Raw genomic sequence first — 71,879 nt, forward strand, 5'->3', positions numbered from 1 at the left:
GGTCCTCTTCTCTTTTCTATCTCTCTAGTTTCTGGTTCACTTTTATTGGTTTCAGGATTGGTCGTATTGGTTATTATTGTGCTGTTTTTTGGCATCTTCACATTCTGGTCAGTGGAGACCATGTTGTCTGCTCTCTGGCTTGCTTCCTTTGCCCCCTGCTGGGTCAGATGGTGAGGGGTCTGTGTTTTTAGTTCTGCGATCTCCTTTATGAGTCTCTCATTGTCATTTTGTAATTCACGCATTTCTTCTCCTATCTTCTGTAGAGCTGACTTGTACACACATTTCAGTTTATTGATCTCACTTGTTACTTGGTCATTTGCATTTCTATGCGAGTTTCTTTGAAGCTCTTCCCTAATTTGGACCAGTTCTCTTTCTAATTGGGATAGGCAGTCTCTGATGGCCTCAGGGGAGAGGTGTGAAGAGTTGGGGGTTGAGGAGCTGAACCTAGAGGTCTCTGTAGAGATATGAGCATTAGAAGTGGCCTCTAGGGGTTGTTTTTTAAAGATTTGTGCCTGTTCTCTGATATGAGTAAAATGGTTTTCAAACTGCTGCAGATTGTCCTCGTCCCTTGCACCATGACGGTGCCATCGTTGTATAGGCTTATGGTAAGTGAGTTGGTGTCATCATCTGCTTGGCTTCTGATTTTAATCTGCCGGCTATTATTAGTGTTGCACTTAGACATATATTTATAATATTTGCACAGGGTGGTGTGCCAGGCTGAGAGTTGATCTGTGTAGAATAGCAGGTTGGTTTTTCATAGAATCATAGAATCGTAGAGTTGGAAGGGACCTCCTGGGCCATCTGGTCCAACCCCCTGCTCAAAGCAGGATTCGCTAAATCATCCCAGTCAGATGTCTGTCCAGTCTCTGTTTGAAGACTTCCATTGAAGGAGAACTCACCACTTCTCGTGGCAGCCTGTTCCACTCATTGATCACTCTAACTGTCAAAAAGTTTTTTTCTAATATCTAATCTGTGTCTCCTCCCATTCAGTTTCATCCCATTGCTTCTAGTCTTTCCTTGTGCAAATGAGAATAAAGTTGATCCTTCTACAATGTGACAGCCCTTTAGATATTTGTAGACAGCTATTAAGTCTCCTCTCAGTCTTCTCTTTTGCAAACTAAACATTCCCAAATCCTGCAACCTTTCCTCATAAGACAGGGTTTGCAGACCGGTCACCATTCTGGTCGCTCTTTTCTGAACTTGCTCCAGTTTGTTGATGTCTTTTTTAAAATGTGGTGCCCAAAACTGGACACAATATTCCAGATGAGGTCTGACCAAAGAGGAGTAGAGGGAAATAATGACTTCACGTGATCTAGACTGTATGCTTCTTTTAATACATCCTAGAATTGCTTTTGCCTTTTTTGCTGCTGCATCACACTGTTGACTCATATTCAGTCTGTGATCTATTAGTATACCCAAGTCTTTTTCACATGTGCTGTCACTTAGCCCTATTCCTCCCATTCTATATATGCTTTTTTCATTTTTATTGCCCAGATGTAGTACTTTGCATTTCTCCCTGTTAAAAACCATTCTGTTAGTTGCTGCCCACTTCTCCAGTTTATTTAAATCTTTTTGAATCCTCTCTCTCTCTTCTCTAGTATTAGCTATCCCTCCTAGCTTTGTGTCATCAGCAAATTTAATCAGTTTACCCTCAATTCCTTCATCTAAATCATTGATAAAGATGTTGAACAATACAGGGCCCAGGACAGAGCCCTGTGGTACCCCACTTGAGACATTCTTCCAACTGGATGTGCAGCCATTTATGACCACTCTTTGTGTCCGATCACTAAGCCAGTTATGAATCCACCTAACAGTTGCCTTGTCCATTTCATACTTAGTCATTTTTTCAATAAAGATTGTATGAGTGACTTTGTCAAATGCTTTGCTGAAGTCAAGATATACTATATCTACAGCATTTCCTTGATCCACCCAATCAGTGATACCGTCATAGAAGGAAATTAAGTTAGTCTGACATGACTTATTAGTTACAAACCCATGCTGACTCTGTTTAATCACTTCATTCTTATCCAGGTATTGACATACATGTTGTTTAATAATTTGTTGAAAGATCTTTCCTGGTATAGAAGTCAGACTCACCGGCCTATAGTTGCCTGGGTCCACCTTCTTCCCCTTTTTGAAGATAGGAACAACATTTGCTCTTCTCCAGTGTTCTGGGACTTCTCCTGTTCTCCAAGAATTTTCAAAGATTATGGAGAGGGGTTCAAAAATTTCTTCTGCTATCTCCTTCAGTACTCTGGGGTGTAATTCATCTGGACCTGGAGACTTGAATTCATTTAGGCTAGCTAAGTGTTTCCTCACTATCTTTCTGTTTATAGATATCCTGGATTATTCTATTCCCTTAATAGGACAGTGAATAACAGTTGATGTTACATTTCCTTTCTGAGAGAATACAGATGCAAAATAGGAATTTAAAAGTTCAGCCTTCTCAACATCCTGTCTTACCATTTCATCATTTTCATCCTGTAAAAATCCTATAGCATCTTTGACTTTTCTTTTACTTTTGACATATCCCCAAAATCCTTTATTATTACTTTTGACATTTCTTGCAAGCCTCAATTCATTTTCAGCTTTAGCTAATCTGATTTGTGCCCTGCAGGTTCTGCAGACAGCATTATATTCTTCTTTCGATATGCCTCCCTCTTTCCATTTTATAAACATTTTTTTCTTCCTTTTTAGCAAGTGCTTAAGTTTTGTGTTCATCCATCCTGGTTTCCTTAAATGCTTCCTATTCTTCCCTCTTTTCGGAATTGTTAACAACTGTGCTTTGAGAATTTCATTTTTCATGATTTCCCATCCTTCCTGGACATTTTTGTCTTTAAGGATATCCAGCCATTGGATCCCTCCAATTCTCTTTCTGAATCCCTTAAAATCTGCCTTTCTGAAATCTAACCTTGACGTCTGAGTCTTCACAGGTCTTCCGCCTCTAGTTATCCAAAATTCTAAAATAGCATGGTCGCTACCTCCTAGGGTCCCAGCCACTTTTACCTCCTCAACCATTTCCTCCCTGTTTATAAGGATTAGATCCAAGGTAGCAGTTCCCCTTGTTTTCTCCCTTACCTTTTGGAAGATAAAGTTGTCAGCAAGAGAGGATAAGAATTTCCTTGACCTGTTAGTTTTGCCTGCGTGAGATTCCCAACAAATGTCTGGATAGTTGAAATCTCCCATGACAACTATGTCATATTTTTTGGAGAACTTGGCCATTTGATGCATAAAGAGTTCATCCATATCTTCAGCTTGCACAGGCGGCCTGTAGTAAATGCCTACAATGGTGTCCTTTCCATTGTTCTGTCCTTGTATTCTTACCCAAACAGTTTCCACAGAACTCCCAGTCTCTGAAGCTTCAATCTCTGTGCAGATATACGCGTTTCTAACAAACAATGCGACACCTCCTCCTCGTTTATCAAGTCTGTTTCTTGCAAATAAGTTGTATCCTTCTAGTCTTGTATTCCAATCATGTGTATTGTCCCACCAAGTTTCAGTGATTCCAATGACATCATATTTCTTTTCCTGTGTTATTTGTTCCAATTCTCCTTGTTTGTTGCCCATGCTTTGTGCATTAGAATAGAAACATTTTATTTTGTGATTGGTTTCTCTTTCTCCAATATTTTTATTAATTAGGTTCTTTCGTCTTTGTTCTTCCTTTCCACTTCTAATAGCAGAGTTCTCAATAGCATTTGTCAGGTGTATGGCTTTTTCTGGTCTTTTGCTTCCCTTCCCATGTTGTTCTAGTTTAAAGCTCTCCTTACAAGTGTAGCAAGGCGACTTCCAAATACATGCTTACCAGTCTTCGTAAGGTGCACCCCATCTCTAGCAAGTAGTCCATCGTATAAGTAGTTCACTCCGTGATCCAGAAATCCAAATCGTTGCTGACTGCACCATCGACGTAGCCAGTTGTTCACCTGCAGAATCTTATTCCACCTCCTTGTTCCATGGCCATCCACTGGGAGGATGGAAGAGAAGACCACCTGCGCTCCCAGTTCTTTCACTTTCTTGCCTAAGTCTTCAAAGTCTCTGCAGATGGTTTCCAGGTCGTTTCTTTCGGTGTCATTTGTCCCCACATGTAGTAGCAGGAATGGGTAGTCATCTGTAGGTCTGAAGAGTCCTGATATCCTGTTAGACACATCTTTAATTTTTGCACCTGGAAGACAGCACATTTCTCTTGAAGTTATATCCGGTCTGCAGATAGCGGCCTCTGTTCCTCTCAACAGGGAATCCCCCATGACCACCACTCTCCGTTTCTTCTTCACAACATTTTTCTTTCTCCATCCAGGAGGACTCTGAAGGCGTACAAGGTTGCTGTTTGTTGGCAAAGTCTTATCCTGATGTATTTCTTCATCGTTTTCCTGCGTGAGAGCCTGGTACTGGTTTCTGAGCAGTATGGGTGCTGACTGCCTCCTGATCCTCCTGCTTCTCTGGGTCACATGTCTCCATTCCTCTGTTTCTTCAGGTGCACTTCGAATTTCTTCTCTTTCTGTAACATGAAGAGATAATTCTGCTCTGTCCAAGAACTCTTCACCTTCCTTAATGATCTTCAACGTAGCTAACCTCTCTTCGAGATTTTGCAACTTTTCCTCCAACAGGGACACAAGCTTGCATTTGTGGCATGTGAAGTTTGGCTTTTCCACTGGTAAATCTGTGTAAATCTTCCTCTTTGGTGTAATCAGCAATAAGAGTTTCTGGTTTCTCTCTGATTGTGATTCCTTTCCTGGCTTTACTGCTCCTCTGCCCATGTGTTGTCTCCATGTCTGACCCCCTGGTGTCCTGTGTCTCCAGCTCTGTGCTTTGCTCATTTACTCCTTCTAAATTTTGGTTTTCCATTTTTGTGGTTATATAGTAATTATAATCCTTATTTCTAAGAGGGTTAATTTGTAAGAAGTCTATAGGTTGTTTGGGGTTGCAGGATGGTACTACCTTTGGATGCTCAGGTCTCTGGATGTCCAATGAATGCTGCCTGTTGTTTGCAGTCTGTCCTCGAAGAGATTCTTGCTTGGTCCTTTAAATCCTCAATGTCTTCCTCTTTCATAAATAACCTAAAGTCCAGCTCAGACCAGATCCCTTTTCTGTTCCACGGAGTTGATTTTTTCCAGGTTTTGTCTTACAGTTGGCTCATTACAAGGTATAACAAAAAAACACAGAATGACAAATTTGCAAAAATACTCTGCAATAAAAAATGGCAGTAATCAGCAAGTGCTGGATAACAAATACAGGGTATTCAGTTGATACTTTTTTTGCGCGAAAAAAATGAACATCAAGCTGCTCCACCACGTCAAGGTAACCCCTATCGAAGCAGTCCCTATCTAATGTATTAAAAACCTGAACATGTGAACAGTGTCTAATATGAACAGGATTCAGACAGGCCGCTCCCTAGTATGGGTTTGTGGTCTGAGACAGCTCTTATGTGCACGTCACACAAGAGAGGGGTGGGGTCTCCCAAACCATGCAAAGCGAGGAAAAAAACGGATTAAAAACACAAATGTGACATGCACAATTGTGAACACGTCGATCAGACAATGTTCACACCACCCACTAACTGAGATACAACAAGAAAACACAGAATGACAGATTTGCAAAAATACTCTGCAATAAAAAATGGCAGTAATCAGCAAGTGCTGGATAACAAATACAGGGTATTTAGTTGATACTTAAATGTACATCAAGCTGCTCCACCACGTCAAGGTAACCCCTATCAAAGCAGTCCCTATCTAATGTATTAAAAACCTGAACATGTGAACAGTGTCTAATATGAACAGGATTCAGACAGGCCCCTCCCTAGTATGGGCTTGTGGTCAGAGACAGCTCTTATGTGCACGTCACACAAGAGAGGGGTGGAGTCTCCCAAACAATGCAATGCAAGGAAAAAAACAGATTAAAAACACAAATGTGACATGCACAATTGTGAACACGACGAACATATGCGGCTCCGCTCCGTACACCTCGTACTGTACTCATGCGGCTCCGCTCCGTATACCTCGTACACACGTGGCTCCGGCCTGTACACCTCGTACACATAGGGCTCCGCTCCGTACACCTCGTACACACGCGGCTCCGCTCCTTACACCTCATACACACGCGGCTCCGCTCCGTACACCTCGTACACACACGGCTCCGCTCCGTACACCTCGTACACACGTGGCTCCGCTCCGTACACCTCATACACACACGGGTCCGCTCCGTACACCTCGTACACACACGGCTCTGCTCCATACACCTCATACACACACACACGCGGCTCCGCTCCGTACACCTCGTACACGCGGCTCTGCTCCGTACTCCTCGTACACACATGGCTCGGCTCCGTACACCTCGTACACATGCGGCTCCGCTCCTTACACCTCGTACACATGCGGCTCCGCTCCTTACACCTCGTACACACGCGGCTCCGCTCCGTACACCTCGTACACACACTGCTCCGCTCCATACACCTCGTACAGACACGGCTCCGCTCCGTACACCTCGTACAGACACAGCTCCGCTCCACACACCTCGTACACACACGGCTCCGCTCCGCACACCTCGTACACACACGGCTCCGCTCCGCACACCTCATACACACACGGCTCCGCTCCGTACACCTCGTACACACGGCTCCGCTCCGTACACCTCGTACACACACGGCTCCGCTCCGTACACCTCGTACACACGCGGCTCCGCTCCGTACACCTCGTACACACATGGCTCCACTCCATACACTTCGTACACACACGGCTCCGCTGTGTACACCTCGTACACACATGGCTCCGCTCCGTACACCTTGTACACACACGGCTCCGCTCCGTACACCTCGTACACACACGGCTCTGCTACATCCACCCTGTAAACCCCTCCTGACCCCACACAGAAACTTCCCCTCATCCAGCACCATGAAAACCAGCACAGCAGAGTCCTGCACACACTGAGGCCCCTGATCATGTGACCCCTGACTCCTCCCCTCCTGTGACCTCTTCACAGGTCCTGTGCGCACAGAGCAGCCATATATGTGGAGTGCGGCTCTGCAGGTTAGTGATGGGCAGTCCGGCTCTTCTTCCTCCTTTCCCCATTTTTCTCACTCCTGTCCCTTCACTATAAAGCCTGGACCTCATTATACAGCTGTACAGGGGTCTAGTGAAGGCTTTTTAGCCCTTTCCTCAGACTGTAGCTCCTGGGATCAGGCCCTCACTCCTGTCCCTTCACTATAAAGCCTGGACCTCATTATACAGCTGTACAGGGGACTAGTGAAGGCTTTTTAGCCCTTTCCTCAGTCTGTAGCTCCTGGGAACAGGCCCTCACTCCAGTCCCTTCACTATAAAGCCTGGGCCTCATTATACAGCTGTACAGGGGTCTAGTGAAGGCTTTTTAGCCCTTTCCTCAGACTGTAGCTCCTGGGCACAGGCCCTCACTCCTGTCCCTTCACTATAAAGCCTGGACCTCATTATACAGCTGTACAGGGGACTAGTGAAGGCTTTTTAGCCCTTTCCTCAGTCTGTAGCTCCTGGGAACAGGCCCTCACTCCTGTCCCTTCACTATAAAGCCTGGACCTCATTATACAGCTGTACAGGGGACTAGTGAAGGCTTTTTAGCCCTTTCCTCAGTCTGTAGCTCCTGGGAACAGGTCCTCACTCCTGTCCCATCACTATAAAGCCTGGACCTCATTATACAGCTGTAAAGGGGTCTAGTGAAGGCTTTTTAGCCCTTTCCTCAGACTGTAGCTCATGGGAACAGGCCCTCACTCCAGTCCCTTCACTATAAAGCCTGGGCCTCATTATACAGCTGTACAGGGGTCTAGTGAAGGCTTTTTAGCCCTTTCCTCAGACTGTAGCTCCTGGGATCAGGCCCTCACTCCAGTCCCTTCACTATAAAGCCTGGACCTCATTATACAGCTGTACAGGGGTCTAGTGAAGGCTTTTTAGCCCTTTCCTCAGACTGTAGCTCCTGGGATCAGGCCCTCACTCCAGTCCCTTCACTATAAAGCCTGGACCTCATTATACAGCTGTAAAGGGGTCTAGTGAAGGCTTTTTAGCCCTTTCCTCAGACTGTAGCTCATGGGAACAGGCCCTCACTCCAGTCCCTTCACTATAAAGCCTGGGCCTCATTATACAGCTGTACAGGGGTCTAGTGAAGGCTTTTTAGCCCTTTCCTCAGACTGTAGCTCCTGGGAACAGGCCCTCACTCCAGTCCCTTCACTATAAAGCCTGGGCCTCATTATACAGCTGTACAGGGGTCTAGTGAAGGCTTTTTAGCCCTTTCCTCAGACTGTAGCTCCTGGGATCAGGCCCTCACTCCAGTCCCTTCACTATAAAGCCTGGACCTCATTATACAGCTGTACAGGCGTCTAGTGAAGGCTTTTTAGCCCTTTCCTCAGACTGTAGCTGCTGGGATCAGGCCCTCACTCCAGTCCCTTCACTATAAAGCCTGGGCCTCATTATACAGCTGTACAGGCGTCTAGTGAAGGCTTTTTAGCCCTTTCCTCAGACTGTAGCTGCTGGGATCAGGCCCTCACTCCAGTCCCTTCACTATAAAGCCTGGGCCTCATTATACAGCTGTACAGGGGTCTAGTGAAGGCTTTTTAGCCCTTTCCTCAGACTGTAGCTCCTGGGATCAGGCCCTCACTCCAGTCCCTTCACTATAAAGCCTGGACCTCATTATACAGCTGTACAGGGGTCTAGTGAAGGCTTTTTAGCCCTTTCCTCAGACTGTAGCTCCTGGGATCAGGCCCTCACTCCTGTCCCTTCACTATAAAGCCTGGGCCTCATTATACAGCTGTACAGGGGTCTAGTGAAGGCTTTTTAGCCCTTTCCTCAGACTGTAGCTCCTGGGATCAGGCCCTCACTCCTGTCCCATCACTATAAAGCCTGGACCTCATTATACAGCTGTAAAGGGGTCTAGTGAAGGCTTTTTAGCCCTTTCCTCAGACTGTAGCTCATGGGAACAGGCCCTCACTCCAGTCCCTTCACTATAAAGCCTGGGCCTCATTATACAGCTGTACAGGGGTCTAGTGAAGGCTTTTTAGCCCTTTCCTCAGACTGTAGCTCCTGGTAACAGGCCCTCACTCCAGTCCCTTCACTATAAAGCCTGGGCCTCATTATACAGCTGTACAGGGGTCTAGTGAAGGCTTTTTAGCCCTTTCCTCAGACTGTAGCTCCTGGGATCAGGCCCTCACTCCAGTCCCTTCACTATAAAGCCTGGACCTCATTATACAGCTGTACAGGCGTCTAGTGAAGGCTTTTTAGCCCTTTCCTCAGACTGTAGCTGCTGGGATCAGGCCCTCACTCCAGTCCCTTCACTATAAAGCCTGGGCCTCATTATACAGCTGTACAGGCGTCTAGTGAAGGCTTTTTAGCCCTTTCCTCAGACTGTAGCTGCTGGGATCAGGCCCTCACTCCAGTCCCTTCACTATAAAGCCTGGGCCTCATTATACAGCTGTACAGGGGTCTAGTGAAGGCTTTTTAGCCCTTTCCTCAGACTGTAGCTCCTGGGATCAGGCCCTCACTCTAGTCCCTTCACTATAAAGCCTGGACCTCATTATACAGCTGTACAGGGGTCTAGTGAAGGCTTTTTAGCCCTTTCCTCAGACTGTAGCTCCTGGGATCAGGCCCTCACTCCTGTCCCTTCACTATAAAGCCTGGGCCTCATTATACAGCTGTACAGGGGTCTAGTGAAGGCTTTTTAGCCCTTTCCTCAGACTGTAGCTCCTGGGATCAGGCCCTCACTCCTGTCCCTTCACTATAAAGCCTGGGCCTCATTATACAGCTGTACAGGGGTCTAGTGAAGGCTTTTTAGCCCTTTCCTCAGACTGTAGCTCCTGGGCACAGGCCCTCACTTCTGTCCCTTCACTATAAAGCCTGGGCCTCCTTATAAAGCTGTACAGGGGTCTAGTGATGGCTTTTTAGCCCTTTCCTCAGACTGTAGCTCCTGGGCACAGGCCCTCACTTCTGTCCCTTCACTATAAAGCCTGGGCCTCATTATACAGCTGTACAGGGGTCTAGTGAAGGCTTTTTAGCCCTTTCCTCAGACTGTAGCTGCTGGGATCAGGCCTTCACTCCTGTCCCTTCACTATAAAGCCTGGGCCTCATTATACAGCTGTACAGGGGTCTAGTGAAGGTTTTTTAGCCCTTTCCTCAGACTGTAGCTCCTGGGAACAGGCCCTCTCTCCTGTCCCTTCACTATAAAGCCTGGGCCTCATTATACAGCTGTACAGGGGTCTAGTGAAGGCTTTTTAGCCCTTTCCTCAGACTGTAGCTCCTGGTAACAGGCCCTCACTCCTGTCCCATCACTACAAAGCCTGGACCTCATTATACAGCTGTTCAGGGGTCTAGTGAAGGCTTTTTAGCCCTTTCCTCAGACTGTAGCTCATGGGAACAGGCCCTGACTCCTGTCCCTTCACTATAAAGCCTGGGCCTCATTATACAGCTGTACAGGGGTCTAGTGAAGGCTTTTTAGCCCTTTCCTCAGACTGTATCTCATGGGAACAGGCCCTCACTCCTGTCCCTTCACTATAAAGCCTGGGCCTCATTATACAGCTGTACAGGGGTCTAGTGAAGGCTTTTTAGCCCTTTCCTCAGACTGTAGCTCCTGGGCACAGGCCCTCACTCCTGTCCCTTCACTATAAAGCCTGGGCCTGATTATACAGCTGTACAGGGGTCTAGTGAAGGCTTTTTAGCCCTTTCCTCAGACTGTAGCTCCTGGGCACAGGCCCTCACTCCAGTCCCTTCACTATAAAGCCTGGGCCTCATTATACAGCTGTACAGGGGTCTAGTGAAGGCTTTTTAGCCCTTTCCTCAGACTGTAGCTCCTGGGCACAGGCCCTCACTCTTGTCCCTTCACTATAAAGTCTGGGCCTCATTATACAGCTGTACAGGGGTCTAGTGAAGGCTTTTTAGCCCTTTCCTCAGACTGTAGCTCCTGGTAACAGGCCCTCACTCCTGTCCCTTCACTATAAAGCCTGGGCCTCATTATACAGCTGTACAGGGGTCTAGTGAAGGCTTTTTAGCCCTTTCCTCAGACTGTAGCTCCTGGGAACAGGCCCTCTCTCCTGTCCCTTCACTATAAAGCCTGGGCCTCATTATACAGCTGTACAGGGGTCTAGTGAAGGCTTTTTAGCCCTTTCCTCAGACTGTAGCTCCTGGTAACAGGCCCTCACTCCTGTCCCTTCACTATAAAGCCTGGGCCTCATTATACAGCTGTACAGGGGTCTAGTGAAGGCTTTTTAGCCCTTTCCTCAGACTGTAGCTCCTGGTAACAGGCCCTCACTCCTGTCCCTTCACTATAAAGCCTGGGCCTCATTATACAGCTGTACAGGGGTCTAGTGAAGGCTTTTTAGCCCTTTCCTCAGACTGTAGCTCATGGGAACAGGCCCTGACTCCTGTCCCTTCACTATAAAGCCTGGGCCTCATTATACAGCTGTACAGGGGTCTAGTGAAGGCTTTTTAGCCCTTTCCTCAGACTGTAGCTCATGGGAACAGGCCCTCACTCCTGTCCCTTCACTATAAAGCCTGGGCCTCATTATACAGCTGTACAGGGGTCTAGTGAAGGCTTTTTAGCCCTTTCCTCAGACTGTAGCTCCTGGGCACAGGCCCTCACTTCTGTCCCTTCACTATAAAGCCTGGGCCTCATTATACAGCTGTACAGGGGTCTAGTGAAGGCTTTTTAGCCCTTTCCTCAGACTGTAGCTGCTGGGATCAGGCCTTCACTCCTGTCCCTTCACTATAAAGCCTGGGCCTCATTATACAGCTGTACAGGGGTCTAGTGAAGGTTTTTTAGCCCTTTCCTCAGACTGTAGCTCCTGGGAACAGGCCCTCCCTCCTGTCCCTTCACTATAAAGCCTGGGCCTCATTATACAGCTGTACAGGGGTCTAGTGAAGGCTTTTTAGCCCTTTCCTCAGACTGTAGCTCCTGGTAACAGGCCCTCACTCCTGTCCCATCACTACAAAGCCTGGACCTCATTATACAGCTGTTCAGGGGTCTAGTGAAGGCTTTTTAGCCCTTTCCTCAGACTGTAGCTCATGGGAACAGGCCCTGACTCCTGTCCCTTCACTATAAAGCCTGGGCCTCATTATACAGCTGTACAGGGGTCTAGTGAAGGCTTTTTAGCCCTTTCCTCAGACTGTATCTCATGGGAACAGGCCCTCACTCCTGTCCCTTCACTATAAAGCCTGGGCCTCATTATACAGCTGTACAGGGGTCTAGTGAAGGCTTTTTAGCCCTTTCCTCAGACTGTAGCTCCTGGGCACAGGCCCTCACTCCTGTCCCTTCACTATAAAGCCTGGGCCTGATTATACAGCTGTACAGGGGTCTAGTGAAGGCTTTTTAGCCCTTTCCTCAGACTGTAGCTCCTGGGCACAGGCCCTCACTCCAGTCCCTTCACTATAAAGCCTGGGCCTCATTATACAGCTGTACAGGGGTCTAGTGAAGGCTTTTTAGCCCTTTCCTCAGACTGTAGCTCCTGGGCACAGGCCCTCACTCTTGTCCCTTCACTATAAAGTCTGGGCCTCATTATACAGCTGTACAGGGGTCTAGTGAAGGCTTTTTAGCCCTTTCCTCAGACTGTAGCTCCTGGTAACAGGCCCTCACTCCTGTCCCTTCACTATAAAGCCTGGGCCTCATTATACAGCTGTACAGGGGTCTAGTGAAGGCTTTTTAGCCCTTTCCTCAGACTGTAGCTCCTGGGAACAGGCCCTCTCTCCTGTCCCTTCACTATAAAGCCTGGGCCTCATTATACAGCTGTACAGGGGTCTAGTGAAGGCTTTTTAGCCCTTTCCTCAGACTGTGGCTCCTGGTAAAAGGCCCTCACTCCTGTCCCATCACTACAAAGCCTGGACCTCATTATACAGCTGTACAGGGGTCTAGTGAAGGCTTTTTAGCCCTTTCCTCAGACTGTAGCTCATGGGAACAGGCCCTGACTCCTGTCCCTTCACTATAAAGCCTGGGACTCATTATACAGCTGTACAGGGGTCTAGTGAAGGCTTTTTAGCCCTTTCCTCAGACTGTAGCTCATGGGAACAGGCCCTCACTCCTGTCCCTTCACTATAAAGCCTGGGCCTCATTATACAGATGTACAGGGGTCTAGTGAAGGCTTTTTAGCCCTTTCCTCAGACTGTAGCTGCTGATATCAGGCCTTCACTCCTGTCCCTTCACTATAAAGCCTGGGCCTCATTATACAGCTGTACAGCGGTCTAGTGAAGGCTTTTAGCCCTTTCCTCCGACTGTAGCTCCTGGGCACAGGTCCTCACTCCAGTCCCTTCACTATAAAGCCTGTGCCTCATTATACAGCTGTACAGGGGTCTAGTGAAGGCTTTTTAGCCCTTTTCCTCAGACTGTAGCTCCTGGTAACAGGCCCTCACTCCTGTCCCATCACTATAAAGCCTGGGCCTCATTATACAGCTGTACAGGGGTCTAGTGAAGGCTTTTTAGCCCTTTCCTCAGACTGTAGCTCCTGGGCACAGGCCCTCACTCTTGTCCCTTCACTATAAAGCCTGGGCCTCATTATACAGCTGTACAGGGGTCTAGTGAAGGCTTTTTAGCCCTTTCCTCAGACTGTAGCTCCTGGTAATAGGTGCTCACTCCTGTCCCATCACTATAAAGCCTGGACCCCATTATACAGCTGTACAGGGGTCTAGTGAAGGCTTTTTAGCCCTTTCCTCAGACTGTAGCTCCTGGGATCAGGCCCTCCTGTCCCTTCACTATAAAGCCTGGGCCTCATTATACAGCTGTACAGGGGTCTAGTGAAGGCTTTTTAGCCCTTTCCTCAGACTGTAGCTCCTGGGCACAGGCCCTCACTCCTGTACCTTCACTATAAAGCCTGGGCCTGATTATACAGCTGTACAGGGGTCTAGTGAAGGCTTTTTAGCCCTTTCCTCAGACTGTAGCTCCTGGGCACAGGCCCTCACTCCAGTCCCTTCACTATAAAGCCTGGGCCTCTTTATACAGCTGTACAGGGGTCTAGTGAAGGCTTTTTAGCCCTTTCCTCAGACTGTCGCTGCTGGGATCAGGCCTTCACTCCTGTCCCTTCACTATAAAGCCTGGGCCTCATTATACAGCTGTACAGGGGTCTAGTGAAGGCTTTTTAGCCCTTTCCTCAGACTGTAGCTCCTGGGAACAGGCCCTCTCTCCTGTCCCTTCACTATAAAGCCTGGGCCTCATTATACAGCTGTACAGGGGTCTAGTGAAGGCTTTTTAGCCCTTTCCTCAGACTGTATCTCCTGGTAACAGGCCCTCACTCCTGTCCCATCACTACAAAGCCTGGACCTCATTATACAGCTGTACAGGGGTCTAGTGAAGGCTTTTTAGCCCTTTCCTCAGACTGTAGCTCATGGGAACAGGCCCTGACTCCTGTCCCTTCACTATAAAGCCTGGGCATCATTATACAGCTGTACAGGGGTCTAGTGAAGGCTTTTTAGCCCTTTCCTCAGACTGTAGCTCCTGGGCACAGGCCCTCACTCCAGTCCCATCACTATAAAGCCTGAGCCTCATTATACAGCTGTACAGGGGTCTAGTGAAGGCTTTTTAGCCCTTTCCTCAGACTGTAGCTCATGGGAACAGGCCCTGACTCCTGTCCCTTCACTATAAAGCCTGGGCCTCATTATACAGCTGTACAGGGGTCTAGTGAAGGCTTTTTAGCCCTTTCCTCAGACTGTAGCTGCTGGGATCAGGCCTTCACTATAAAGCCTGGGCCTCATTATAGAGCTGTACAGGGGTCTAGTGAAGGCTTTTTAGCCCTTTCCTCAGACTGTAGCTCCTGGGCACAGGCCCTCACTCCTGTACCTTCACTATAAAGCCTGGGCCTGATTATACAGCTGTACAGGGGTCTAGTGAAGGCTTTTTAGCCCTTTCCTCAGACTGTAGCTCCTGGGCACAGGCCCTTACTCCAGTCCCTTCACTATAAAGCCTGGGCCTCTTTATACAGCTGTACAGGGGTCTAGTGAAGGCTTTTTAGCCCTTTCCTCAGACTGTCGCTGCTGGGATCAGGCCTTCACTCCTGTCCCTTCACTATAAAGCCTGGGCCTCATTATACAGCTGTACAGGGGTCTAGTGAAGGCTTTTTAGCCCTTTCCTCAGACTGTAGCTCCTGGGAACAGGCCCTCTCCCCTGTCCCTTCACTATAAAGCCTGGGCCTCATTATACAGCTGTACAGGGGTCTAGTGAAGGCTTTTTAGCCCTTTCCTCAGACTGTAGCTCCTGGTAACAGGCCCTCACTCCTGTCCCATCACTACAAAGCCTGGACCTCATTATACAGCTGTACAGGGGTCTAGTGAAGGCTTTTTAGCCCTTTCCTCAGACTGTAGCTCATGGGAACAGGCCCTGACTCCTGTCCCTTCACTATAAAGCCTGGGCCTCATTATACAGCTGTACAGGGGTCTAGTGAAGGCTTTTTAGCCCTTTCCTCAGACTGTAGCTCATGGGCACAGGCCCTCACTCCAGTCCCATCACTATAAAGCCTGAGCCTCATTATACAGCTGTACAGGGGTCTAGTGAAGGCTTTTTAGCCCTTTCCTCAGACTGTAGCTCATTGGAATAGGCCCTCACTCCTGTCCCTTCTCTATAAAGCCTGGGCCTGATTATACAGCTGTACAGGGGTCTAGTGAAGGCTTTTTAGCCCTTTCCTCAGACTGTAGCTCCTGGGCTCAGGCCCTCACTCCTGTCCCTTCACTATAAAGCCTGGGCCTCATTATACAGCTGTACAGGGGTCTAGTGAAGGCTTTTTAGCTTTTTCCTCAGACTGTAGCTCCTGGGCACAGGCCCTCACTCCAGTCCCTTCACTATAAAGCGTGGGCCTCATTATACAGCTGTACAGGGGTCTAGTGAAGGCTTTTTAGCCCTTTCCTCAGACTGTAGCTCATGGGAACAGGCCCTGACTCCTGTCCCTTCACTATAAAGCCTGGGACTCATTATATAGCTGTACAGGGGTCTAGTGAAGGCTTTTTAGCCCTTTCCTCAGACTGTAGCTCCTGGGCACAGGCCCTCACTCCTGTCCCTTCACTATAAAGCCTGGGCCTCATTATACAGCTGTACAGGGTTCTAGTGAAGGCTTTTTAGCCCTTTCCTCAGACTGTAGCTCCTGGGCACAGGCCCTCACTCTTGTCCCTTCACTATAAAGCCTGGGCCTCATTATACAGCTGTACAGGGGTCTAGTGAAGGCTTTTTAGCCCTTTCCTCAGACTGTAGCTCCTGGTAACAGGCCCTCACTCCTGTCCCATCACTTTAAAGCCTTGACCTCATTATACAGCTGTTCAGGGGTCTAGTGAAGGCTTTTTAGCCCTTTCCTCAGACTGTAGCTCCTGGGCACAGACCCTCACTCCTGTCCCTTCACTATAAAGCCTGCGCCTCATTATACAGCTGTACAGGGGTCTAGTGAAGGCTTTTTAGCCCTTTCCTCAGACTGTAGCTCATGGGAACAGGCCCTGACTCCTGTCCCTTCACTATAAAGCCTGGGCCTCATTATACAGCTGTACAGGGGTCTAGTGAAGGCTTTTTAGCCCTTTCCTCAGACTGTAGCTCCTGGGAACAGGCCCTCACTCCTATCCCTTCACTATAAAGCCTGGGCCTTATTATACAGCTGTACAGGGGTCTAGTGAAGGCTTTTTAGCCCTTTCCTCAGACTGTAGCTCCTGGGCACAGGCCCGCACTCCTGTCCCTTCACTATAAAGCCTGGACCTCATTATACAGCTGTACAGGGGTCTAATGAAGGCTTTTTAGCCCTTTCCTCAGACTGTAGCTGCTGGGATCAGGCCCTCACTCCTGTCCCTTCTCTATAAAGCCTGGGCCTCATTATACAGCTGTACAGGCGTCTTGTGAAGGCTTTTTAGCCCTTTCCTCAGACTGTAGCTCCTGGGCACAGGCCCTCACTCCAGTCCCTTCACTATAAAGCCTGGGCCTCATTATACAGCTGTACAGGGGTCTAGTGAAGGCTTTTTAGCCCTTTCCTCATACTGTAGCTCCTGGGCACAGGCCCTCACTCTTGTCCCTTCACTATAAAGCCTGGGCCTCATTATACAGCTGTACAGGGGTCTAGTGAAGGCTTTTTAGCCCTTTCCTCAGACTGTAGCTCCTGGTAACAGGCCCTCACTCCTGTCCCTTCACTATAAAGCCTGGGCCTCATTATACAGCTGTACAGGGGTCTAGTGAAGGCTTTTTAGCCCTTTCCTCAGACTGTAGCTCATGGGAACAGGCCCTCACTCCTGTCCCTTCACTATAAAGCCTGGGCCTCATTATACAGCTGTTCAGGGGTCTAGTGAAGGCTTTTTAGCCCTTTCCTCAGACTGTAGCTCCTGGGCACAGGCCCTCACTCCAGTCCCTTCACTATAAAGCGTGGGCCTCATTATACAGCTGTACAGGGGTCTAGTGAAGGCTTTTTAGCCCTTTCCTCAGACTGTAGCTGCTGGGATCAGGCCTTCACTCCTGTCCCTTCACTATAAAGCCTGGGCCTCATTATACAGCTGTACAGGGGTTTAGTGAAGGCTTTTTAGCCCTTTCCTCAGACTGTAGCTCCTGGGCACAGGCCCTCACTCCTGTCCCTTCACTATAAAGCCTGGGCCTCATTATACATCTGTACAGGGGTCTAGTGAAGGCTTTTTAGCCCTTTCCTCAGACTGTAGCTCCTGGGCACAGGCCCTCACTCCAGTCCCTTCACTATAAAGCCTGGGCCTCATTATACAGCTTTACAGGGGTCTAGTGAAGGCTTTTTAGCCCTTTCCTCAGACTGTAGCTCCTGGTAACAGGCCCTCACTCCTGTCCCATCACTATAAAGCCTGGGCCTCATTATACAGCTGTACAGGGGTCTAGTGAAGGCTTTTTAGCCCTTTCCTCAGATTGTAGCTCATGGGAACAGGCCCTGACTACTGTCCCTTCACTATAAAGCCTGGGCCTCATTATACAGCTGTACAGGGGTCTAGTGAAGGCTTTTTAGCCCTTTCCTCAGACTGTAGCTCCTGGGCACAGGCCCTCACTCCAGTCCCTTCACTATAAAGCCTGGGCCTCATTATACAGCTGTACAGGGGTCTAGTGAAGGCTTTTTAGCCCTTTCCTCAGACTGTAGCTCCTGGGATCAGGCCCTCACTCCTGTCCCCTCACTATAAAGCCTGGGCCTCATTATACAGCTGTACAGGGGTCTAGTGAAGGCTTTTTAGCCCTTTCCTCAGACTGTAGCTCCTGGTCACCATGTGATCTCACCATAACCCTAACAAGCTAATTAAGGTGTGAAATCTTGGTCAAAATTATCTCAGTACACAAATCTCCAAGGGTGCCCAAAGTTTTGCATCGCCCCTTTTTCCTTTATGCAATTATGAAATTGTAAAAATGTCTATATATATATATATATATATATATATATATATATATATATAATTTTTTATTATTATTTTTGCCTAAAATACAAAGGCCATGTGTGATATTAGAGGTTCGGCCTTTTAGAGATCATTTCATCTTCATCTTACTACTGCTCACAATAACGGTCATTTTGACCAGGGGCGCCCACACTTTTACATGCCGCTGTCAATGCTTCATCCCGCTGGTGCTCAATATTTAATAGGGTCTTACTATTAAACTTAATGAAAAGTTTGGTGAATTTCTTTGAGCTGTTATTACTAGAGATGAGCGAATATTGTGGGAGAAGTTGTTATTGGTTAATATCACTTACCGAATAGCTGCATCGGGACCCCGGATCCCTGGAGCGCTCCCGATAATCAGCTGCATGTGTCGCCCTCCATGCAGGTGCTGTGACTATCACACAGCGCGACACACGCAGCTGATTATCGGGAGCGCTCCAGCACACTGAGTCCTGCACACACTGAGGCCCCTGATCATGTGACCCCTGACTCCTCCCCTCCTGTGACCTCATCACAGGTCCTGTGAGCACAGAGCAGTGATATAAGTGGCGGACACTCCTGGATCTTCTGCTTTCTGGGCCGGTTCCTCCTGTGAGTCCTATTAACCCTTTCGCTCCCTGTATTCTCCTTTCTGACAGGACAATATCTGAATTCGGACAGTGTGACAGGAATTTAAGCAATGTGGAAGGAAAAAATGACAATTTTACTTTTTTTCCTCACAAAAATGTGACTTTAGCCCCAGAATTAGCAGCGTAACAAATCCTTATTCCCCCACTGTAGTTTGTAGACTCCATATACAGATCCCTTAAGTGTGAAAAGAGCTGAATTCCCCACTTAAGTTATTGCATTTTGGAAATTGCCCCCACTGGGAATTTATCTCCAGGTAAAGGCACAATTGTGTCTCCATGGGGGTTGTGCTCTCAGCCCAACATCGTGTGACCCTCCGAAGAAATGCCACCCCGCACCATTACTGACCACTGCCAAACTGGTCATGCTGAAGGATGTTGCAGGCAGCAGATCGCTCTCCACGGCGTCTCCAGACTCTGTCACGTCTGTCACATGTGCTCAGTGTGAACCTGCTTCCATCTGTGAAGAGCACAGGGCGCCAGTGGTGAATTTGCCAATCCTGGTGTTCTGTGGCAAATGCCAAGCGTCCTGTACGGTGTTGGGCTGTGAGCGCAACCCCCATATGTTGACGTCGGGCCCTCAGACCATCCTCATGGAGTCAGTTTCTAACTGTTTGTGCAGACACATGCACATTTGTGGCCTGCTGGAGGTCATTTTACAGGGCTCTGGCAGTGTTTCTCCTGTTCCTCCTTGCTTAAAGGTGGAGGTAGCGGTCCTGCTGCTGGGTTGATGCCTTCATACGACCCCCTCCACATCTCCTGGTGTACTGGCCTGTCTCCTGGTAGTGCCTCCAGCCTCTGGACACTACGCTGACAGACACAGCAAACGTTCTTGCCACAGCTCGCATTGATGTGCCATCCTGGATGAGCTGCACTACCTGAGCCACTTGTGTGGGTTGTAGAGTCCGTCTCATGTTACCATGAGTGTGAAAGCACAACCAACATTCAAAAGTGACCAAAACATCAGCCAGAAGCATTGGTACTGAGATGTGGGCTGTGGTCCCCACCTGCGGAACCACTCCTTTATTGAGGGTGTCTTGACAATTGCCAATAATTTCCATCTGTTCTCTATTCCATTTGCACAACAGCATGTGAAATTGATTGTCAGTCAGTGTTGCTTCCTAAGTGGACAGTTTGATTTCACAGAAGTTTGATTTACTTTGAGTTATATTCTGTTGTTTAAGTGTTCCCTTTATTTTTTTGAACCATGTATATAGATAGAGAGATAGATAAATAGATTTTTTTTCCATTATGTTGGAGGGCCCAATTCCAGCTATTGCTGTGTGATCTGTGATTTCTATCTACTCCACTGTGTACAGGATAATAGAGTATAATAAAGTAGTTATGGACGTGACGTAACTAACATTGTGCAGTGACTCTGCTTTCCATATAGTGACAGATATTTCTTGTTGGCGAAACTGTGATATTTTTTCCACTTTAAACCTTTTTTAAACCCCTCTGATCAGTGCGATCACACAACATACAAGCCTCTGATGGCTCCGGTGATGCCCTGTACTACTGTAGTGCCGTGTATCATCACTGCCTGTCAGTGTAATACTAACGGCCCCATACACATGAGATCAGAGTTGGCTGAACGGTCATTTGGCAGACGGCGATCTCTCCCGACTCCCCCATACACACAAATATTCCAGCTTTCCTCTGGTCTGTATGAGAGAGTCGCCTCCAGACTCCTCTAGAGGAGGATTATCTACAGGAAGAACAAACGGATTATCCTCTGAAATACAGGATGTCAGATCCTTCTCTGCCCTGACATCATCTGTCGGGAGGCCCCCAAATACATTATATGGTCGGCCAAACCCCCCGAAATCAGTGCTTTCATGGGACTTTAGTCTAATGTGTATGGGGGCGTTATAAGGTAACTTATTGGACGCTGCCTCTGGCCCGGCCTAATAGACCTTCATACATTCCAGCCCAGGCACCATTATTAGGCATGTAAGTATCGGAGTAACTAGGCCGCCCCATACTATCGAGTACTTGGGGCGGGAGGCATTCAGCCAAACTCTGCCACACCTTCTTAGATGCCATGTTTGCTTTTCACAGCAGCAAGTGTTAAAACTGTCAGGGTTTTTGTTGCAGCCTCATCTTTGCCGTCCCTGCGGTGTACATCTATGTTCTGGGGCCCAAAAAGATTAATTTATTTTTAATAAATGTTTAACATGTTAAAATTTATAAAATGTGTCTTCTGCTTTTTGCATATTTTTTTTCTTCTTACAAGAATTGTTGGAGCCAATTTTTCTTTAGAATCATTTTAATATCGGCTTTTTCTGGAGTTTTTCCTGTAATATGGGAAAGCCTAAGGCCAGAAATAATCCCCATAAATCACTGTAGATGGAGACTTTGGCATCAGATCATTTCTGTCCGTTGTGATTGTGGAAACTAAAAATCTTTTCTAAAAGCCTCAAACTTCTGTGTGTGACTCAGAGCTGAGATCTAACGTCGATAGAAGATTCCTGTGCGGGGAAGACGGGAAACCAGGGCTGTGGAGTCGGTAAGCCACAGTTGCGACTCCGACTCCTGGATTTTATCAGGCTCCGACTCCGACTCCTGGATTTTATCAGGCTCCGACTCCGGCTCCGACTCCGACTCCTTCATAAATGGCCAATTCATAACAACAAATTTACTGTTGTAAAATATTAAACATCGTGCTTATTCAGTTTCTCACCATCATATAAGTAATCAGACCACTTAGAGCAAAAACTACATTTATTAGAATACAATTAGAATATAGCAAATAACTTTTATAAACTTTTCTAAACTGTAAGTAAATATGCAATAAACACTTTTATGCAGTTAATAAGAAGAAATCTATAAATTTGTCCTCAGAAAAAGTATTGCCTCTGTCAGATCCTCCTTCATGGATGCCCTCAAATCTGATCTAATTATTTTGAGAGCAGAGAACAACCTCTCTACACTAACTTGTGTTGGTGGCAAAGCAGTAACCACTCGGGCAACATCTCTGACAATGTCAGGATACAGAGGAATCGCTTGTTGCACTGTTATTTTTGATGAACGGTCAAATTTCTCAATTTCTTTTAGTGCACATGAAAAATTCTGCTGACATGTACTGGCTGTGTTCCTTGATGGGGATGACTCTTCTATGCGGGAACGCTTTGCACGGTCCTTGTGATCCAAATATTTTTCGAAATTAAATTCTTCATCAGTTGATGATGAGGGTGAAGATGTGGCAGGACGACCAAATTCTTCTTGTTCCTCCTGACTGTTCTGCAACCCTTTCATCCTTACTGCTATTTCAAACAGAGCTTCTTTTCCTTTACTTAGCTGTTGATCATCTAGAAGAATCCGATGCATTGGGTCTACATAAACAGCTGCCAAAAGAATGTTATTTTGTAATAGTAGCTCCTCTCTCCGTTTCATTGATGTAGCAATGCCACTTGCAATTAACCCTCCTCTTTGGGACAGGCGAAACATCAGGTTCTTCCACTCCTTTAAGAAAATACCTGGAGTTAAGTCCTCTGCTTGTAATTTTTTAGTCACTGTAAATGGGTGCTCCAGCAATTTTTCCAGCTCAGTCACCTGATTCCACTGACTTTCATTTAGCGTCAGTTGAGGGTTAGCCATGTCTACAAGAAAGGTTTTCAGTTCAACCAAGCGCTGAATCATTAAGTAAGTAATGCCCCATCGTGTGGCTTGATCAATAATTGCCCCTTTTCCAGCACGTCTCTTCAAAATTGAGTCAACTTTAGGGGTTCTGGCAACAGTAGCCAATTTTCTCACCTTGCCAATCAGTGCAGCAGCATGTCCTTCTTGCAGACTGTCTCTTATAGCCAGCTGTAGCGTATGCACAACACAGCGCATGTGATGAATGAAAGAACATATTGACACAGTTTCAACAAGATCATCTAAACTTTCATGTTGCTGTTCATCTGAAGCAACTTCAGTTTGCTCCTCAGTTACAATACTGTGTTCCTCTATTTCAAACATTTCTGTGTCTGTGGACCCAGAATGTTCTTCTAGCTGCTGGTCACCATCATTACTCTCATTCATTAGCTTAATAGTACTTATCATATTTGAAGCATTGTCAGTTACGACAGAAAGAACTTGCTCTTTTTTAAGTTCATAGTCTTGCAGAACCTTTTCCACCAAGACCTGGAGAAACTCACTGGTGTGATGAGCTTTGGTGTCTTTTACTGCCAATGTCTTGGTAACTATTTCATTTTTGTCACAAACAAATCGGACATTGATGGAAAAATAGTTCACTCTGTGACGTGGGCAGGCATCCATTTTAAGAAACAGAAAGCGTCCCTTGAGAGTTTTTTTAAGTTCTTCCTTTTGTTTAAAAGCTTCTTCGATTACTAATTTTCTAATACTCTCTCTCTCCAGAGAAACACCAAGCTTGCGGGCCATTTCCCCATTCAGACACATAAAAGCTGGTCGTGAAAATAATGAAATAGGCACACTATCCTTTACAACAAGCTCTCTGATCTGTTTTTTTAAATGTATCTACTGTCATTGTCACAGTAACTTTGTCACTGACAAAATATCTTGCAACTGATGGCTGCAAAGTTCTCTGCTCCTTTGTTTGGCTGGAAGAGCTGGGCACTGTTGCATTGGTTTGGATGCAGTCTTTCTCATCCACTGCTTTCAGTACTTCTGGATGAAAGTGCTGTAAATGTCTCTTTAGATTAGAAGCTCTGGTAGGAGCATTTTTATCTTTGCCTGAATATGAAAGTTCAATTATGAAATATATATACTTTTTTTTTAAAGCTGGAGTCGGTACATTTCTACCGACTCCAACCAAAACTAACTCCGACTCCGACTCTCCGACTCCGACTCCACAGCCCTGCGGGAAACCTTCATATAGACGGCCGGTGGGGATGGAGGCAGTGACCGACTCTGGCCAAATCTGTCTCTAGAGCCGTAGTAGAAGATGAAGATTTCGTCCTCATCATGAAGGAGTTATTTCTCATGTCGCGTGTAATGAATATCTCCTGCAGTATTGCTAATGCCGATTCCAGTGTCGGTAATGAGACAAGAATTAGCGTTATGGAAGATGAGTCTATGAGGAACGTGTTCAGCTGCCGACTCCGAGGAGGAAACTGCTTGTTGTCTGTGGCCTAAATATATAGGTTTTAATAGTAGATGTCAGGGAAGAAAACTAAACCCTGTAAGATAATAAATCTCATATGTTTCCCTTATTATCTCCAGTAATTGTGTTATTACACAGGATTCTTATGATGTTACATCAGATCATCTTCTTCTTATTCAGATCTCTACAATATCGGATCCTCTCAGTGAAGATCTTCTACAAAAGAAAATTTTCCTGATTTACCTATCAAGGATGGATATGGACAGAGACAAGATGGCGGAGAGGATGTTACACCTCACCCTAGAGATCCTCTTCCGTCTCACTGGAGAGGTGAGAGATTCTGATGACGTCACATTACATCATTCTTATCTATGGGAATAACAGATGGACAGAACTGGAGGGGTGAGGACTCTGGAAATGTCTGTAGTGACATTTATTAATGTGTCTCTCCATAACCAGGATTACACAGTGGTGAAGAAGACCTCTAGTGATCGCTGTCAGGGCCCTGTATCTGAGGGATGTGGCAGACCCCTGAGCCCAATCACGGGGCCTCCACCTCACCCCCTGATCCATGAGGACATCAATGACCAGAAGATCCTAGAACTCATCTACAAGATGATGGAGCTGCTGACTGGAGAGGTGACACTGCTGGGAATGCTGGGACATTATACAGTAACACTATGAAGGGATCGGGGGATGACGGTATCATTGTATGTGTCAGGTTCCTATAAGGTGTCAGGATGTCGCTGTCTATTTCTCCATGGAGGAGTGGGAGCATTTAGAAGGACACAGAGATCTGTACAAGAACGTCATAATGGAGGTTCCCCAGCCCCTCACATCACCAGGTAATAGACAGGACTAAATACACACGGCCTATAATTATCTGTATGTAGAGAATGAATTCAGTCCCTGTATGTGTTTCCTCCAGATCTATCCAGTAAGAGGACAACACCAGAGAGATGTCCCCGTCCTCTTCTTCCACAGGACTGTAACCAAGAAGATCCCAGTGTTCCTCAGGATCATCAGGTAGATGAGAGAAGGTGTCAGGAGATCTCCCCTATGATGTGTAGACGGCTGTGAAGGTCTTGTGCTCAGTCTTGTTTTATCCACCAGTATTATATGTTTTGTACTTGTGTAATGAGAACGGTGGAGATGGCAGGATTAGAGCTGATCATAGATGGGACTTCTCCATCTGTCGGTGACTTTCACAATATTTGTTTCAGGGTGAAGATCTGACCCATATTAATCCTACAGAGACATATGTGAGAGATGATGAGCGGTGTAAAGAGGAGATTCCCACATATGACTACCCAGGTGAGTAGTGACCACTGAATGCAGAGAAGTCACAGATTCCTCTCAGTCACCGGCTGTGGCTGCTTTATCGGTGGTGTAGTCCGGCCATATTACCATGATCACCATTTTGCCTCTAGACCACAACATTCTCCTCCAACCAAAAATGTTCAAATGACTTTGGGCATTGAAAGCCCTTTTCTGTAGGACTTACAACCTGGAGGATCCACCTACTCCCTGGGATTAGTGTGAGGGTGATCCCTTAAAGCAAGATCTATATGATTGCTTGTACCTGACCCAATATAGGCCGAGTGTGCACTTAAAGAGTCATACCGGACACAGAGTTAATGATAGGTCCATTCACCTTCACTTCCATATATGGTATCCAGTATCTCAGCTTCTGCATTCCAAGGATTCCTTCCAGGGTGTTGTCTGAAGACACAGACGCCATCTTGGTACACCATATTTAATAATTGATTTCAGTAGCCATTCTCTCCTTCACATTAGGAGACACTGACCGTTACCTGCCCAGATCTGTGACTATAAAGCCAAATGACAGCGTACGTAGAATGTGCTGACAAGATAGAAAATCACTTGAAGAAAGGTATTATGTGCTTTTAGTGGTGCTCTGATTACATATTAATCTGTATTACATCCAGCAAAATGTCACCGGCGATGGCGGCGCCTGCGCAGTAGTATCTATAAGTAAGAGATAGAGGCTACTGCGCTGGCGCCGCTGATGACATTTTGCTGGATGTAATTTTTTTTCTAAGCCTCACAATAGCCACAATATTATAGGCATTATCAACAATAATATCAATGCTATTAAATGCATTATGTAATAATGGGGGGCGGGTCAGTGAGGGATCAACAACATGTCATAAGCCAATACAGAGGAATATGTAATCAGAGCACAACATAAAGCCCCGCCCACAGCCCCGCCCCAGAGCACGAGAATCTCATTAACTGAAAACAACAAATACAGATTACACAACAACCACAAGACGGATTTCATCACCAGGTATCATTGTAATCAGTATAACGGCGGTGACCTGACAGTGTCTGTAGGTTACTGAGCACAATCCTGCTGACAGGTTTCCTTTAAGACATCTCAGCTCTGCACTATTATACACAGTTCTCTATAAATGTGTAATATTTCTCCATGAAACTCATCTGACAGAAAATATTGGAGCTTACGATAGTTTAGATTGTGACGTCACCGAGCCCCATACTCTAATTACCCCAGAGAGGTTTCACCACTAGCTGCTCATTTATTACTGATGGAGACTGTGGAGCTTGATCATTTCAGTAGATGTTATTGTCTATAGTCACAGTGTTTGATTACAGTAGTGTCCAAAATCCTCTGATTTAACCTCTTCCGCAGCCAGTTTTGTGTTCTTAATCAGGCCCCATTATTAATATCTGACGTGTGTCACTTTATGTGGTGATAAATTATTCACAAAGGATAATAGGAAACAAATGGATCTTACAGATTATTTTCCAGCTTCGCACTATACCCTACATACGGTTGTACACTACTGTCTGGGCACATGGCAGTGTTCAGAAGGGAAGGAGCGCCATTTAGCTATTTGAATGCAGATCTAGCTGGAATAGTTTGCAGACACAATGTATTGGGAGCACTGTTCATGGTCACCTGGCAGCTCAAAAGATGTCCACCATGAACATGCTTGGCTCTATCTTCTCTGCTTTCCATATCCCAAGGATTGCCTTGCTCATTGTCCTTTAACACCATTACATGGAATCTGGACTTACACAGAGACCCCTAGGCTTGGACCATGGTGTTACCTGCTATTCTGTGGTGTTAGATGGCAAGAAGAATAGTCAGGTAGCTGGGTCAGAACTAGAAGGACAGAATCAGAAGACACAAAAGTAGTCAGTAAACGGGCCACAGTCACAGCAGGAAACAAACACACAAGCCGCAAGCTGAAAACAAAAAGCAAAAAACACAAATATCCTAAACTAAAAAGTAAAACATGCATTATTTGCAGTTTATTTTTTACTTTTTAGTTTAGGATAATTGTGTTTTTTGCTTTTTTTTTTCTCTGGTTAATGGCCATGTGTTAATATGCACTTACATTGTGCATACACATTAACTTACTTTCTCAGTTCAGACTCCAGTTTTTTTAATCCGCAAGCTGAGCACAGAGGACTGAACCAGAGGAGAACAGCGCTGTATCTGGCAGATTCCGGCCATGTGCTTTGCGCTTTAGTAGGGTGTGGTACTTTCCAGTTGGCTGAAGTAGGGAGCAGATTACTCCAGCTGGACAGCAGGAACAGATCCCAGATGAGATTGGACACACCATATGCAGAAGCCCTAATATAACTAAATGACAGAAAACCAGAATAGTAGAAATCCCCATAAAGTGATTCCATGTTATAAATTAATTCACTGATGGTTATAATCTATACACACGGGGTCAAAATTGTTGGTACCCCTCGTTTAATGACAGAAAAACCCACAATGGTCACAGAAATAACTTGAATCTGACAAAAGTAATAATAAATAAAAAAATCTATGAAAATGAACAAATGAAAGTCAGACATTGCTTTTCAACCAAGCTTCCACAGAATGTGTAAATCGCAGTGTGTCCACTAATTATCATCACAGGTGTCTACAATCCTGGAATCAGTGAGTGGCCTGTATAGAGGCTACAGATACTCACTGTGCTGTGTGGTGACATGGTGTGTATCACACTCAACATGGACAAGAGGAAGCGAAGGAAAGAGATGTCTCAGGAGATTAGAAAGAAAATTATAGACAAACATGTTACAGGTAAAAGTTATAAGACCATCTCCAAGCAGCTTCATGTTTCTGTGACTAAAGTTGCAGATATTATTCAGAAATTTAATATCCATAGGACTGTACCCAACCTCCCTGGACGTGGCTGCAGGAGGAAAATTGATGACAAATCAAAGAGACAGATAATATGAATGGTAACAAAAGAGCCCAGAAAAACTTGTAAACAGATTAAAGGTGAACTTGAAGCTCAAGGAACATCAGTGTCAGATCACACCATCCGTCGTTGTATGAGCCAAAGTGGACTTCATGGGAGACGACCAAGGAGGACACCATTGTTGAAAAAAAATCAGACTGGAATTTGCTAAACTACATGTTGACAAGCTACAAAGCCTCTGGGAGAATGTCCTATGGACAGATGAGACAAAAATGGAACTTTCTGGCAAGGCACGTCAGCTCTATGTTCTCAGATGGAAAAATGAAGCATATCACAAAAAGAACACTGTCCCTACTGTGAAACATAGAGGAGGCTCTGTTATGTTATGGGGCTGCTTTGCTGCATCTGGCACAGGGTGTCTAGAATCTCCATCGTACAATGAAATCTCAAGACTATCAAGGGATTCTAGAGAGAAATGTGCTGCCCAATGTCGCTTGGTCTCAGTCGCATGTCATACAGGATAATGACACACAATACACAGCTAAAAACATGCAAGAGTGGCTAAGAGGAAAATATTGGACTATTCTGAAGTGGCCTTCTATGAGCCCTAACCTAAATCCTAATGAGCATCTTTGGAAAGAGCTGGAACATGCCGTCTGGAAAAGGCAACCTTCAAACACGAGACAACTGAAGTAGTTGCTCTTGAAGAGTGGGCCAAAATACCTGTCGAGAGGTGCAGAAGTCTCATTGACAGCTACAGGAATCAGTTTATTTCAACAATTGCCTCCAAGGGTTGTGCAATAAAATATTTTAGTTAAGGGAACCATCATTTCTGTCCAGGCCTATTTCATGAGTTTTATTTATTTTAAATTTTGTGGAAGCATGGCTGAAAAGCAATGTCTGACTTTCAGTTGTTCATTTTCATAGATTTTTTAATTATTACTTTTATCAGATTAAAGTTATTTCTGTGACCATTGTGGGTTTCATTAAACAACGGGTACCAACAATTTTGACCACGTGTGTAGGAGGAGTGAATATTTTGACTCTACAGCAACTTTCCGGAAATTAACATGCAGTGGATGTTGGAGTGAAAATTACACATTTGCCATTTTCTTACCCAGAACATAGTGCCCAGATTGTGCTCCAGGAGACACACACCAAAAATTAAGTGGATTCTTCTCACTATAATATTGCTAATTACAGGGATCCTAGATGTTGTTTGCGCACACTGCAAGACTCCGAAGTGAGAGTGGATTTTGCTGGATTGGTTTATAGAAACCTTGTTGCTTTTCAACAGCCTTTGAGCCACTAATAGTGTGGGAACCTCTGTTTTTCCATTGACAGATGATGGACCTGAGTGGGGACTTGTTTTTTGTGAGATGAGAATTGGTATTATTTTCGTCTACATAACATTGATTCGTTTCTTTGTTCATTCTGCCTCCCAATTATCGAATACAAACAGGTGAACACCACACACTACTGGTTCATCCAACAAGGTTTTCTATTAGACTGTGAACAGTCAATGTCTTGGTAAATAATTAAAGTTTTTTACATAGCTTGCCATTTTTATGGACAGTTTAAGTAGAAATGTTCAAAAATATGAAACTAAAGGATATTTTATTAATAAATAATTGTTTTTTTATCTTAGCAGATGACTGTACCAGGAGATCAGAGGGACAGTTGACATCTTCAATTTTTAAATCTGATGATCTTGAGCTCCTACAAGATACAACTGAAGTGAATGCCATTACTCCAGATATATCATCATCCATTCACAGCAAAGATCTGTCATCTGATCCTATGAAACAGGTCCCATATTCTGATTCATTACTGAGTAATAAGGGAAAGCAATGTCACAAAAGAGGCATTAAAAAACAAACCGCTCCTAAAGCAAAAAAGTCATTCTCATGTTCAGAATGTGGGAAATGTTTTACATGGAAATCAGATTTGGTTAATCACCATAGAACTCACACAGGGGAGAAGCCTTTTTCCTGTTCAGAATGTAGGAAATGTTTTACACTGAAATCAAATTTGGTTAATCACCATAGAACTCACACAGGGGAGAAGCCTTTTTCCTGTTCAGAATGTGGGAAATGTTTTACACTGAAATCAGATTTGGTTAATCACCATAGAACTCACACAGGGGAGAAGCCTTTTTCCTGTTCAGAATGTGGGAAATGTTTTATACAGAAATCACATTTTGTTACTCATCAGAGAACTCACATAGGGGAGAAGCCTTTTTCCTGTTCAGAATGTGGAAAATGTTTTAACCGGAAATCAGATCTGATTAATCACCATAGAACTCACACAGGGGAGAAGCCTTTTTCCTGTTCAGAATGTGGGAAATGTTTTATCCAGAAATCAGATTTGGTTAATCACCATAGAACTCACACAGGGGAGAAGCTTTTTTCCTGTTCAGAATGTGGGAAATGTTTTGCACTTAAATCACATTTTGTTAGACACCAGAGAACTCACACAGGGGAGAAGCCTTTTTCCTGTTCAGAATGTGGGAAATGTTTTAACCAGAAATCAGATCTGATTACTCACTATAGAACTCACACAGGGGAGAAGCCTTTTTCCTGTTCAGAATGTGGGAAATGTTTTATCCAGAAATCAGATTTGGTTAATCACCATAGAACTCACACAGGGGAGAAGCCTTTTTCCTGTTCAGAATGTGGGAAATGTTTTGCACTTAAATCACATTTTGTTAGACACCAGAGAACTCACACAGGGGAGAAGCCTTTTTCCTGTTCAGAATGTGGGAAATGTTTTAACTGGAAATCACAATTGGTTAATCACCATAAAACTCACACAAGGGAGAAGCCTTTTTCCTGTTCAGAATGTGGGAAATGTTTTAACCAGAAATCAGATTTGGTTAATCACCATAAAACTCACACAGGGGAGAAGCCTTTTTCATGTTCAGAATGTGGGAAATGTTTTTGCACTAAATCAGATTGTGTTAGGCACCAGAGAACTCACCAGGGGAGAAGCCTTTTTCATGTTCAGAATGTTTAACAATTTTTAACCAGAAAGGGAGTCTTGTTCCACACCAAATAACTCACAGAGGGGAGAAACTTCCTTTATGTTTAATGGAAAATAAATCTTGATCACATCAGAGAAGCCATTTTTCCTGTTCATAATGTGGGAAATGTATTAACAGAAATGGAATCTTACTACTAATAATAATCTTTCTTTTTATATAGCGCTAACCTATTCTGCAGCCCTTTACAGTTTGCACACATTATCATCACTGTCCCCAATGGGGCTCAAATTAAATTCCCTAACAGTATGTCTTTGGAATGTGGGACGAAACCCACGCAAACATGGGGAGAACATACAAACTCCTTGCAGATGTTGTCCTTGATGGGAGTTGAACCCAGGGACTAACACTGAGCCACCTCAACAGAGAACTTACACAGGGGAGAAGCCTTTTTCCTGTTCAGAATGTGGGAAATATTTTGAATGGAAAGCGCTTCTTGTTAGACATCAGAGCAGTTACACAGGGGAGAAGCCTTTTTCATTTTCTTAATGTAGTCAATATTTTACTTGGAAATCAGCTGTTAATAAACATCAGAAACGTCACATAGGGGAGAAGCCTTTTTTATGTTCATAATGTTGGAATAGTTTTAACCAAAATTAAATTTTCTTAAATGGGTTGTCTCTTGTCATTCCTCATGTATGCTGAAAAAAGGATAAAACTAAACTTTATTAATTCCAAATGGAAAACTATACCCTTAATTCACCCCCTGAATGTTAGTCAGAAGGTGACTAATAGAAAAAAAACATATACCCCACAATTCAGTATATAGGATGAGGTGATGTAAACACATTCACTCTCCAAGCCTCTTATTTCTACTGCTTTCATTGTCCTCACCAAAGGCGTCATCAGGTGACTATTTAATATTGACATATATTCAAGCGAGACCGGACAAAAAAAAAATTAAAATCATGTTATCTGAAACAGAAAACTAGCCACATATCGGCAGACCCCAGACTTAAAACTATATACTTCGTATAGTTTTTACATCACGAGGGACTCAGATCTATCATTCGGTAGGAAACAACCTAGGGGTTTTCATCCTCGGTTGGAAGAATACAGATCTGCTCCATTGACTATCGTTGAACCATGGATACGTTTGGAGAAGCCAGGTTGTGATCCTCGGATCAACTGGCCTTTTACCTTGGTGGTCGTAAGTGGCTGCACATCCAGTTGGAAGAATGTCTCAAGTGGGGTACCACAGGGCTCTGCCTGGGCCCTGTATTATTTAACATCTTTATCAATGATTTAGATGAAGGAATTGAGGGTAAACTGATTAAATTTGCTGATGACACAAAGCTAGGAGGGATAGCTAATACTAGAGAAGAGAGAGAGAGGATTCAAAAAGATATAAATAAACTGGAGAAGTGGGCAGCAACTAACAGAATGGTTTTTAACAGGGAGAAATGCAAAGTACTACATCTGGGCAATAAAAATGAAAAAAGCATATACAGAATGGGAGGAATAGGGCTAAGCAACAGCACATGTGAAAAAGACTTGGGTATACTAATAGATCACAGACTGAATATGAGTCAACAGTGTGATGCAGCAGCAAAAAAGGCAAATGCAATTCTAGGATGTATTAACTGAAGCATACAGTCTAGATCACGTGAAGTCATTATTGCCCTCTACTCCTCTTTGGTCAGACCTCATCTGGAATATTGTGTCCAGTTTTGGGCACTACATTTTAAAACAGACATCAACAAACTGGAGCAAGTTCAGAAAAGAGCGACCAGAATGGTGACCGGTCTGCAAACCCTGTCTTATGAGGAAAGGTTGCAGGATTTGGGAATGTTTAGTTTGCAAAAGAGAAGACTGAGAGGAGACTTAATAGCTGTCTACAAATATCTAAAGGGCTGTCACATTGTAGAAGGATCAACTTTATTCTCATTTGCACAAGGAAAGACTAGAAGCAATGGGATGAAACTGAATGGGAGGAGACACAGATTAGATATTAGAAAAAACTTTATGACAGAGTGATCAATGAGTGGAACAGGCTGCCACGAGAAGTTGTGAGTTCTCCTTCAATGGAAGTCTTCAAACAGAGGCTGCACAGACATCTGACTGGGATGATTTAGCGAATCCTGCTTTGAGCAGGGGGTTGGACCAGATGGCCCAGGAGGTCCCTTCCAACTCTATGATTCTATGATTCTATGACTGAATGGATTGTCATCTTCCTACGCTTGTCGTTACCTCATCTCTGTGCGTGCCACAGGTGGGGTAGCGACCCTGAGAGCGAATCAGTGGAAGTGTGAGACTAAGTAATGTGCACTCTGCTGGGTATTTTGCTGGGACTGTTCTATGTGTTTTCTGCCTGTTTTGTGGTACAATAAAGCATCGCCCACACTGCATTACCCTCACTGTGTGTTGTCTGAGTAGCGTTATGCCCATGTTAAAGGGAGAGCCTGCGTTCGGTGGGAGGATCTCTGATCCATGTCTTTTCGGCCAGCAGACCGGGGTGCGCGCTGACCACCCCATGTCTTCACAGGCATGCTTCAATAGTCTCAATGGGAGGTTAGAAGCTGCTATAACCCGATCAGCTCTGCTACATACAAGCAATGCTCAGATCACCTGTATGTAGCAGAGTTGCTCACTTGCTATGAGCGCCAACCACTGGGCAGCGCTCATAGGATCCGGCAGTGACAGCCATACGGGTCTGCTGGAGACCTCTGGTTGTCATACCAACCCATCGGTGACCCGCGATCACGTGACAGGGTCACTGAAGTGCGGGGTTTCTGGCCCATCATGTGCGAGAAAAGATGTGGGCTCAGCGCCGGAGCCCACATCAAAAGGAGGGAGTCTGACATCAGCGTACATTTACACCCAATGTCAGAAAGGGGTTAAAGGGGATTGTTTTTACAGAGACAGAAGTGGTAATCAATCATGTATACATACAAATAATTACAAAAATACACAGTTTATAATGTTAAATAGTAAAGAGTTAAGACAAGAAAATATAATTTGTGTAAATCATGTGTAGATATAAAAATTCAGTCAAATGTTCAAAACCACATCTAAAAGCAGAGATGCTGACCTGCCCAGACCTCCAAACAAATGCACTATCGGGGAGAGTGGGCCCATATAGTTAGGATGGGGGCAACACAGGTGCAAGAATACCGATGAGACAACCGCTCACAACCCACCAATGTATGGAGGGGCGGATGCTTGGTATATTAATGCACAATGAAGACTTGTATGCTCTGCTGTTCACACAATGGTAATGCACAGCATCCAGGCCAACAGCCTATTAGGTACGCCCATACTATTAGATCAGGCGGGCTGCCTAGTGCTATCCAAATGCATCCCATGTGAACAGACACCACAGTTTACAAGACCGAATGGGCCCAACTGCACCCTGAAAAATAAAGTGCAAGAAACACATAAAAAATATGAGAGGTCTTAGTAAATATTTTGGGTAAAATACGTAAGCAAGTAACCCACGTTATGCGTTGGCCTAAAAAAGTGTCAAAGGACTCACAGAAATTGCTTCTTCTACTTTCACTGCTGCTGCTGCTAATGTTTTGGCGTTGAAGAATTGACGGTCCGGAGGTTGGAAGTCTACAGCTGCGATGCGAACGGTGTGATTCACTGCTGTCTTGGGGAAAAGCTCTCCTAAGGTTGTGTAAAAGCGTGTTTCAATACTCCAGCATTCGCTGTTCCCTTTCTAGGGTGCGAACCATCTGGCAAAATTTGGTTTTATAACGTGTATCTAATAAAGTGGCAACCCAGCAGTCAGCATTATTCCTAATCATAACTATACGGGGATCATGTTGCATATAGTGCAGCAAGAAGGCGCTCATATGTCGGGCTCTACCATGAGGTCCAAGCCCATGCTGTGTTGGTGACTGGGTAACAATGAGGCTCATTTCCTCCATCCCATCCCTCCAACCACGAACAACAGACAGTTACTCGCCCATCACCTCTTTCTCCTCCATTTGTTCCTTGGATCTTGCCCCTTCAATAACAGCTTGTCTGTTATCACCAGCCTTCATCGATCACAGTAATCCACCCTCCCTTGGCACCCACCTGTGTGGTGACAGTCTTGAACTTAAAGACAATATTATCCCTTCTGCATCCTCCTCTGCTTCCTCCTCTTCTTCTGGGACCACCATCTCTTCCCGCTGGCTATTCAGTCTACTCCAGCATATAGATGACCAGAATAGTGATGCTGATGATGGTGGCATCAGTGATAACCATCTTAGTAGCCATTTCAAAACTGTGCAGAAGGGTGCAGAGGTCCTTAATCTGTGTGCACTCTGTAAATGTGACATGCGCCATCTGCATACTGTGTTGGCCCAGGCTATACGACATGACATACTGCGTCAGGGCTTGTTGCTGCTGCCACAGTCGCCGCAACATGTGCAGGGTGGAATTCCACCGTGTATCAATGCAAGTCGATGAGAGGGGTGCGAATGGCAGAAATGAGCACACAACTTGCGTGACTGGAGCAGGCAAAGTATACAAAGAAAGGTTGCACTCTATCATGCTAAAGCATGTCAATGTGGAATATGTCAAATTTCACATATTCCACATTGACATGCTTAAGCATGATAGAGTGCAACCTTTCTTTGTATATTGTATAAGTGGGGTTGCTCCTCTTGGTATGCACCTATTCACACTAGTCTGGATGTGCCAGTCAGTTTTTTTTGTCTCGTATATTAGCTTACTGACCGAGCACTCCGCCCTCCACCAGGTGGTGATTTTAATTACAGCAGGTCACTACTTACCCATAAATGCAGGCATTGCTGACAGAGGTGTCCACATTCACCCAGGAATGCAGACATCAACCTTAGAGAGGTATTCACACAGGTCAGGGATAGGGATTAGTGAGTAGCTCCTAATACTCGGGTACTCGTAGCGAGTCCAATGTAAGTCTAATGGGCAGAGAATGTGTGTGACGGAGGTGGTCTGTGGGGCTGTATCTGTGTGCAGTGGTCTGTGGGGCTGTATCTGTGTGCAGTGGTCTGAGGGGCTGTATCTGTGTGCAGTGGTCTGTGGGGCTGTATCTGTGCAGTGGTCTGTGGGGCTGTATCTGTGTGCGGCGGTCTGTGGGGCTGTATCTGTGTGCAGTGGTCTGTGGGGCTGTATCTGTGTGCAGTGGTCTGTGGGGCTGTATCTGTGTGCAGTGGTCTGTGGGGCTGTATCTGTGTGCAGTGGTCTGTGGGACTGTATCTGTGTGCAGTGGTCTGTGGGGCTGTATCTGTGCAGTGGTCTGTGGGGCTGTGTGTATGTGTGCAGTGGTCTGTGGGGCTGTATCTGTGTGCAGTGGTCTGTGGGGCTGTATCTGTGTGCAGTGGTCTGTTGGGCTGTATCTGTGTGCAGTGGTCTGTGGGGCTGTATCTGTGTGCAGTGGTCTGTGGGACTGTATCTGTGTGCAGTGGTCTGTGGGGCTGTATCTGTGTGCAGTGGTCTGTGGGGCTGTATCTGTGTACAGTGGTCTGTGGGGCTGTGTGTATGTGTGCAGTGGTCTGTGGGGCTGTATCTGTGTGCAGTGGTCTGTGGGGATGTATCTGTGTGCAGTGGTCTGTGGGGCTGTATCTGTGTGCAGTGGTCTGTGGGGCTGTATCTGTGTGCAGTGGTCTGTTGGGCTGTATCTGTGTGCAGTGGTCTGTGGGGCTGTATCTGTGTGCAGTGATCTGTGGGGCTGTATCTGTGTGCAGTGGTCTGTGGGGCTGTATCTGTGTGCAGTGGTCTGTGGGGCTGTATCTGTGTGCAGTGGTCTGTTGGGCTGTATCTGTGTGCAGTGGTCTGTGGGACTGTATCTGTATGCAGTGGTCTGTGGGGCTGTATCTGTGTGCAGTGGTCTGTGGGGCTGTATCTGTGTGCAGTGATCTGTGGGGCTGTATCTGTGTGCAGTGGTCTGTGGGGCTGTATCTGTGTGCAGTGGTCTGTGGGGCTGTATCTGTGTGCAGTGGTCTGTGGGGCTGTATCTGTGTGCAGTGGTCTGTGGGGCTGTATCTGTGTGCAGTGGTCTGTGTGGCTGTGTGTATGTGTGCGGGGCTGTCAAACTTTTTGCAATTAAAAATCTTTTTTTATATGTGCCTTAGGTTTTTTTTATCACCACAGCACTGAATGACAAGGTGGGACACAGCAGGCTGTTTAATATTTTATCACTAGCTACATGTGAATTAGAATGCAATACTCGTGCATGGATGACAATAGAAGCCGTGAACGGCTGGATTTGTCTGTGGACCTCAGTAATGTCCAAAAAAGAAATGCGGGAAGGTAAATGTAACAGCCGCACTGGACACTATCTAGCTACACGATCTGTCTGATATACAACGGCCTAACTAAATAGCTGAAATCTTGCTGTAAACAGTGGCAGCGTCAGGAGCAGCCTCTCTGCGCTGTTACAATGTACAAATGGCGCTAAAACAAGATGTCCGCTATTTATATGGAGAGCGACATGTGATTTCAGCAGCCAATGAAACAAGCCGTAGTGTCAGGACATTGTGTTTCCTGCACCCTGATTGGCTGACTGTTGTGCTTACAAGCACGCCGCGCCTCTGAGCTCTGCACACTATTTTTGTGGCAACACAAATATTTTCCTGCACTTTGCACCGAATGTTACCGATTTTTCTTGATTTTTTTTAAATTTTGCTCGGGTTTCTAATCACAGATCCGAATGCACCATATTTGTGTCGAATTTCTGTTTGACAATCATTTTTCAAACAAATTTGCTCATCACTAGCTGTTACCCACAGATTTTTAGACCGGCTTCACATCTATGTTGCATAGAGTAAACCAACTTCTGGCCCCTGTCAGCTGTTATTCCAGCCCAGGATGCTCGGACTACATCCCACACAATTTTTTGGCATTTGTTGGCTTTGCCTCAGAAACGGCATTTTTGATGTCGCCCCACAAGTGTTCTATCGGATTGAGGTCCGGGATTAGGGCTGGCCTCTCCATAACCTCAATTTTGTTGGATGGGATCCAAGATTTTGCTCGTTTACTGGTGTGTTTAGGGTCGTTGTCTTGGTGAAACACTCATTTTAAGGACATATCCTCTTCAGCGTAAGGCAACGTGACCTCTTCAAGTATTGTAATATATACAAACTGGTCCATGATCCCTGGTGTGCGGTAAATAGGTCCGGCACCATAGTAAGAGACACATGCCCATATCATGATGCCTGCACCACCATGCGTCACTGTCTTCAGAGTGTGCCGAGGCTAGAATGCAGAGTTTGGAGATGTCTGATGAACTGTGTGTGGCCCTTGGATCCAAAAAGAACAATTCCACTTTCATCAGCCCATGAAATGTTTCTCCATTTCTCTTTAGGCCAGTTGATATTTTCTTTGGCAAATTGTGTCCGCTTCCGTACATGTGTTTTATTAACAGTGGAATTTTGCGGGGACTTCTTGGTAAGAGATTACACACAGGCGTCTTCTGTCACAGTCCTCACAGGTAGCGTGAGACTGTCTGTGATCATCCTGGAGCCGATCATTGGCGGAGCCTTTGCCATTCTGGCTATTCTTCCATCCATTTGAATGGTCGTCTTCTGCTTTCTTCCATGTCTCTCTGGTTTGGCTTTCCATGGTAAAGCATTGGAGATCATTTTAGCTGAACAGCCAATCATTGTCTCCTCTTCTTTATAAGTTTTATCTTCTGCAATCAACTTTTTAATCAAAGTACTCTGTTCTTCTGAACAATGTCTCGAGCGACCCATATTTCTCAGGGTTTCAAGGAGAAATGCATGTACAACATGTCCTGGCCTCACCCTTAGATAAGGACCACCGGATTCCCACCTGTCTCTTCACAGAATGATTGCCCTCACTGATTGACCTCCACACAGCTATTATTGTGATCACCGCCTTTCAATTATTCTAATACACAGACTCAAAAACCCGCAGATCACGAATGCGGAGTCTGGTGGTTTTCTTAGAATCTACTGCACCAACTGGTAAATTGTGTGACACGTAATTTAATTTATACCAAAAACAGGGATTAATCGGGTTAGTCATACTGGACTGCTGTTATATTGGACACTACTGTAGCTAGTGTAACACAAGAGAAGGTCGCCAGCGTCTGAGCAAACTGAACAGTGGCAAATCCCCCGGCCCAGATGGCATTCACCCATGGATATCGAGGGAATTGAGCTCAGTAACTGACAGACCTACTGTATCTCATCTTCTTACACTCACTTGTACTTGTATTTTCACTTTTTATTTTATTCTTATTTTTCATTCATTTTTGTTTTTTTCACATACTTTAATTTTTTCTTCTCATTATTTCTCCCTTTGTCCTGACCCTTTCACACAGTGTCTGTATTTCTTCATTTACATATTATTTGCAAATATTTCCACAAGTCGTTACCATAATGTTTGTGCACATTAATAACTTTTATTCACAGACTCTGGCACTCAGCACTTTGTACAATTTTATTTGCATATAATCCTATTGATTGGCGCCTGGTAGCAGCTTTCTTTCTGCTCCCTCCCCATTCCTTCAAGTCTGTGTTTTCCTTACGATGCGATTCCATGCCTTTTATGCCAGAACATTGTCCTTATACATGGCTGTTTCCAGCTGAATTCTTAAAAATGGCCGCCAATGTGCGCCTGCATGCTGCGCTCCTGTGCCTTTCTAGACTGTCAGGTCATCTGTTATTTGACTCATGCGTGTCTATGGTGTCACTGGGTTTGATTTACCCGACATTCATGCCGCTTTGATGGTGGTGGGTAGAAGCAAATCATAATGACGCGGGCAACAGTAACCATGCTCCACTGTAATTGGCAGATGAGATTATCATATAAATAGCTAATGGGACAGGACTCCAATGGCAATTCCTCTTGAGAAAGCTGATACACTAAACGTGCGTCGGGGGAGCGTGGTAGGTTCATCTTATCCTCCCTTACTATGGGTAGGCATTGCAACATTATTGAACTGGACATGTCCACATTGGTTATGGCTAGTGATGGGCGAGCACTAAAATGCTCGGGTGCTCATTGCTCGGGTCGAGCAAATTGGAATACTCGGGTACTTGGACAGAACAACGAGCCCAATGTAAGTCTATGGGAGACCCGAGCATTTTTACCACGATCCCCCCGGGGGTCCTTTTAAGGTCTAAAAACATCTGAAAATGATAGAAACACTGCTCAAATGACATGGGAACATCATGGGGATCGCCCCTGGAAGCATTCCTGACTCCTAAGTCACAGTTGTAAACAATGTTGTCAGAGTTTCATGCCATTTTTACAGGTTCACCAATAAACGTACAAAAACGAAACCAAAATGGATTTTGCTGGGAAATATGTTAAGGTGCATCCTTTCCAGGTTAATGATTTGTATATAAGGCAAAATAATTAACCCCAGACCAAAATCTTCCTCCGCCACTTGGGCTATGTTCAGACGCAGCGTTTTTGATGCGTTTTTCAACTTTTACATTGCTTTCAACCAATACAAATGCATTCACTGGGAAATGTCATTGTAACATTTACCAACCCTAGCTGGCCATGGGGGGGTAGTACCGGATGTATTATTAGGAATGTTATTGGCCCGGTCCATCTCCCTACAATGGCATACAGAAGATTCCAACGCCATGGAGACGTCACAGTGGGATGATGTATGAAACCTGCTCTATATGTTATTTCTCACTCTAGGAGGACTGTTGTTTCTGCTATAGAGTGTTCTCTTTGGTGGTGGCACGGCTCTCCTGGTATATTCCCAGCGAGCTCCCACCACCGATTTGTAAAGTTAACTATGTTTATTTTTTTATTGTTCTCTGTTACCTCTATCCTCTTGTGTTTCCCCCTTCTTAGATCAGACACCAATGGATACGGGACCCACCTTTAATACCTGTTCATGCCTGCGGCTTCCTGGGACCGAATGGGATGGACACACCGTACTACTACACACCGCAATGACCTTGCCCTGGGACCCAGGATAAGTATACCCCACACATCATATTCTGACACCCAAAAATTCCAAAAAAACACATTTGAAAGGTTAGCTCACAAAAACCCTGACTAATGCACTAGCAGGATGCAGCAGACCTCCATTGATAAAGGCTGGGGCAGCACAGGTGCAAACCACTGATGAGAACAGCCAATAACCCAATATGGTCTGGCTGCCTAGTGGAAAAATTTGGGGGAATTTTTTCCTTATGTGCGCTGTTCAGATTTAGTGTTAGGGACTCACAATATCTGGGGACCCTTGACGTTGGGTTGTGAGCTAATCTACTTTGGCCATAATAGTAACTAATACCCCATATCTTTTTGCACTTTTTATCATTTTTGCAGGATGCAGCTAGACCTCTTCATGTTGGCTTGGTTTTTTCTGTGTGATGCATATATATAGTGCTGAGCAGCCCGCCTGCTAATACTATGGGCGTCATTAATAGGCTGTTCAGACACTTTGCACCACACTTATCTGTGTGACTGATGTCCTATGCAATCCCTATTTCTGTGCATTTTTTTCCACTAGGCAGCCAGACCATATTGGGCTACTGGCTGTTCTCATCAGTGGTTTGCACCTGTGCTGCCCCAGCCTTTATCAGTGGAGGTCTGCTGCATCCTGCTAGTGCATTAGTCAGGGTTTTGGTGAGTTAACCTTTCAAATGTGTTTTTACCATTTACACCTCACCAAACTTATTGTTCTTGCCATGGAACGTGGCGGGCCTTAACACCACCCTTAAATGCAAAACAGTTCTAATACGCCTAAAGTGATTCCGACCAGATGTGATTTTTCTTCAGGAGACGCACTATTGCCACAATCTTATCACCAACTCTCACTCCTCAACCACGACTATAAACTCTTGGCGAGGATCCTGGTGAACTGACTGCAGATGCTGCTACCTGGCCTCCTATGTGAGGCTCAAACAGGATTTAGTCAGGGACAGAGCAGTGTGGCAAATATTCGCATAGCGGTCACAGCCACGGTCCTGGCTCAAGATGGATTGAGGCCACCTGCAATGCTGATGAGTCTCGATGCCAAAAAGGCCTTTGACAAAGTGGCATGGCCTCTTCTATATGAAGTCCTGGATAGGGGAAATCTCAGCCCGAAGTTCTTACAATACGATCACTACCTCCATGCAAACCTTATACTCAGGTGTCAGTCAATGGATACGATGTGCCATCAATTGATCTTTTTCGGGGAGTTAAACAGGAATAAAATTTTGGAAAATTGATGTCATATCTTGGAATATTTTGAAGTACTCGCTCGTTAGACCGTCGGGCCGGGGGACTTATTTTTCATTCCTTTAATTGTTTGCTGTATTTCTTTTTGGGATATTGGTTGATTCAACATGTGCAATTAGTCTTCCGGTATTTTAGGACGTTTTACGCTCTTTAAGAACTGATTTATTAGTTGGGGGTGGGGGTTGTGGTATTGCGGTATTTTCCTGCAGATTATAGAGGGAGGAATAGTATTGTGAGAAGGTGTTAGCGATTTCCTTGGGGTTATATATTATATTTTTTGGTCGCCCTGTACGTGGGACAATCTTTGGTTATTTTGGCTGTGATTTTATTGGCTAAAATTTTGCCCGCTTTGTTTCCCTGCCAGTAATATTTGGCTTTACTTTTCCGTAGATTGTGCTCGTATTTGTGTTGGAGCAGTTGGTATAGTTCATACCTTAGTTTCTGTAATGTTTGGAGGATTGTGTTTGTGGGGCTACGTTTGTGTGCCTCTTCTAGTGCGGATATGTTTTGATTAATTTCCTCTATTTGGTGTAGTGTTGCTTTTTTATTCTGGAACGCTATTTTACCCCGGATGTTGGCCTTGTGGGCACACCATACTGTAGATACGGACACATCAGGTGTGTTATTAATTGTGAAATATTCTGATAATGCTTCCTGCAATTGGGGCCTAATTTTATGGGATGCGATAAGGTAGTTATTTACTCTCCATGGGGAATATGTTGGATAGTTGTGTCCCTCTGTAATTTGACCGGAGACCGGGGCGTGGTCCAACCAGGTTATGTTCCCTATCGTGGCCTTTTGGATGTCCTGTAATAACCATTTATCTGTCACCATTAGGTCAATTCTGGAGTCACCTCTATGGGAGTGTGAGTAGAAGGTGTAATCCCGCTGGAGGCATGTAGAACCCGCCAGACATCATAGAGTTCTTCCACTAGGAGGGTCTGAGAGAGTGATCGGGTATTTTCTTTCTTTTGAGGGGGCACAAATTTATCAATGTTAGGACAGGGGGTGATGGTAAAGTCCCCGCAGACTAACAAGGCGCCTTTTTTAACCTTTGCTACTACCGCCAGGGTGGTCTTTAAGAAATAAAATCTGCTTGGAGTTAGGGGTGTAAATAGAGACAATTGTGTAGGTCTTGTTATTTATAGTGCAGACTAGGATGACGTATCTGCCCTCGTCGTCCACTACGCTGGTGATTACCTGAAAGGCGACGGTGTTCTTTATCGCGATTACTACTCCTCTTTTTTGTCAATTGCTTGGCAATGAAAGACATTTGGGAAGTTCCCATTCTGAAGTCTATGGGCATCAGTGCTATATAGGTGGGTGTCCTGAACGCACCATACATCTGCTTTTAGGGATTGGGCCTCTTTCCATAGAAGGATCTTTTGAATGGACCTTTTACAATAATGCTGGAAATGTGAAGAACCATGCACAGATTAGATAAAATCTATGTGTCACCACTAGACAATTAGGAAAAATGGGGGAATAACAAAAACAAATTTTAATTTTGTGAAAAAAACTAACTGTAACTCCTCTTGTGCCTCCGCAGACCATGGTGAAAAATAGTCTTGTATTCTCTTCTCTTGTCTATGTCCACTCCTTCATCAGGTTGGGTGGCATCTTCTTCTGCGGGGAGCTGGTATCCTCATCCATAGTGTACTGTTCCATCTAAAGTTATGATTATATGCTTATATAGATTGTGTTATGTTACCATTCTTTGTGTTCAGTTTTGCATTTGGTCTGCTGCCACCTTCTGTCCTTTTTCTGTATAGCAGACTGCAGGTAATTAATTCTAGTACATGCCTTCCACTTCCAGGTCAGGTCACTCCTTCTCTTCCTGCAGGTGGCCATTATTAGTTTCATTTTCTCCTGGGAGAGACATGCTTACCAGGCTGTGAAAGGCATCAGTTTTTTTACCACAATTTGCTCAATCATCTTGCTACCAACTTGCTGCACACACATCGCTATATTACTTTGGTCGCTACATCTGCACTTCTGGAGAACCTACTGCATTATCAATCATATGCTGTATGTCCAGATTCCCAAATAAACAAGTCTGGACTTCACAATATCTGGTTTGTATCATCTCTCCGGACGCATGAACAGCAAAACAGCAACAATGGTCCTGTCTGCTCTGCATTGAGGAAACGGAAGGTAGGAATCTCTCCCAGCCCCAATCAACTACACCTCCATTCACCTCATGTGGGGACAGAACACATAGTCCCCACCGACCACTTCTGCAGAAGAGACATGGCCTCTCGGGGGAAGTCAGGACCTCTGTGGCTGCATTCTTGGAGACGATCAGCTTAACAGGGTAGCCCCGCTTGTACATGATCCCGTTGTCCTGTAGGATATTGGTGGCTGTGGAGATCTCCCGCCTTCTGTTCAGGGTGACGGTGGATAGATCAGTGAACACCATGATGCTCTTGAACCTCTCTGGGAGCTCCGGTCCGCCCTCTGCAGCTTTTATAATGGCTTCTTTAAAATGATAAAAATAAAGCCTTAAAATTTTAGGGTGGTGGTCTCCTCATCTGCCTCATAATGAGAGTCCAAGAAGTCGTTGTGGGCTGTGGAGAATTCCTCCAGCTTCTCCTCAGTATGGCTGTTCTATCCCCTATGTGCCCAATGTCTTTCTGTAGTGTAGTGAGGGCTGAGGTAATGTCACTGTGTATAGCCTGCTTTAGATCTCCTAGCAGGGACTTCAGTGTGTCCTCAGTGATGGGGTGGAGGGGTGCCCTTTGTCAGGTGCATATACTTGCGTTTTGTTGCTCTGCTTCTCCAGGCTCTTGGGTGAAGAGCTGCCCGATCTCTCCTGTGCCTGCTCCGCTGCACTCATGCCCCTCTGGTGTGAGGTCTGACCCGATGTCAGGAGACCAGACCCCCCAGAGCAATCCACTCCACCGCTGGTTGCATGGTGAGTGCTGCGGCGGCCATCTTGGATTTTCCCAGGCGCCGGCACAAAGACTGGTATCCTGCCCGGCGCTGCTCCCCTGCTCCTCGGGATGTGCCCCATCAGTGCCTGGACTTCGTCTGAGGTCGTGATGAGTGGAATTGCGGGTTTCCCACGCCGTTAGTTGCTGCTGGGGCACGGAGCTAGCATTCCCTGCGCCCACTCAGCTCCTCATCCAGACACAACCCCGTGTCCTCTCATTATATAAGCTATTCATTTATAAGTGCACAGTATCTATTCCCCTTATACACTGATATCAAGTGATAGATCTACAATCCGTTTACATATATCTATGTATGGATTTATCTTACACTCAGTAAATACGATGCACTTATCTCATCTCCCCCTTGATAGTGACACTCTCTTAGGATACGTTACTCTATGATGGCACTTCTGCACACAGCCACTAGGTGGAGCTACATTTGACATTTGCCTGAATTTTTATATCCACACATGGTTTACACAAATTATATTTTCTTGTGGTAACTATATACAATTTAGCATTATAAGATGTGTATTCTTGTATTATTTGTGCGTATACATGATTGATTACTTCTGTCTCTGTAAAAACAATCCCCTTTAACCCCTTTCCGACATCGGGCATAAATGTACTTCCTCCCTTTGATGTGTGTGCCGGCAGTGAGCCCACATCTTTTCCGGCACACGTCAGCTGTACTGAACACGTCATTTTCCCCTAACAGCCTCTGACAGCGGCATTTAATGTGCACTTCCAGCAAGCGCCGGAAATCCCGCCCATCGGTGACCCGTCACATGATCATGGGTCACCGATGGGTTGGCATGACAACCAGAGGTCTCCAGCAGACCTCTATGCTTGCCTCTGCCAGAATGCTATGAGCGCCACCCAGTAGCCAAAACCACATGGATCAGGGATCGTCCCGCCAAATTCCCGCTCTCTTTTTAACATGGGCAAAACACTACTCAGACAACACAGGGTGAGGGTAAGACAGTGTGGGCAATGCTTTATTGTACCACAAAACAGGCAGATAACACATAGAACAGTCCCAGGAAAATACCCAAGATGGGGCACATTACAGAGTCTCACCCTCCACTGACCCGCCGGGAAAATAGCTGCTGTGACTTCAGATCTTCCAGGGTCACTACCCAGCTGTGGCACGCGCACACAGAGGTAATGATAAGCATAGGAAGATGACAGTCCATACAAGACCAGTTGATCCGAGGATCACAACCTGGCTTCATATTCCAGGGTCAACTACTCTACCTGTGGCACGCACACAGAGACGAGGTAACAATAAGTGTAGGAACATGACAGTCCATTGAGTCCATAAAAGGTACAAGGCCGGTTGATCCGAGGATCACAACCTGGCTTCTCCAAATGTATCCATGGTTCAGCAATGGTCAACGGAGCAGATCTGTATTCTTCCAACCAAGGCTGAAAACCCCTAGGTTGTTTCCTATAGAATGATAGATCTGTGTCCCTTGTGATGATGGTGTGGCTGCTGTCCTGTCTCTTGTCCTTTTGAGATGTATGGATGTCTTGGCAGAATCTCTCTGGCTGTTTCTCTCTCTCAGTCTCTTTATACAGATGCATGTAACCTATTTTTAGACTTAACAAGTGTCCTCCCTCATTCAGTATTTACATAAATGATAAGAATGGAGATGAGATTATTGCATTACTTGATTATTTAAACTATTTGCATAGTTTTTCCCTCTCTGCTTTAGAAGTCAACAAACTGGCTCCATAACACAATGCATAATTAGCATATCAGCAATCATCACCAGTGATCAAGGATAAGCGCACAATAAAAGTCAATATTCCAGACTTACACAAGCAAAAGTGTTTTCTTGACCAACCAGAAATCAACATTTAAATTTAAAGCCAACATACAGATAACATTCTGTTATTCTTTGTTTGCTAAAAAGATAGTCATCTGGTTAATTAAGATACAATGCTGTATGTCTTCACAATGCCAAAAGTAGAAAAAGAAATGTTTTTAAAAATATTTGAAAAAATATGAAATTTCAAACTACCCCCCCTTTGCCACTTTCAAAATAAAGCAATAAAAAAAAAATCACACATACACACATTTGTTGTAGCCGCGTTCAGAATCGCCCGATCTATCACTATAAAAAAGAATTAACCCGATCGCTAAATGGTGTAACGAGAAAAATGTCAAAATGCCAGGATTACTTTTTTTGGTTGCCGCAACATTGCATTAAAATGCAAAAAATGACGACCAAAAGATCGTATCTGCACCAAAATGGTATCCATTAATAACGTCAGCTCGGCACACAAAAAATAAGCTCTCACCCAACCCAAGATCATGAAAAATGGAGACGCGACGGGTATCGGAAAATGGTGCAATTCTTTTATACTTTACCTAATAAAGAGGAGTTATTTTTACTGATATAGCGGGTATGGAAAGTATTCACACCCCTTTAAATGTTTAAATTGTTTCATTGCAGCCATTTGGTAAATTCAAATTCATACTATCTATTCCTGACACTGGAGTGGATTATAAACTTCCGAAGTATATAGTTTGAAGTCTGGGGTCTGCCAATATGTGTCTGGTTTTCTGACTGTTTCGGATAACATGATACATGATTTTAGTTTTTTTTTCGTTTAGTCTCGCTTGAATATAGGCCAATATTAAATATTCTCTTGATGAGTCATCTTTGGTGTGGATGATGAAACCCGTAGAAATGAGAGGCTTGGAGAGTGAGTGTGTATACGTCACCTCACCCTATATACTGAGATGTGGGATATATGTTTTTTATATCAGTCACTTTCCGACGAATCTTCAGGGAGTGAATTATGGGTATAGTTTTACATTTGGAATTAATAAGGTTGAGTTTTATTCTTTTGTCAGCAAACATGAGGAATGACAAGAGACAACCCATTTAAGAAGATTCAATTTTGGTTAAAACTATTCCAGCATTATGAACATGAAAAAGGCTTCTCCCCTATGTGACGTCTCTGATGTTTTTTAACAGTTGATTTCCAAGTAAAATATTTCCCACATTAAGAAAATGAAAATGGCCTCTCCTCTGCGTAACTGCTCTGATGGCGATCAAGAAGCACTTTCTGGTTAAAATATTTCCCACATTCTGAAGAGGAAGAAGGCTTCTCCCCTGTGTGACTTCTCTGGTGCTTATCACAATCTGATTTATTGCTTAAACATTTTCCACATTCTGAACATGAAAAAGGTTTCTCCCTTGTGTGAGTTCTCTGGTGGGAAACAAAATTTGATTTCTGCGCAAAACATTTCCCACATTCTAAACATGAAAAAGGCTTCTCTCCTGTGTGGATTCTCTGGTGCTGAACACAATATGATTTATTGTTAAAACATTTCCCACATTCTGAACAGGAAAAAGGCTTCTCCCCTGTGTGAGTTCTCTGGTGGGTAACAAAATTTGATTTCTGTGCAAAACATTTCCCACATTCTAAACATGAAAAAGGTTTCTCTCCTGTGTGGATCCTCTGGTGCTTAACAAAATCTGATTTCTTGTTAAAACATTTCCCACATTCTGAACAGGAAAAAGGCTTCTCCCCTGTGTGAGTTCGCTGGTGGATAACAAAACTTGATTTCTGCGCAAAAAATTTCCCACATTCTAAACATGAAAAAGCCTTCTCTCCTGTGTGAGTTCTCTGGTGCTGAACACAATATGATTTATTATTAAAACATTTCCCACATTCTGAACAGGAAAAAGGCTTCTCCCCTGTGTGAGTTCTCTGGTGGGTAACAAGCTGTAATTTCTGTGCAAAACATTTCCCACATTCTGAACAGGAAAAAGGCTTCTCCCCTGTGTGAGTTCTCTGGTGGGTAACAAACTGTGATTTCTGTGCAAAATATTTCCCACATTCTAAACAGGAAAAGAGTTTCTCCCCTGTGTGAGTTCTTTGGTGGGTAACAAAATATGATTTATGTGCAAAACATTTCCCACATTCTGAACATGAAAAAGGTTTCTCCCCAGTGTGAGTTCTCTGGTGCATAACACAATCTGATTTATTCCTAAAACATTTCCCACATTCTGAACAGGAAAAAGGCTTCTCCCCTGTGTGTGCTCTCTGGTGTCTAACAAAATTTGATTTACGTTCAAAACATTTCCCACATTCTGAACAGGAAAAAGGCTTCTCCCCTGTGTGAGTTCTCTGGTGTCTAACAAAATATGATTTCTGTGCAAAATTTTTGCCACATTCTGAACATGAAAAAGGCTTCTCCCCTGTGTGAATTCTCAGGTGAGTAACAAAACGTGATTTCCATGTAAAATATTTCCCACATTCTGAACATGAAAATGACTTCTTTGCTTTAGGAGCAGTTTGTTTTTTAATGTCTCTTTTGTGACTTTGATTTTCTTTAGTAGTCGGTATTGAATCAGAAGATGTGACCTGTTTCATAGGATCAGATAACAGATCTTTGCTGTGAATGGATGATGCTATATCTGGAGTAACAGCAATCAATTCAGTTGTATATTGTAGGATCTCAAGATCATCAGATTTAAAAGTTGAAGATGTCAGCTGTCCCTCTAATCTCCTGGTACAGTCATCTGCTAAGATAAAAAACAATTATTATTTATTAATAAAATATCCTTCAGTTTTATAATTTTGAACATTTCTACTTAGCTTGCCATTTTTATGGACAGTTTATGTTAAAGCTTTAATTATTTACCAAGACAATGACAGTTCACAGTCTAATAGAAAACCTTGTTGGATGAACCAGTAGTGTGTGGTGTTCAACTGTTTGTTCATTCTGCCTCCCAAATATCAAATAAAAAAAAAACAATCAATGTTATGTAGGTGAAAATAATACCAATTCTCATCTCAAAAAAACAAGACCCCACTCAGGTCCATCACCTGTCAATGGAAAAACAGAGGTTCCCACACTATTAGTGGCTCAAAGGCTGTTGAAAAGCAACAAGGTTTCCATAAACCAATCCAGCAAAATCCGCTCTCACTTCGGAGTCTTGCAGTTTGCGCAAACAACATTTAGGATCCCTGTATTTAGCAATATTATAGTGAGAAGAACCCACTTAATTTTTGTTGTGTGTCTCCTGGAGCACAATCTGGGCACTATGTGCTGGGTAATAAAATGGCAAATGTGTAATTTTCACTCTCCAACATCCACTGCGTGTTAATTTCCAGAAAGTGGCTGTGGAGTCAAAATATTCACTCCTCCTAAGGATTATAACCCTCAGTGAATTAATTTATAAAATGGAAAAATATTCAGGATTGAGAGTCCTCAGTAGTTGATACCTTTTAATGGCTAACTGAAAAGATGGTAACACATTGCAAGCTTTCGAGACTACTCATGTCTCTTCATCAGGCTAGACTAATACAAAATCTGAAGTCACATATTTATGCACAATACAGCCTAGAAAAAATGCAATAGATAAGACAAGTGACGTGAAGCAGAACTATCAATATGGGAGAGGGAGAAACATAAATATAAACATTGGACCAGTTCATAGATAAGGCGTCCGGATGTTTTATGGTCCTCTGATTGGCGTCTAGTTCTGTGTTGTAATGCCCCCACAAGGTTTTAAAAGGAAATTCCTTAATTGATGTAAAAAGACATAAATCCATGCGACACATTCATTCCAGCACTGAGAGTGTCAAAGTTCGTCATAAATTTGTACTCCCAAACTCGTCTCGTCTCTACTGGCTAACACGGTACAAAGATATACATCTTTCCTGTTTATAAAATGGAATCACTTTATGGGGATTTCTACTATTCTGGTTTTCTGTCATTTAGTTATATTAGGGATTCTGCATATGGTGTGTCCAATCTCATCTGGGATCTGTTCCTGCGGTCCAGCTGGAGTAATCTGCTCCCTACTTCAGCCAATTGGAAAGTACCACACCCTACTAAAGCTCAAAGTACATGGCTGGAATCTGCCAGATACAGCGCTGTTCTCCTCTGGTTCAGTCCTCTGGGCTCAGCTTGCGGCTTGTGTATTTGTTTCCTGCTGTGACCGTGGCCCGTTTCCTGACTACTCTTGTGTCTTCTGATTCTGTATTCTGTCCTTCTGGTTCTGACCCAGCTACCTGACTATTCTTTTTGCCATCTAACACCACAGAATAGCAGGTAACACCATGGGCCAAGCCTAGGGGTCCCAGTGTATGTCCAGATTCCATGTAAGGGTGTTATAGAGCGAAGAGCAAGGCAATCCTTGGGATATGGAAAGCAGAGAAGATAGAGCCAAGCATGTTCATGGTGGACATCTTTTGAGCTGCCAGGTGACCATGAACAGTGCTCCCAATACATTGTGTCTGCAAACTATTCCAGCAAGATCTGCATTCAAATAGCTAAATGGCGCTCCTTCCCTTCTGAACACTGCCATGTGCCCAGGGAGTAGTGTACAACCGTATGTAGGGTATAGTGCGAAGCTGGAAAATAATTTGTAAGATCCATTTGTTTCCTATTATCCTTTGTGAAGAATTCCAAACTTACCACCACATAAAGTGACACATGTCAGATATTAATAATGGGGCCTGATTAGGAACTACTGAAATGATCAAACTCCACAGTCTCCATCAGTAATAAATGAGCAGCTAGTGGTGAAACCTCTCTGGTGTAATTAGCGTACAGGTCTCGGAGACTTCACAATCTATACTATCCTAAGCTCCAATAATATTTTCTGTCAGATGAGTTACAAGAAGAAATATTAGGCATTTAAAGAGAACTGTGTATAAGGCCGATTTCAAACGTCCTGATATTTCCGGTACCGGAAAAAATGGTACCAGAGATGTCCATGTGTGTAATACTTGTGGCACATGTGTGACAACCGTGTGCCACCCGTGTACAGCATCAGTACCACATGGATGGTCGGCAGGGAAGAAGCGCTACAGTAAGCGCTGGGCCCCGGTGGCGGGTGCTGAAGACGCTCTCAACATTCTCCCCTGCTCTGCCGGCGGGGAGAATGATGAGAGTTATATTAAAGTGAGAATGATGACAGCAGGTGGTGGCTTTTGGGACTATTACGCCCATCAACCTGCACCTGCTGCTGCTAAGTACAGTGACATCAGGAGTGGATGATGGGAGTATTCCTCACCTGCCGCCTGCGCTATAACTAAATAAATGAATGAAAAAAACGGTGTGGGTTCCCCTGTATTTTCTATAACCAGTCTGGCAACACTCACAACTGGGGGCTGCAATCCTCAGCTGTCAGGTTCAGCAAGGCTGGTTATCAAGAATAGATGGGTCCCCACACTGTTTTTTTAATTATTTAAATAAATAATTTAAAAAACGGCGTGGAGTTCCCCTCTATTTTTGACAACCAGCCTTGCTAAAGCTGACAACTGGGGGGCTGGTATTCTCAGGTTTGTAAGGGGCCATGGATATTGACCCCCCAGCCTAAAAATAGCAGCCCGCAGCTGCCCAGAAAAGGCACATCTATTAGATGCGCCAATTCTGGTGCTTTGCCCGACTCTTCCCACTTAGGTGTTGGTGAGTATAACTGTGTTTGTTATTTTTGAAAAAGGAAAACAGTTTTGTTTTATTTCTAATACAAGACTTTATTCTGGCTGTGTCTGTATTTAACATGTAACTATGGGGTTCGTAATGGATAGACACCTTTCCATAACCAAGCCGTGGGCTTGATGTCACCTGACAACAAAAGGGTGACATCAACTCCACAAATATACAAATATGAACCCCACTTGCCACCGCTACAGGACAAGTGGGAAGACCCAGGAAAAGCGTCGGAATTGGCGCATCGAATAGACGTGTCTTTTTTGGGCAGCTGCGGGCTGGCTACTGTTGAATCTATATTTGTAGTTTTCAGTAAATGAGATTCTCGTGCTTCAGGGTGGGGTTGTGGGAGTGGCTCTGGGGCGGGGCTGTGGGCGGGGCTTTATGTGGTGCTCTGTGTACATATTCATCTGTATTGGCTTATGACACTAATTCCTTCAGTGACCTGCCCCCTATTTTACATAAAAAATTACATCCAGAAAAATGGCAGCACCTGCCCAGTACATCTATAAGTAAGAGATAGATGCTACTGGACAGGTGCCGCCAGTGTCATTTGTAAATTTTTATTTTTTTAAGCCTCACAATAGCCACAATATTATAGGCATTGTCAAGAATAATATCAACATAATTATATGCATTATGTAAAAATGGGGGCAGGTCAGTGAGGGGTCAGCAACCTGTCATAAGCCAATACAGATGCATATTTAATCAGAGCACCACATAAAACCCCACCCACAGCCCCGCCCCCGAGAATATCATTAACTGAAAACTACTAATACAGATTAAACAAGAACCACAAGACGGATTTCATCACCATGTATCATTGTAATCAGTATAACGGCGCTGACCTGACAGTGTCTGTAGGTTACTGAGCACAATCCTGCTGACAGGTTCCCTTTAAATTTAGATCTTAGGCATTTGGAAGAGGCAATGGAGAGATTTTTTTCAAGACTATCAGGGAGTTACAGACTCACATTAGGCAGGAAGGCCGATCCCACCACAATCAAACTATCATACAGATTGAACAGGTTAAAAAAAGACGTAGAATAAAAAATTATGTTATATCCCCAACAGCAACGTATGTACGAGAGGAGAGCACTAAACCGGAGCTGCCCTCATTTATGGTGGACCATTGGAGCCACTATGAGTCCTGACCAGAAGAGTAGAGAAAGTATTAGCGCCCCCATTTCAGGAGAGATTGTGCAGTAATCTGAATTCCTTAGGATGGAAAACATAATGGAATTCATGACATTTAGTAAATCTATGAAACCAGGGCTGGAGCCAACACATCTCCTGCAGGCGGGAATAAATGTATATTACAGCCATCAGCCACGCACAGCTTAGAGATCTAACAGGGCACAGGTGGAATGTTTGTCCTGGAGATTATCACAATCCTCCTTGAAGTTAGTTGGTTTTAAAAGAAATTGAAATTTCAGGCTAAAGGGAAACTCTGTTATTGTACAGAAAATTCACACTTACCGTATTTTTTGCACCATAAGACGCACCTAGGTTTTAGAGGAGAAAATTAGGAAAAAAATGTGGTCAATTCTGTACTTAATATCCCCTATCCTGGTATATATGGTCCCCTCCTCCCCATTCTGATACACATGGCCCCCTCATCCCTACCCTGGTATGCAAGGCCACCTCATCCCTATCCTGGCATGCATGGATCCCTCATCCCTATCCTGGTATGATTGGCCCCATCCCCATCCTGGTATGCATTTATCCCTCATCCCTATCCTGGTATGCATGGTCACATCCCCATCCTGGTATACAGGGCCCCCCATCTAATCCTAGTATGCATGTCACCTCATCTCTATCCTGGTATGCATGGCCCCATCATCCCTATCCTGCTATGCAGGGCCCCATCTCATCCTGGTATGCAGGGCCCCCATCTTGTCCTAGTATACATGGTCCCATTCCTATCCTGGTATGCAGGGTCCCCTATCTCGTCCTGGTATGCATGGTCCCATCAGCCCTATCCTGGTAAGCATGGCCCCATCCTTATCCTAGTATGCATGGCCCCATCCTTATCCTGGTATGCATGGCCCTGTAGGAGGAAGGACCAGAACAATAAAGGCAACAGTGTCTGTGGGCCGTAACCATTGGGACTGCCACTAGGGTGGCAGGGGGATAGAGAACCTGACCGGGACAGACCTGTGACCTCTGCTGCAAAGGGCGGGTCTGATATAAAAAGGGTGGTGCGCCGGAACCTGGGGTTTCTGGCGGGAAGACAGGAGGTGCAGCAGAGGAAAGTTTGCTCCTTCCCAGTGGGTAACACTACTGACGACAGACTGCGCACCCCCCAACATCCAGCAACAGCACCAGTGACCGCTTACCGCTGCCGGACGCCGACCCTACGTAACCGCAGGCAGGAAGCGCTGACCGTACTTTGCAACACTTTGCAGCAGACAGTGTAGAGTTCACGGCTCCCGTCGGAGACTTTGACTTTACATCCGCGGCTGCGGCCTTGATACCAGAACCCTCCGCCTCATCCACCGAAACAACAGCCACCGGTACCTGGACATACAGCAGCCCACCAAAAGGTCCTGGACTCTTCTTCACCGCAAAGAGAGAGTGCCTCCGGTTCATCCAGGACCGCTTCCTCAATGTGACGCGCCGTCTGCGGCGCCATCATGGAATCTTTCAACCACCTCCCTTCGGACGACAGAGTCTGATAAGTTGAACCCTACCGTTTTTTCCTCTCCCATCGTTACCAATTCTTTTTTCGTTGTTACCATTGTTGACAGGTGAAGTCAAGCTGTCACTGCATAATACTGAACTTCCACATATTTGTCCGCACAATACTTCTGTGCATCTTGTATATATTAACTCCCTGCATGGAGAAAGCGTTGTTATCTTTTTCTCTGGTTATAAAAAGACACCCGTTAACACTTGCTCTGCCCCCTGCTCGTCACAGGATCCAACGCACCTGCTGGTAACCTACAGCCCCATCTCGTCCTGGTATGCAGGGTCCCACACTTATAGGTGGCCTCCACCCCCATTCCTATCCTGGTATGCATGGCCCTATCAGAAAACATTAAAAAAACAAACCATTACACTTACCTACCCGGTGCTCCCTTGCAGCCTCTTGCTCCGGTGCCAGCAACTGCTTTATGCTTGTAAGCAGCGATGTGAACAGTGCGTATTCATGAATATTCATTTCTCTTAAGTAGCGGCACATATGACCACCGGTAGCAGCAGGAAGCTAGTTGCTGACACTGCACGCTACTGAAGAGCAATGAATACTCACTGCCCTTTGCGTGCACAGTCCTGGCATCTGTGCTCTGCTTGTGAGCAGCGCATGATGTCTCTGCCAAGCGCTGCTTACAAGCATACAGCAGTTGCTATCACCGAAGCAGTACACTGTGTGGAAGTGCGGTGTAGGTAAGTGTAACGGTTTGCATTTTTAATGTTTTCTAATGGGGCCATGTGTTATGATTAGGTGATGAATCATAGATGAATCATAGAATCATAGAATCGTAGAGTTGGAAGGGACCTCCTGGGCCATCTGGTCCAACCCCCTGCTCAAAGCAGGATTCGCTAAATCATCCCAGTCAGATGTCTGTCCAGCCTCTGTTTGAAGACTTCCATTAAAGGAGAACTCACCGCTTCTCGTGGCAGCTTGTTCCACTCATTTATCACTCTAACTGTCAAAAAGTTTTTTCTAATATCTAATCTGTGTCTCCTCCCATTCAGTTTCATCCCATTGCTTCTAGTCTTTCCTTGTGCAAATGAGAATAAAGTTGATCCTTCTACAATGTGACAGCCCTTTAGATATTTGTAGACAGCTATTAAGTCTCCTCTCAGTCTTCTCTTTTGCAAACTAAACATTCCCAAATCCTGCAACCTTTCCTCATAAGACAGGGTTTTCAGACCGGTCACCATTCTGGTCGCTCTTTTCTGAACTTGCTCCAGTTTGTTGAAGTCTTTTTTAAAATGTGGTGCCCAAAACTGGACACAATATTCCAGATGAGGTCTGACCAAAGAGGAGTAGAGGGAAATGACTTCACGTGATCTAGACTGTATGCTTCTGTTAATACATCCTAGAATTGCATTTGCCTTTTTTGCTGCTGCATCACACTGTTGACTTATATTCAGTCTGTGATCTATTAGTATACCCAAGTCTTTTTCACATGTGCTGTCACTTAGCCCTATTCCTCCCATTCTGTATATGCTTTTTTCATTTTTATTGCCCAGATGTAGTACTTTGCATTTCTCCCTGTTAAAAACCATTCTGTTAGTTGCTGCCCACTTCTCCAGTTTATTTATATATTTTTGAATCCTCTCTCTCTCTTCTCTAGTATTAGCTATCTCTCCTAGCTTTGTGTCATCAGCAAATTTAATCAGTTTACCCTCAATTCCTTCATCTAAATCGCTGATAAAGATGTTGAACAATACAGGGCCCAGGACAGAGCCCTGTGGTACCCCACTTGAGACATTCTTCCAACTGGATGTGCAGCCATTTACGACCACTCTTTGGGTCCGATCACTAAGCCAGTTATGAATCCACTTAACAGTTGCCTTGTCCATTCCATACTTAGTCATTTTTTCAATAAGGATTGTATGAGAGACTTTGTCAAATGCTTTGCTGAAGTCAAGATATACTATATCTACAGCATTTTCTTGATCCACCCAATCAGTGATTCCGTCATAGCATGAAATTAAGTTAGTCTGACATGACTTATTAGTTACAAACCCATGCTGACTCTGTTTAATCACTTCATTCTTATCCAGGTACTGACATACATGTTGTTTAATAATTTGTTCAAAGATCTTTCCTGGTATAGAAGTCAGAAATACCGGCCTATAGTTGCCTGGGTCCACCTTCTTCCCCTTTTTGAAGATAGGAACAACATTTGCTCTTCTCCAGTCTTCTGGCACTTCTCCTGTTCTCCAAGAATTTTCAAAGATTATGGAGAGGGGTTCAAAAATTTCTTCTGCTATCTCCTTCAGTACTCTGGGGTGTAATTCATCTGGACCTGGAGACTTGAATTCATTTAGGTTAGCTAAGTGTTTCCTCACTCTCTTTCTGTTTATAGATATCCTGGATTCTTCTATTCCCTTAATAGGACAGTGAAGAACAGTTGATGTTACATTTCCTTTCTGAGAGAAAACAGATGCAAAATAGGAATTTAAAAGTTCAGCCTTCTCAACATCCTGTCTTACCATTTCATCATTGTCATCCAGTAAAAATCCTATAGCATCTTTGACTTTTCTTTTACTTTTGACATATCCCCAAAATCCTTTATTATTGCTTTTGACATCTCTTGCAAGCCTCAATTCATTTTCAGCTTTAGCTAATCTGATTTGTGCCCTGCAGGTTCTGCAGACAGCATTATATTTTTCTTTAGATATGCCTCCCTCTTTCCATTTTATAAACATTTTTTTCTTCCTTTTTAGCATGTGCTTAAGTTCTGTGTTCATCCACATGCTTCCTATTCTTCCCTCTTTTCGGAATTGTTAACAATTGTGCTTTGAGAATTTCATTTTTCAAGATTTCCCATCCTTCCTGGACATTTTTGTCTTTAAGGATATCCAGCCATTGGATCCCTCCAATTCTCTTTCTGAATCCCTTAAAATCTACCTTTCTGAAATCTAACCTTGACGTCTGAGTCTTCACAGGTCTTCCGCCTCTAGTTATCCAAAATTCTAAAATAGCATGGTCACTACCTCCTAGGGTCCCAGCCACTTTTACCTCCTCAACCATTTCCTCCCTTTTTATAAGGATTAGATCCAAGGTAGCAGTTCCCCTTGTTTTCTCCCCTACCTTTTGGAAGATAAAGTTGTCAGCAAGAGAGGATAAGAATTTAGTTTTGCCTGAGAGAGATTCCCAACAAATGTCTGGATAGTTGAAATCTCCCATGACAACTATGTCATATTTTTTGGAGAACTTGGCCATTTGATGCATAAAGAGTTCATCCATATCTTCAGCTTGCACAGGCGGCCTGTAGTAAATGCCTACAATGGTGTCCTTTCCATTGTTCTATCCTTGTATTCTTACCCAAACAGTTTCCACAGAACTCCCAGTCTCTAAAGCTTCAATATCTGTGCAGATATACGCGTTTCTAACATAGAATGCGACACCTCCTCCTCGTTTATCAAGTCTGTTTCTTGAAAATAAGTTGTATCCTTCTAGTCTTGTATTCCAATCATGTGTATTGTCCCACCAAGTTTCAGTGATTCCAATGACATCATATTTCTTTTCCTGTGTTAGTAGTTCCAATTCTCCTTGTTTGTTGCCCATGCTTTGTGCATTAGTATAGAAACATTTTAGTTTGTGATTGGTTTCTCTTTCTCCAATATTTTTATTAATTAGATTCTTTTGTCTTTGCTCTTCTTTTCCACCTCTAATAGCAGAGTTCTCAATAGCATTTGTCAGGTGTATGGCTTTTTCTGGTCTTTTGCTTCCCTTCCCATGTTGTTCTAGTTTAAAGCTCTCCTTACAAGTGTAGCAAGGCGACTTCCAAATACATGCTTTCCAGTCTTCGTAAGGTGCACCCCATCTCTAGCAAGTAGTCCATCGTATAAGTAATTCACTCCGTGATCCAGAAATCCAAATCTTTGCTGACGGCACCATCGACGTAGCCAGTTGTTCACCTGCAGAATCTTATTCCACCTCCTTGTTCCATGGCCATCCACTGGGAGGATGGAAGAGAAGACCACCTGCGCTCCCAGTTCTTTCACTTTATTGCCTAAGTCTTCAAAGTCACTGCAGATGGTTTCCAGGTCGTTTCTTGCGGTGTCATTTGTCCCCACATGTAGTAGCAGGAATGGGTAGTCATCTGTAGGTCTGAAGAGTCCTGATATCCTGTCAGACACATCTTTAATTTTTGCACCTGGAAGACAGCACATTTCTCTTGAAGTTATATCCGGTCTGCAGATAGCGGCTTCTGTTCCTCTCAACAGGGAATCCCCCATGACCACCAATCTCCGTTTCTTCTTCACAACATTTTTCTTTCTCCATCCAGGAGGACTCTGAAGGCGTACAAGGTTGCTGTTTGTTGACAAAGTCTTATCCTGATGTATTTCTTCATCGTTTTCCTGCGTGAGAGCCTGGTACTGGTTCCTGAGCAGTATGGGTGCTGACTGCCTCCTGATCCTCCTGCTTCTCTGGGTCACATGTCTCCATTCCTCTGTTTCTTCAGGTGCACTTCGAATTTCTTCTCTTTCTGTAACATGAAGAGATAATTCTGCTCTGTCTAAGAACTCTTCACCTTCCTTAATGATCTTCAACGTAGCTAACCTCTCTTCGAGATTTTGCAACTTTTCCTCCAACAGGGACACAAGCTTGCATTTGTGGCATGTGAAGTTTGGCTTTTCCACTGGTAAGTCTATGAACATGTAGCAAGAAATGCAGCTCACCAAATGGCTCCTGGCCTCTTCCATATTGAGATTTCTTAAAAACGATGAAAGATGAGCCAAAATTCGTTGAGCTCGCGGAGACTCTTCACTTATCCCAGAAAGCACTGGGAATATGCAAATGATCTCCTCAAGACTCTTCCCCTGGTTTTCCGATTTCCTCTTTTCAGCTGCAACGGCCAAAACCCAGTGATCATTGAGCTCGCGGAGACTCTTCACTTATCCCAGAAGGCACTTGGAATATGCAAATGTTCTCCTCAAGACTCTTCCCCTGGTTTTCCGATTTCCTCTTTTCAGCTGCAACGGCCAAAGCCCAGTGATCGTTGAGCTCGCGGAGACTCTTCACTTATCCCAGAAGGCACTGGGAATATGCAAATGATCTCCTCAACACTCTTCCCCTGGTAACTGAGCAGGATAGCTGGGGAATAGGCTAGGCAACCAGATAACCAGAAAGGTTGGTAACTAAGCAGATTGCAGACCCCTAAACTGACAACACAACTAGAATTAGTCATGGGACGTACCTACGATGCCCTAGATGCCTCGGCACAGCCAAAGAATTAACTAAGCCTAAAGCAAGAAAGGGGAAAGATAAACTGCCCCGGAGTAGAACCTCAAAGGAATAGATAGCCCTCGAACATATATTGCAGATGAGACAAGATGAGGCACAAAACACAGGTAGAAAATAGAGTAAGCAAATGATGGGGCCCAAACTGTCTAGATAGAACAGGACAGGAAAGATACTGTCTGCAATCACACAAAAACCCTAAGAAAAATCCAACACGTATGATATGCAAAAATACTGAGGCCACACGACTTGTCCCCCACTAGATCAGAATTCTGGTGTGAACTGGAAGCAAAACAAAAGATACTGACATAGCAGGGGATTAGCAATACTGAACACACTGATATGAGCTGTGGCATATGGAACAGGCTCCTGTTATGAATGGGTCACCGAGGAGGAAAACTAAACAAGCTAAGTCACAGAAAGCCAGAGAGGTTGGTAACAATGCAGATTTCAGACCCCTGATTCTAACCACACAACTAGCAGCAGCCGTGGAGCGTTCCTACGATGAATCTAGATGCCTCGTCACAGCCGGAGGACTAAATAAGCCGAAATCAAGAAAAGGGGAAAACTAACTGACCCAGAGCAGACCCCAAAGGAATAGACAGCCCCCACACATGTATTGACGGTGAAACAAGATGAAAACACAAACACGGCAGGAAAATAGGCTGAGCAAACGATGGGGCCCAAACTAACTAGAAAGGACAGGAAAGGAAAGACACTGTCTGCAATCTGCCCAAAAAACCCTACAAAAATAATGTCCAACACTTCTGATAACAAAATTAACCCTGAAGTCACTAGACTTCTCCCACTATATCAGCACTCTGAAATATTCTGAGACAGAGCAAAAAAGAGGCCAATCTAATAAGGGACAAAAAGCAAATTGGCAAATACAGATAAATAAGAGTGGAAATTCAGCACAGCCCCAGCTGGGACTGGCTGACCACACAAAAAACTGAATAGACCAAATAAATCAAGTGTGAACATTAGCAGAAACACTTAGCTTGAGATGACTGGAACAGAGCTGAAAACCAAGACCTGAAAAGCCAGAAGGAATCACCACCACCAGAATAGGGTGTCGGCTGTCTTAAATCCAGTCTGAGATTCCAGAGATCCAATCGTTATCCTCATCATCAGGTGGCAGATCTCTACTAATTAAGTCAACCTCACTACCTCCTGTTACCACCAGAGGAAGCCCGGAAGGAGAACTCACAACTGGTAGACCAGAAAATGAGTTCACAACAGGGTCCAGCACAGGTCCCCGCAGGGAACAAGGCTGAACTAACACCCGCAAAGCAGAAATCAGAGAAAGGCGAAAACTGGATCAAATGCAAAAAGATTCCAGTAAACAAATGACTTATCTGAACGATGCAGGACCAAGCAGGGGGCAGGCAGACTTCCAAATGCACAGGAAGAAACCAAATCACCAGCAACAATTGAGGGAAGGTTGCTCACTTAAATCTTCCCAGTCTGTAACACCTGACCTCCAATCATCATCTTCAGGTGATTGACTTTTGTCAACCCGACCAGCTCCATTACCTGCAGCAACCACCAGAGGGAATCATAGAATCATAGAATCGTAGAGTTGGAAGGGACCTCCTGGGCCATCTGGTCCAACCCCCTGCTCAAAGCAGGATTCGCTAAATCATCCCAGTCAGATGTCTGTCCAGCCTCTGTTTGAAGACTTCCATTGAAGGAGAACTCACCACTTCTCGTGGCAGCTTGTTCCACTCATTGATCACTCTAACTGTCAAAAAGTTTTTTCTAATATCTAATCTGTGTCTCCTCCCATTCAGTTTCATCCCATTGCTTCTAGTCTTTCCTTGTGCGAATGAGAATAAAGTTGATCCTTCTACAATGTGACAGCCTTTTAGATATTTGTAGACAGCTATTAAGTCTCCTCTCAGTCTTCTCTTTTGCAAACTAAACATTCCCAAATCCTGCAACCTTTCCTCATAAGACAGGGTTTGCAGACCGGTCACCATTCTGGTCGCTCTTTTCTGAACTTGCTCCAGTTTGTTGATGTCTTTTTTAAAATGTGGTGCCCAAAACTGGACACAATATTCCAGATGAGGTCTGACCAAAGAGGAGTAGAGGGAAATAATGACTTCACGTGATCTAGACTGTATGCTTCTGTTAATACATCCTAGAATTGCATTTGCCTTTTTTGCTGCTGCATCACACTGTTGACTCATATTCAGTCTGTGATCTATTAGTATGCCCAAGTCTTTTTGACATGTGCTGTTGCTTAGCCCTATTCCTCCCATTCTGAATATGCTTTTTTCATTTTTATTGCCCAGATGTAGTACTTTGCATTTTTCCCTGTTAAAAACCATTCTGTTTGTTGCTGCCCACTTCTCCAGTTTATTTATATCTTTTTGAATCCTCTCTCTCTCTTCTCTAGTATTAGCTATCCCTCCTAGCTTTGCGTCATCAGCAAATTTAATCAGTTTACCCTCAATTCCTTCATCTAAATCGTTGATAAAGATGTTGAACAATACAGGGCCCAGGACAGAGCCCTGTGGTACCCCACTTGAGACATTCTTCCAACTGGATGTGCAGCCATTTACGACCACTCTTTGGGTCCGATCACTAAGCCAATTATGAATCCACCTAACAGTTGCCTTGTCCATTCCATACTTAGACATTTTTTCAATAAGGATTGTATGAGATACTTTGTCAAATGCTTTGCTGAAGTCAAGATATACTATATCTACAGCATTTCCTTGATCCACCCAATCAGTGATTCCATCATAGAAGGAAATTAAGTTAGTCTGACATGACTTATTAGTTACAAACCCATGCTGACTCTGTTTAATCACTTCATTCTTATCCAGGTACTGACATACATGTTGTTTAATAATTTGTTCAAAGATCTTTCCTGGTATAGAAGTCAGACTCACCGGCCTATAGTTGCCTGGGTCCACCTTCTTCCCCTTTTTGAAGATAGGAACAACATTTGCTCTTCTCCAGTCTTCTGGGACTTCTCCTGTTCTCCAAGAATTTTCAAAGATTATGGAGAGGGGTTCAGAAATTTCTTCTGCTATCTCCTTCAGTACTCTGGGGTGTAATTCATCTGGACCTGGTGACTTGAATTCATTTAGGTTAGCTAAGTGTTTCCTCACTATCTTTCTGTTTATAGATATCCTGGGTTCTTCTCTTCCCTTAATAGGACAGTGAAGAACAGTTGATGTTACACTTCCTTTCTGAGAGAAAACAGATGCAAAATAGGAATTTAAAAGTTCGGCCTTCTCAACATCCTGTCTTACCATTTCATCATTTTCATCCTGTAAAAATCCTATAGCATCTTTGACTTTTCTTTTACTTTTGACATATCCCCAAAATCCTTTATTATTACTTTTGACATTTCTTGCAAGCCTCAATTCATTTTCAGCTTTAGCTAATCTGATTTGTTCCCTGCAGGTTCTGCAGACAGCATTATATTCTTCTTTAGATATGCCTCCCTCTTTCCATTTTATAAACATTTTTTTCTTCCTTTTTAGCATGTGCTTAAGTTCTGTGTTCATCCATCCTGGCCTCCTTAAATGCTTCCTATTCTTCCCTCTTTTTGGAATTGTTAACAATTGTGCTTTGAGAATTTCATTTTTCAAGATTTCCCATGCTTCCTGGACATTTTTGTCTTTAAGGATATCCAGCCATTGGATCCCTCCAATTCTCTTTCTGAATCCCTTAAAATCTGCCTTTCTGAAATCTAACCTTGACGTCTGAGTCTTCACATGTCTTCCTCCTCTAGTTATCCAAAATTCTAAAATAGCATGGTCGCTACTTCCTAGGGTCCCAGCCACTTTTACCTCCTCAACCATTTCCTCCCTGTTTGTAAGGATTAGATCCAAGGTAGCAGTTCCCCTTGTTTTCTCCCCTACCTTTTGGAAGATAAAGTTGTCAGCAAGAGAGGATAAGAATTTCCTTGACCTGTTAGTTTTGCCTGAGAGAGATTCCCAACAAATGTCTGGATAGTTGAAATCTCCCATGACAACTATGTCATATTTTTTGGAGAACTTGGCCATTTGATGCATAAAGAGTTCATCCATATCTTCAGCTTGCACAGGCGGCCTGTAGTAAATGCCTACAATGGTGTCCTTTCCATTGTTCTGTCCTTGTATTCTTACCCAAACAGTTTCCACAGTACTCCCAGTCTCTGAAGCTTCAATCTCTGTGCAGATATACGCGTTTCTAACATACAATGCGACACCTCCTCCTCGTTTATCAAGTCTGTTTCTTGAAAATAAGTTGTATCCTTCTAGTCTTGTATTCCAATCATGTGTATTGTCCCACCAAGTTTCAGTGATTCCAATGACATCATATTTCTTTTCCTGTGTTAGTAGTTCCAATTCTCCTTGTTTGTTGCCCATGCTTTGTGCATTAGTATAGAAACATTTTAGTTTGTGATTGGTTTCTCTTTCTCCAATATTTTTATTATTTAGATTCTTTTGTCTTTGTTCTTCCTTTCCACTTCTAATAGCAGAGTTCTCAATAGCATTTTTCAGATGTATGGCTTTTTCTGGTCTTTTGCTTCCCTTCCCATGTTGTTCTAGTTTAAAGCTCTCCTTACAAGTGTAGCAAGGCGACTTCCAAATACATGTTTTCCAGTCTTCGTAAGGTGCACCCCATCTCTAGCAAGTAGTCCATCGTAAAAGTAATTCACTCCGTGATCCATAAATCCAAATCGTTGCTGACGGCACCATCGACGTAGCCAGTTGTTCACCTGCAGAATCTTATTCCGCCTCCTTGTTCCATGGCCATCCACTGGGAGGATAGAAGAAAAGACCACCTGCGCTCCCAGTTCTTTCACTTTCTTGCCTAAGTCTTCAAAGTCTCTGCAGATGGTTTCCAGGTCGTTTCTTGCGGTGTCATTTGTCCCCACATGTAGTAGCAGGAATGGGTAGTCATCTGTAGGTCTGAGGAGTCCTGATATCCTGTCAGTCACATCTTTAATTTTTGCACCTGGAAGACAGCACATTTCTCTTGAAGTTATATCCGGTCTGCAGATAGCAGCCTCTGTTCCTCTCAACAGGGAATCCCCCATGACCACCACTCTCCGTTTCTTCTTCACAACATTTTTCTTTCTCCATCCAGGAGAACTCTGAAGGCATACAAGGTTGCTGTTTGTGGGCAAAGTCTTATCCTGATGTATTTCTTCATCGCTCTCCTGTGTAAGAGCCTGGTACTGGTTACTGAGAAGTATGGGTGCTGACTGCCTCCTGATCCTCCTGCTTCTCTGGGTCACATGTCTCCATTCCTCTGTTTCTTCAGGTGTACTTCGAATTTCTTCTCTTTCTGTAACATGAAGAGATAATTCTGCTCTGTCTAAGAACTCTTCACCTTCCTTAATGGTCTTCAACGTAGCTAACCTCTCTTCGAGATTTTGCAACTTTTCCTCCATCAGGGACACAAGCTTGCATTTGTGGCATGTGAAGTTTGGCTTTTCCACTGGTAAGTCTGTGAACATGTAGCAAGAAATGCAGCTCACCAAATGGCTCCTGGCCTCTTCCATATTGAGATTTCTTAAAAATGATGAAAGATGAGCCAAAATTCGGCGCGCGGTTTTCCGATGTCCTCTTTTCAGCTGCAACGGCCAAAACCCAGTGATCAAGGAGCTCGCGGAGACTCTTCACTTATCCCAGAAGGCACTGGGAATATGCAAATGATCTCCTCAAGACTCTTCCCCAAACTCAGAAGCCAGGTCACAAGTGTTCACAACAGCCATGCATACCAGGACGGGGATGGGGGTGTGGGCCAATTATAAGGATGGGGCCATGCATACCAGGACCGGGTTTGGGGGGGGTAATCAGATCAAGACACTATTATTAAAGAGAAATGAATATTAATTGTCATCCAAGCCCATGGGCGAGGAATGCAGTGAATATTAATTTCTCTTTAGCAGCAGGAACACGAGTTAGCCGCAGCCACCGGCTCCAGCCTCCTGTGACCATCTGCCGTTCCCCCACCTTCCCACCACATCCAGAGCTGGTACATCCAGACTATAAGACGCACCCCCCATTTTCCTCAAGCGTCTTATAGTCCTAAAACTACAGTAGTTTTAACACAAATTGAAAAGTGGGGATAAAGGGAAATTAGTTATTGTACAGAAATTCACACTTGGCCTCACTGCACATCATAAAAGCAAAGTTTGACCAGAAAGACTGGACCTGGTCATGAGACATTCAGCAGCACAGAAGGGAGAGAAAATTCATCCAATAAGATCTCAGGGATCTAGGAAGCCAACAGCATCATTACCCTCCGCTTTCTCTTTCAGGCCCATCATAATATTTTTCTTCAATTGATTTTCTAACCTTTCAGCACATTCTACGTACGCTGTCATTTGACTTCCAGGGGGTAGGTGGAATCTCCAGGTTGTAAGTTCTATAGAAAAGGGCTTTCAATGCCCAAAGTCATTTGAACAGTTTTGGGTGGAGGAAAATGTTGTGGTCTAGAGGCAAAATGGTGATCATGGTAATACGGCCAGACTACACCACCGATAAAGCAGCCACAGCCGGTGACTGAGAAGAATCTGTGACGTCTCTGCATTCAGTGGTTACTACTCACCTGGGTAGTTATATGTGGGACTCTCCTCTTTACACCATTCATCACCCCTCACATATGTCTCTGTAGTGTTAATATGAGTCAGATCTTCATCCTGAAACAAATATTGTAAAGGTCACAGACAGATGGAGAAGTTCCATCTATGATCAGCTCTAATCCTGCCATCTCCACCGTTCTCATTACATAAGTATAAAACATATAATACTGGTGGATAAAACAAGACTGAGCACAAGACCTTCACAGCCGTCTACACATCATAGGGGAGATCTCCTGACACCTTCTCTCCATCTACCTGATGATCCTGAGGAGCACTGGGATCTTCTTGGTTACAGTCCTGTGGAAGAAGAGGACGGGGACATCTCTCTGGTGTTGTCCTCTTACTGGATAGATCTGGAGGAAACACATACAGGGACTGAATTCATTCTCTACATACAGATAATTATAGGCCGTGTGTATTTAGTCCTGTCTATTACCTGGAGATGTGAGGGGCTGGGGAACCTCCATTATGACATCCTTGTACTGATCTCTGTGTCCTTCTAAATACTCCCACTCCTCCATGGAGAAATAGACAGCAACATCCTGACACCTTATAGGAACCTGACACATACAATGATACCGTCATCCCCCGATCCCTTCATAGTGTTACTGTATAATGTCCCAGCATTCCCAGCAGTGTCACCTCTCCAGTCAGCAGCTCAATCATCTTGTAGGTGAGTTCTAGAATCTTCTGGTCATTGATGTCCTCATGGATCAGGGGGTGAGGTGGAGGCCCCGTGATTGGGCTCAGGGGTCTTCCACATCTCTCAGACACAGGGTCCTGACAGCGATCACTAGAGGTCTTCTTCACCACTGTGTAATCCTGGTTATGGAGAAACACATTAATAACTCTCACTCCAGACATTTCCAGAGTCCTCACCTCTCCAGTTCTGTCCATCTGTTATTCCCATAGATAAGAATGATGTAATGTGACGTCATCAGAATCTCTCACCTCTCCAGTGAGACGGAAGAGGATCTCTAGGGTGAGGTGTAATATCCTCTCTGCCATCTTGTCTCTGTCCATATCCATCCTTGATGGGTAAATCAGGAAAATTCTCTTTTGTAGATCTTCACTGAGAGGATCCGATATTGTAGAGACCTGAATGAGAAGAAGATGATCCGATGTAACATCATAAGAATCCTGTGTAATAATACAATTACTGGAGATAATAATGGAAACATATGAGGAGATTTATTATCTTACAGGGTTTAGTTTTCTCCCCTGACATCTACTAATAAAACCTATATATTTAGGCCACAGACAACAAGCAGTTTCCTCCTCGGAGTCGGCAGCTGAACACGTTCCTCATAGACTCATCTTCCATAACGCTAATTCTCGTCTCATTACCGACACTGGAATCGGCATTAGCAATACTGCAGGAGATATTCATTACACGCGACATGAGAAATAACTCCTTCATGATGAGGACGACATCTTCATCTTCTACTGCGGCTCTAGAGACAGATTTGGCCAGAGTCGGTCACTGCCTCCATCCCCACCGGCCGTCTATATGAAGGTTTCCCGTCTTCCCCGCACTGGAATCTTCTCGCACGTTAGATCTCAGCTCTGAGTCACACACAGAAGTTAGAGGCTTTTAGAACAGATTTTTTGTTTCCACAAACACAACGGACAGAAATGATCTGATCCCAAAGTCTCCATGTACAGTGATTTATGGGGATTATTTCTGGCCTTAGGCTTTCCTATATTACAAGATGGATGTGAAGACTTTTCTGCCCAATGATGATATAACTATTCTAGGAGTGACGCCTTTATAACCAGATAATAGTATGTTTGCAGCTTGCAGAGCACAGCGGCTCCTTCTTCAGGCAGCTGCAACAATCAGACTCCGTCAGACTCGGGGACGGAGCGACATTTTACTGGGAACATTTCATTCCTCCGCTCAATGTTACACAATTCTGTGACCCCCTGAGGGTTAATAATCCTCCCTGCCCCCTAGATGAGCCCCCAGAGGTGGAGGGGGAAACATGGGGCCACTTGTGGGGTCTCTGCTGTTCTGGTGTCAGCGCTCTTCACACGTCACACGGCGTCCGCCGTCTATCCCAGCCACAATGGCGCCCCTTCCCTCCCGAGCCTGTGGGGTATCGGCACTCAGGAGACACGGTGCACTGTGCGGCCTCAGCGCTCCTGTCACCTTTAGGACAATGACACATTGGGGGGAAAGTCACATTTCTGTGAGGAAAACAGTAAAATTGTCATTTCTTCCTTCCACATTGCTGAAATTCCTGTCACACTGTCCGAATTCAGAGATTGTCCTGTCAGAAAGGAGAAGACAGGGGGCGGAAGGGTTAATAGGACTCACAGGAGGAACCGGCCCAGAAAGCAGAAGGTCCAGGAGCGTCTGCCACATATATGACTGCTCTGTGCACAGGACCTGTGATGAGGTGACAAGAGGGGAGGAGTCAGGGGTCACATGATCAGGGGCCTCAGTGTGTGCAGGACTCTGCTGTGCTGGTTGTCATGGTGCTGGATGAGGGGAAGTTTCTGTGTGGGGTCAGGAGGGGTTTACAGGGTGGATGTAGCAGAGCCGTGTGTGTGCGAGGTGTACGGAGCGGAGCCGTGTGTGTACGAGGTGTATGGAGCAGGGTCATGTGTGTATGTGGTGTATGGAGCGGAGCCGTGTGTGTACGAGGTGTAAGGAGCGGAGCCGTGTGTGTACGAGGTGTACGGAGCGGAGCCGTGTGTGTACGAGGTGTACGGAGCGGAGTCCTGTGTGTACGAGGTGTGCGGAGCGGAGCCGCGTGTGTACGAGGTGTACGGAGCGGAGCCGTGTGTGTACGAGGTGTACGGAGCGGAGCCGTGTGTGTACGAGGTGTACGGAGCGGAGCCGTGAATGTACGAGGTGTGTGGAGCCGTGTGTGTACGAGGTGTACGGAGCCGTGTGTGTACCAGGTGTACGGAGCGGAGCCGTGTGTGTACGAGGTGTACGGAGCAGAGCCGTGTGTGTACGAGGTGTACGGAGCGGAGCCCTGTGTGTACGAGGTGTACGGAGCGGAGCCGTGTGAGTACAATAGGGTGACCGGATCTCATATGGGGGGAAAAATGTCATGTGACCGCTCTTCTGCAGAGGAGAGGGGGAGGGGAGATCACTCACCCAATCCTGGCTGAGCGCGCTCTCCTTGAAAGCTCCCTGCTGCAGAGAAGTCATCATCTCCAGCAGCAGCCTGGACGCGGGGGACTCTGCCTCTGCCTGTGAGCTGAGCTCCCTGTCTGCACTTGATTGCTTCTGACTGAGAGGAGCCTGACAGCTGAGGAGCCGCTGCTCCAGGACCAGTGGACACTGCACACGGCATGGGGATTGATGAGTATCTATGTTAATCACTATTTGAAGTGTCTAATCTGTTGCTTTGGATATATACATACAACTTACTGCTATTGGGGTGTAATATTCATTACATGATGCTCTCCTTACGTGTTACATAGTTTTCAGGCACTTTGCAGCGGTCACTGATGCGCTATATGGCGATGCTTTGTCTTGGCCTGGGAATTTACTGCACTTTGGGACTGAGAGAAAACCAGGAAAAGCGCAAACTAGAGATCGCACTGCTGGCTGCAGGCATTGAGCTGTGCAGAGAAAGCGGCGCATCCTCCCTGGCAGGCAGAGGGAGGGTTAAACCAGTGTATCACCTTATCTCGCTGTTTGTGCTGTAATTATTAACCTACCCGTTACCAGGCTGACCGCGAGTCCTAGAGGATTAGGGGATGTGCACACGTTGTGGATTACTCTGCGGATTTGGCCAAATCCACAGGTAAATCCGCAGGTTAAATGACCGGCGTTTTACCTGCGGATTTTGTGCGGATTTAGTGCGGATTTCCCCTGCGTTTTTACACCTGCGGATTCCTATAATGGAGCAGGTGACAAAACGCTGCGGATTCCGCACAAAGAATTGACATATTGCAGATTAAATCTGCAGAAAATCCGCACCGTGTGCACTGTGTTCTTCATTTCTCATAGACAGTACTGTACAATGCAGCAGAAACTGCTGATCCGCAGGACCAAATCCACTGCAGATCCGCAGCAGAATCCGCAACGTGTGCACTAGAGTGACCGGATCTCTAATGGGGGGAAAAAAATGTCGGAATCTTGTTCGTCTGGACCCCACAAAATGATTCCCCTTTCCAGATATTGAGAGAGCCAAAATTTCAGCTCGATCAAACGACGTTAACCCGTGCCGCTCATCGCTCAAAGTTTGAAAAAATCCAAATTGAGGTATTTTAAGATTTTGGTATTTTGCATAGTCTGTTAGACTATAAAGAATGTGACAACAACATTGCAGAAATAGCCCTGACCAAATTTTCGAACCATTTGTGGTATTTGCAGAGTTGGTGGGATTATCGTTTTTTGATCCCACCATTACAGACAATGAAAAGTTGTTAATGGCTAATAAATTGCTCAGTAGCACAGATGAACCATCAGAGCACGCTAACCTACATGAGTTGATAATTTTACATAGTTATCTAATCTATTCTAGAGCTTTTGTTAAAGTAGTTTTTGAAACGTCAGAATATAATGCTCGGCATTTGCTTACAACTTGCAGGACATATTGCT

At 44.7% G+C, this 71,879-nt stretch overlaps 3 protein-coding genes across 3 annotated transcripts; 2 read left to right on the forward strand and 1 right to left on the reverse strand.

Annotated features, from left to right (window-relative positions):
• The first annotated feature begins 24,194 nt into the window (after positions 1–24,194).
• On the forward strand, positions 24,195–24,873 carry LOC141075628 (gastrula zinc finger protein XlCGF66.1-like). The gene is made up of 3 exons (XM_073562733.1): positions 24,195–24,341; positions 24,471–24,650; positions 24,733–24,873. Exons 1-3 carry the CDS (start codon positions 24,264–24,266, stop codon positions 24,871–24,873), a joined length of 399 nt encoding a protein of 132 aa, XP_073418834.1. The 5' UTR covers positions 24,195–24,263.
• Positions 24,874–25,236: 363 nt separating this feature from the next.
• LOC141075611 (uncharacterized) lies at positions 25,237–31,872 on the forward strand. Its single transcript, XM_073562718.1, has 2 exons — positions 25,237–25,325; positions 29,868–31,872. Exon 2 carries the CDS (start codon positions 30,017–30,019, stop codon positions 31,229–31,231), a length of 1,215 nt encoding a protein of 404 aa, XP_073418819.1. The 5' UTR covers positions 25,237–25,325; positions 29,868–30,016; the 3' UTR covers positions 31,232–31,872.
• Positions 31,873–46,299: 14,427 nt separating this feature from the next.
• On the reverse strand, positions 46,300–55,950 carry LOC141075595 (uncharacterized). Its single transcript, XM_073562707.1, has 2 exons — positions 55,854–55,950; positions 46,300–49,863 (listed from the first exon to the last, which is right to left on the reverse strand). Exons 1-2 carry the CDS (start codon positions 55,948–55,950, stop codon positions 48,338–48,340), a joined length of 1,623 nt encoding a protein of 540 aa, XP_073418808.1. The 3' UTR covers positions 46,300–48,337.
• Between the last annotated feature and the right edge of the window lie 15,929 nt (positions 55,951–71,879).

The sequence above is a fragment of the Dendrobates tinctorius genome, unplaced genomic scaffold (genome assembly GCF_039654945.1).
Source record: "Dendrobates tinctorius isolate UK_male_01 unplaced genomic scaffold, ASM3965494v1 ptg000366l, whole genome shotgun sequence".
Taxonomy (NCBI): domain Eukaryota; kingdom Metazoa; phylum Chordata; class Amphibia; order Anura; family Dendrobatidae; genus Dendrobates; species Dendrobates tinctorius.

What these genes read in the sequence shown, in the direction of transcription:
- LOC141075628 (XM_073562733.1), top strand. Translation starts at nt 24,264, where the DNA reads ATGGATATGGACAGAGACAAGATGGCGGAGAGGATGTTACACCTCACC. An exon ending in TCTTCCGTCTCACTGGAGAG is followed by an intron (nt 24,342 to 24,470) that starts GTGAGAGATTCT and finishes CTCCATAACCAG; the next exon opens with GATTACACAGTGGTGAAGAA. An exon ending in TGGAGCTGCTGACTGGAGAG is followed by an intron (nt 24,651 to 24,732) that starts GTGACACTGCTG and finishes TGTATGTGTCAG; the next exon opens with GTTCCTATAAGGTGTCAGGA.
- LOC141075611 (XM_073562718.1), top strand. Translation starts at nt 30,017, where the DNA reads ATGAAACAGGTCCCATATTCTGATTCATTACTGAGTAATAAGGGAAAG.
- LOC141075595 (XM_073562707.1), bottom strand. Translation starts at nt 55,950, where the DNA reads ATGAATATTCATGAATACGCACTGTTCACATCGCTGCTTACAAGCATA. An exon ending in TGCAAGGGAGCACCGGGTAG is followed by an intron (nt 49,864 to 55,853) that starts GTAAGTGTAATG and finishes TTATCTTAGCAG; the next exon opens with ATGACTGTACCAGGAGATTA.